Source organism: Solanum pennellii, chromosome 8 (genome assembly GCF_001406875.1).
Source record: "Solanum pennellii chromosome 8, SPENNV200".
NCBI classification, from domain to species: Eukaryota; Viridiplantae; Streptophyta; class Magnoliopsida; order Solanales; family Solanaceae; genus Solanum; species Solanum pennellii.
The window spans coordinates 57,644,126-57,697,344 of NC_028644.1; the positions used below are offsets into that span (position 1 = coordinate 57,644,126).

Consider the following 53,219-nt stretch of genomic DNA (forward strand, 5'->3'; position numbering starts at 1 on the left):
ACATAAATTGTCCATAAGATTGCTCTACTCATCTTCCCTTTTGCTTGGCAGGGAATCCTTGTCCACCATCCCTGGATATTCTGATGTATCATTGTCAGGTCTAGCCATTTCAAGATAATACCTAAGCATTCGTTAGAGAACGCATATTGGAAAAATTATCACCAAGGATGTACCAGTCCTTTTTATAAACAATGAATAGTCTAAATGACATTAAGCAAAGCCAAGTTTTACGAGCATCTGTGAGTTTTACATTCCATTGCCTAGGAGCTTGTTTCAACCCATATAGTGATTTAATGAGCCTACATGTTTCTCCCCCTGAACATTAAATTCCCGGGGAAGTGTCATATTCTTAAAATAAGTCACCGCTGAAAAAATGCATCATGGATATTCCATTTACAAGTTGCAGCAAGGGCTAAGACACTTCTGATGCTAACCATTTTAACCACTGGTGAGAAGGTCTCTTGGTAGTGTAGGCCCTCCCTTTGATTGAACCATTTGGCAACTAATCTAGCTTTAAATCTATCAACCTCACCAGAAGCTTGGTATTTGATTTTAAAGATCCACTTGTAGACAATCAATAGCTCTCTTTGTTATATTATAGGATGATCCTCACAAATGCAGGGACCTATGCCCCGACATTTTTACCATTAGATGCATAATGAGTTACAACTATAAAGTTGTCCCGTTAATCAGTGGTTGGTGAGGCACCAGTGTACTGTACTAATCAAAATTGACCAGGGTGTTGATCTAACGGGTAATAACTCTTTATGGTTGATATTTTTAACATGATAAACATCATGTTAAAGTCATTTGTTCAAAGGAGGAAGTCAGCCAACAAGTCTTTAAAAACTCTTAAAGAATGCAGCAAGGGACCTGGTCCCGAAAAGTAAGAAATGAAAAGAGGACGAAAATACAACTATCAAAAGACTGCCAACTGATGTGGTTGGTGTACAACCAGGGGAAGATTTAGGTGTACGAGTGGGGGTGCCACGACACCCAGTGTTTTCGGCAAAAACGTTGTATACACATGTATATATGTATAATATTTAAATATATATTACTTTTGTCATCTAGTGAATATACAATGGAATATCCCAATTGGCTAAGGTGAGTGTATGCCACCTCATCAACCCGGGTTTGAACCTCAACAACAACATTTAGATGTTTTTGCTTGCTCCTTTTTTTCTTTTTTTTTTCTTTTTCTCCATTCATTCTTATTTATTTACTGTTCTTTATTAATTCAATTTAACCCCTTTTCATTCATTCTTATTTATTTACTATTCTTTACTAATTCAAATTAATCCCTTTTAGTAATTAATTTTTATATATTTTACTTACTCTCGCACTAATTATTAATATGTTGATTTGAGTGTAACATGTTTATTTTGTTTTATCAGTTAGTGCGTACTGAATTATCAGCGGCAAATAAATATTATTAAGAATATATTTAAATAATAGCTTTTAGAAAAAACATAAGTTTCAAAAATGTTTTTTATTAATTTAAAGGTTCTTTGGATCTTCACCGACATTTTTCTAAGTAAGATGAATAGGCTGAAACTGCAATTTTTATTATTTCCCAACTATATATCTCCAACATCACATAAAGTCAATGGAAGATGAATATATTATGTTAATATTATTAGATGGTTTATACAAGCTCAAATTTTGACATTACTTTTTTCTCTCAAAGTTGCAGCGAATAAGGCATCTAATTTTAAAAAGAAAATAAAAATTGAATTGTTTATTAATCTCTGATCACATAAAATCTAAAAGAAAATATTACTATAAAAACATTTGATCGATTTATTTATAAAAATAAAATAAAATTAATAACCCGAAATGTAACCCAAAATTAAAGCAACCAGTCCTTTTATCTTAATTGAATGTTGTGGCACCTCCGACCTTCAAATCCTAGATCCGCCTCTGTGCACAACCTTATATGACAACAGACTTTCAGTCAATGGCCTCGTCCAAAGGGTTTGTGTCCATTTCATTAAAGCTTCTTCTCCAACAAAACAAACACAAGATTTTGGCAAACAAAAACTCACAAGCTAAAAGGAAAAAGTCATATTCAAGGTAGAACATTACTCACACTCAACAGAAGGATCCGGTAGAGCGTTGAAGCATCTTTTTTGAGTTTGAGTTTTGTATCTATTGTTTTATAAGTTTTTGCAACTTAAAATTTCTCAAGAACTTTTCCAAAGGCTAACACTCGAAGTGAAAAGTCATTCTCAAGACCAACCTGGGCCTGATAGAGCTGCAAGCTTAGTTGTCTTAGGATTATTTCTTCTGCAATGTCATTGTAAATTTGTTCCTAAACTATAAAGGGTTCAATGTTCATAGTAAAAGTCTAAATCAGTTGAGTCTAACTGATTTAGTGGGCACCATTGTTTGCTGCTTAGTCAAATTCTAAATCATCTTGGAGCTAGTTGATTTAAAGGGTAGTGTGAAAGCTGGTTAGTTGAATTTTAAGTTGTCTAGTGGTGATAACTTAGTGGGTAGTGTGCTATCAGCTTAGTCTCATTAAGTAATAGAGTTATTGATTAGTTGTGAGATTAATAACTTCTTCTTACGTGATTGCAACTGGGATTCACTTTTGCTTGAAGAGATTAGTGGAAACATTTTAAAATCTTGTGTAACAGGTCATGGTTTTACTCTATTGAGCAAAATCTTGTGTAACAGCTGGTCGTGGTTTTACTCTATTGAGCAAGGAGTTTATCACGTAAACTATTTGTGTTGTGTTCTCGTTATTGTTTACTCTTCTTTACTGTTCTTGATGAGTCAAGGGACCAGGTCCATTGTCTGATAGTGGACGCACACATTCTATCAACTGGTATCAGAGCGGGTGCTCTCTAGTTGGTTAACACCAAGGAGAGAAACCTGGAAACATGATTGCTCCACTAAACAAAAATCAAGAAGTGTCAACAAAGGAGTTAAAGAAACATAAGTCTCTAGTTCTCAAGGTGACATCTGAAGAAACTTTTGATGAATATGAGGACATGACATACCTCACGAGAAGGTTTCAAAAAAATGAGGAAACAAAGAGGTTTATGAAAGGCATGAAACTCAAACCAAACTGCAAATGCAAACTACATACACCATAAATGTAGAAAGCTAGGATTTAATAAGAGATTTCCCCATGCATGAAATTGAAGCCAAAGAGTATCAAATACCTAGAGGAGAGATAGATAGAAAAGGGGAACCGGTCCCCGATAAGAAAGCAAGAAAAGTCGTAGTTGTCTATGTTGTGAAGAAAGCTTCTGCTGTCTAGGGAGACTCCAAGTGAGTCAGAAGAATCAAAATGTCCCAAAGATTTATTCATGCTAGCCTTCAAAGATGATAATAATGTGTTTGATAGCATGTTCGCATTCATGGCAAAATATGACGACGAGGAAGATAAAGAAAAGGTAATTCTCTTTGACCTTAAACAAAACTTGAATGCTTACTCTATTAGGAAGTTATGAAATCTAGTTGTTGATCTGATTGACTCTGTTATAGAGTTAACTACGGAAAAAGACTCTATCAACAACAGTCTAGACAATTTGAATGAAGAGAAATTAGCCTTGACTGATCATGCATCCGTTATCGAGGAACAATTAATTGTTCTAGAGACTAAAAATCTAGAAATCTAAGAGAAATTGAAGATGTTGATTGAGAAATGTGCGAAGGGAAATGAGAGGCTAGTAGTTTGAAAATGGAGCTAGAAACTAGTCTGAACACTACTAAAACCAGACTTGCATTGGCCTTGTAAAGAAATGATCAAATCGAAAGAGACCTGGTTTGTCTCAGACAAGACCTGAAAAATTCTATGAGATGGACTAACTCTTACAAACTACTCTCAAACGCCACCAGTCAAGGTCACAACAATAGGACGGGTTTAAGAAGTTCAAACATCAGTCCTCAATATAATCCTCACAGTAAGTATATGTCTGAATCTAACAATTTATTGTGCCTTTATTGTGGCCTCAATGGTTATATGAAGAAGGGTTGTCCAACCTTTAGAAGGTCTCAAGAAAACCTTTCTTCCTACACTAGATAGAAAGTTGTACAGAAAAAGGGTACCTACTCCCACTGCCAAAACTCTCAAAATGAGAGAGAATTTTCTTCCTCATTGGTCAAAAAGTTCATTTATCATGCCTTATCTGTTTAGTGGGGACTCAGACTGAAATGGTATATATGTGAGATGAAGTAACATCAGGTATATATGTGAGAGGAAGTAACATTAGTCAATGTTGGTTCATGAATGGCGGATGCTCAAAGCACGTGATTGGTAAACTGAAACTTCCTCTCTCTCTCTCTCTCTCAAGGCACTTCAAGGTGGAGGTGTCTATTTTAATTTGGTAGGGGCAAGAAAGAGTACTTGTTTTTGCGAAGGAAGGACTTGAAATTGTGTGATAACCGTAACAAAGTCAAGTTCCTATCAGATAAATGTGTGGTCACAACTTGATCTCTTAGATGATAATATTTACAAAAAGGAGGTCCAAGAACATGTATTGATGATCTCAACACAACTAGTTATAAGATTGTCACTTCCTTTGATGCTTAAGGTGAGAATACGGTTTTAAGAGGCATGATTCTTGTCCAATTAAGCAGTTTTCTCCAAACAAACTTGTGCCAAGGGACCTAGTCCACTGTCTACTCAAAATAATATTTGCAAACGACAAAGTTAGTGATGCTTGTGTTAAAGACAAGCATATTTTAATCTTCCAAAAAACTTTTGGCTAAAGTGGTGAAAACTACATGTCCTGTGACCAATAGGGTGATATTAGGAAGTTTGATTTCAATGGTGATGAAAGAATTTGTGAGATACATTTTGTGTAACAAGGCTTATCATGTTCCTAAAAACAAGAATAGTTTATTAAAAAGGGGTGTTCATGTGATCTTTTGATGAGTTAGTACGAATTGGGAATAGCAAAACAAGAAGTTTCTGATATGGAAGAATTACTTTACAGAGAGATGGGCTAAACAGTGAGCTTGTTGAAGAACATCATTTTCATAAATCCAGCAAGCTCAAGGAAGTTGATACAGATGATGAACCTAATGAGGGACCCGGTCTTGTAGACAAGGCTGAACAAAGATGATGCAATTCAAACTGATAATGTGATTTGTGAAGGTGAGAATGCACAAGTTGATCAAGCTCAGTTTGAAAGAAGCAAAGTATGCTACTCAGTTCCCGACAAGCTGACAAATTGCTAGAGTTCTTCTTCAATGATGGTTCCAAAAGAAGAAAAATTTAAAAAAAAAACCTCTTTTTTTTAAACACAAGGAAATGACTTTTTTTTTATTCAAGTATACATCGATGATATCATCTTTGAAGCAACTTCTGAAGTGTGTTGGGTAAAGAGTCTTTTGGACTCATGATTAGTGAGTTGTGAAGTGACCATTATGGAAGAATTAAATTTTTTCTCGGAGTCGTAAATCAAGCAAACTTCTAAACTTTTCTATATGGAAGATCAAGCGGCTGACATTTTCATTTAAGTTCTAAGCAAGGAACAATTTTTCAGGAATAGGGACCTAATTCCAACTCATAGAAGCTATTGAAGAGGTTTCATATTATGGTAGCCAAGTCAACTGGTATTCCCATAGAGACCAACTCGATGCTAGATGCTGATAGATATGTTCCAGATATAACTGATGCAAGTGTTAAGATTTATGCAAGATTTCATGGTTGTCCAATGGAATCAGATTTGACTGTTGCTCAAAGAATCCTGAGACATTTGAAGAAGACAGGGACTTGGTTCTATTCTATCCATCAGGAGATGTTTTGACTTGGAGGAATATGGTGATGTAGAGTCTGTTGGGTATCACGCTGATAGAAAGAGAAGGATTGACTCATTTTCTGGGCTCATATCTCCTTAATGAGATATAAAAGACAAGATTTTGTTGTTCTTTCAAAAACTAAGGCAAGGTATGTAACAGATGCAGGCTGGTGTGCTCAACTCCCGTGGATCAAACAACAATGTGAAGTTCTTAGAGTGGTTCCTCTGGCTACCCATCTCTTATGTTCTATCACGAGTTCTCTCACTAGGGCTAAGAACTCAATTCACCATAACAGGATAAGCATATTGATGTGATACATCACTTTATAAGGGATCATGTTCAGAAAGGAGATATCAGTAAGATCAAAGGATTAATCGTTGGTATCTTAACAAAATCTCTGATAAGGGACCTGGTCAAGATATATAAATTGAAGGTGAGGATGCTGAAACTGAACTGGATGGATCATGCCTGAAGAAATCAACCTTCTCATAACTATGCAAGGGGAGTATCATTGTTTTTCATTTATGTATGTTTTAGCAAATTCAGTGTCATACCTTTTGTACTTATACACACATGGTAGACTTGCTGAAGGAAAAGGGAGGTCAGGACAGATATAGACAATCACAACCTACAGAAAGGGACCTGGTACGTTCTCAAAGAGAGTCGTTGGCATCCTGGGTTGCCATTTTAGGAGACAGTGCTTCCACCCATCTAGGATCTATACAAGCCTCCTCAATTGTAGAAGGTTCCACATCAGTACCAAAGAGTGAAAGAGATGCTTGATAGGAAGGTCTCAAGTGATCATACGCAAGAGAATGGTCAACGAAATAGACTGTCTTGGAGTCATGGTTGAGCTTACCAGAAGCTACATAGTTCTTCATCCATACAAGTTCTTTGATGCACCTATAAGACCTTCTTTGATCAAGAATACTTGGGGAAGTAGTGGGATCAGGCTCAACATGAACTTCTAGATCAATAAGAGCAAAAGTTAGGAGTAATGCGCATGATCATTGTCTGAGTAAAAATTGGTGGAAGCTGGAAAAACAAAGAGAAACACAGATTCTCTTAGACATACCATACCTATGGAGGACCATTTGTTTGTCTTTGAGATTATATAAAATATATTGATCAGTGTGTTCACTATATCCCAGGTATATGGGCAACTACACGTGTAGGCTGAAATTTGTCATGAATATGCATATCGAACCACAAAACAAAATCAAGAAATTTACAAAAATCTGAAGTTGAAAAATCTGATACTATGGTTTTACTTAAAATTTTAAATTCTTATAGATAATATCAAATTACCACCAACTTATTGTCTAAAATCACGTTGTTATACAATAGTTTTTATTTCATAGACATACATTGAATGAAGTCAAAGAGAGTAGTATAGGCATACATTGAATGAAGTCAGACAGATTAGTAAAGTCCAAGCACGTGTTAAGTACCTAGCAATTCTCGCCCCAAAAAACAAACAAACAAGAAATACATTTTAATCAAAATAAATAGGAGAAATAAGAACTATATACAAATGAAAACAATATAACTTTAAAATACTCTTTTATAGTTGATAAATTATTTATAGTTAATAGAGATAAAAATTAACAAATTTTAAGAATATTTCTTTTTGTTTTGAATTTTGTTGCAAGTCAAACAAGTCATCATAGCTACAAAGTTGTGAATGTAACTTGATGGAATAATTTCAGGCTGATGTGTGTCACACTTACCAAATAATGAAGGCTGGTGGTCTTCAGGATGAGAACATCATTGTATTCATGTACAATGATATTGCTAACAATACAGAAAACCCTAGACCTGGTGTCATCATCAATAACCCACATGGCCATGATGTTTACAAAGGTGTCCCAAAGGTTTGTTCTTTTTGTGTTCAATTTTTTGGAATTTTTTCAAGATTAGAGTTTTTGTTAGCTTATGAGGGGTTTTCTTTTTCTTTTGTTGAGGCAGGATTATGTAGGTGAAGAGGCTAATGCTAACAACTTTTACAATGTCATCCTTGCAAACAAAAGTGGTGTTGTTGGAGGAAGTGGGAAAGTTTTGAAGAGTGGCCCATATGACCATATCTTCATATACTATACTGATCATGGTGCCGCTGGATTTATTAGTAAGTATCTTCATTGCATTAATTTTGTTTTTTCTTCTGTCCTAATTTAAGGGTCTTACTTTTCTTTTTGGTTTGCCGAGTTTCTTTTTATATTTAGCAAGTTTTTCAATTTTGATATTCCATATGCAAGTTTAACGCCACAAGATTAGAAACTCTTAAACTTCATGACACTTAAATTGGGACAGTTGGAGTAGTTATTATCTCAGAAAGTCAGTTTGTTTGTTTATTGAAAAGAATTGGAATCAACAAGAAATGTGACTTTCTGACATAATAAACTTATTAGTTGAGTGACCGTGTAAGAAATGAGACCCTATTTTGAAGTTGTGAAAATGTAACATTCTAATAAGAAATTCTAAATCCATATTTTGTCGCTGTTGTTGTGAATGTGTATAAGCAATTCATGTTAGGAACATACCGTCTAATGACATAATTAGGCAATTGGAAAATTAAGCTAATACTTGTTACAAATCAAAGTTTGCAATTTGTGATACTTTGAAACTGATTAGGATAAGCATAATTTTTTCTTGTTTTTATTATTATCAGCAATGCTAAGTGGAGAATCAATTTACACAGATGATCTATTTAACGTGTTGAAAAAGAAGCATGCTTCAGGGACGTATGACAGTCTGGTAACTTGCTTGCTTTAGTTTTTCAGGGTTCCTTTCCCTTTGCGTGAATGCTTCAGGGACGTATAAAGTCTGTGTTTTATGTTGGATGATGTTCAGGTGTTTTACCTAGAAGCCTATGAGTCTGGAAGCATGTTTTGGCACATACTGTGGCGATGGTACTCTTGATGATCCCTGCTTTGGTCAGTGTCCCCTTCCCGAGTTTAAGGGTGTTTGCTTGGGAGACTTGTTCAGTGTTGCCTAGATGGAAGATAGGTATAAATAACTTCTACATCCTCTGTTCTCGTAGTCCACATTGTTAGGAAGGAGTATGCCAAGTATAGATTCTTGTATTTTGTTTCTATAATTTACACTTGGAAATGACGTATTATGTCAAACTAATTATTGTTTGCATCTATGAACAGTGATGTACAAGATCGAAAAACTAACACCTTGCATGGTCAGTATAGTCGAGTAAGAGTTTATACTGTTATGCTTTAAGCAATTTATTTGGGCAATACCTATACTTTCTTTAATTTATTCCATTTTAATGGAAGATTTATGATTCCATTTTGTCGCTTAGGTTGCAAAAAGAGCTGCTGTCAACTTAACATATCATAACTATTGCTCCAATGTCCAAGAGTATGGTGATAAAGTGGTGAGATTTGATCCTCTTGCCGCGTATATGGGTGAAACTTCCAAAAATAACAGTCATGACTCTCTGGATGCAAAGTCATTCTCGACATCATCATCAAGGAATGTGGATCAGTGCAGTACTGAACTTTTCTATTTGTTCACCAAAGTAAGTTCCTACCTCTTTTTGATGGAGAATTCATTTTCCTACACATGATTTCAGTAATATTCTTCCTTAATGTTTGCAGTACAAAAATGCTCCTGAAGGCTTCGATGAGAAATATGACGCTCTTGTAAAACTAAATGAAGTTATGTCACAGAGAAGTCAAGTGGACAGCAATGTTAAAAAATCTAGAGGAACTTCTTTTTGGTGTTGAAAAAGGTAATGAGGTACTACATACCGTTCGACCTACTGGACAACCACTTGTTGACAACTGGGATTGCCTTAAGTCCTATGTAAGTATTTAACTTGGCCAAAAAAACCAATATTTTTTGTTGCTTGTTCATTTGATGAGGATATAACTACTCAATTCATGATAATAGGTGAAGATATTTGAGGCACATTGTGGAAGATTAACAGTTGATGGAAGGAAACATGTATGTGGTACCGCCAACATCTACAATGCTGGGATTACAAGTGAGAAAATGGCTGCTAAGTCTGCTCAAGCATGTTCAAGTTAGTAAAGGGTACTCTTGGGAGTAGGCAAATAGTATATTTTGCCAGTTTATATTATTGCTGCAAAATTTTCTTTAAATTAACTGATAGCTATATTCAGAAAATGCTGCTTAGAAGTGGAATCTTTGCCCAGTATCTCTGTACTAAAGCGTTACTTTCTCAAATATCAATGAATTTTGTTCTTTTTATGCATTTGTCGAGTCTTGTTCAGTCTTCTCCACTATTTTTAGTTAGCTCTGAGAAGACTTTATTTTTTCCCTCTTAAAATAAAACTGTCACAGTAAATTATACAAGTATGTATAATGCACTCCTTGAGTCTCTTAGATTTGAAAAGGTTATGGGATTTCGAGGAAAGATTTAATTAAACAAGTCAGTATCATTATACAGGTTTAATCTTTGATCAGTAATACTCAAATTGAAGTAAGAATTATAGAAAACTCTTAAGTGATTATAATTTTCTTTATCGATACTTTATCACATCACTATATGTTTTTTAGTTGTAAGAACAATCTTGAGGGTATCTATGTTAATATTTGAAACTTTAGAGAAAAGATATAGTTCAACAACAAGTTTTTTTTTAATCATTTATTTTTGCATATTAAATAAGGAATAGCAATAGAAGCTTTTCAAAAGTTAGTAAAGACCATAAATATCGAATCACTATTGACATTCTTACAAAACATATTCCCATAAAACAAGGACCTTCTTTCCTTTAAAACCTAAAAATAATATTTAAAAAGGACCCATTAAACAAAAGCTTATCTAGATATATCTCATTTTATAGCATTCCTCGTTGAGATTTTCCTTGGATACTCCCAACTTAGCCCTTAGAACGTAAAATTTCCCCTTAGGAAGAGTCTTGTTCATGATGTCTGCAATCTGCTCATCTAAGCTTCAATGAACAAGCTTAACTTCGCCGTCCTTCTCTGCTTAGAAACTTCACATTTATATCTTGCACTAGATCACATGGAATATTTTTCCTTTGGTTAGTTGCACCTACAACAGTGATGTATTGTGCTTCTGCAGAAAATTGAGCTACCACTTTTTACTTCTGAATACCATGAGAACTTGCCTGAACCAAGTGTAAGAGCATATCTAGAAATGTTTTTTATATCACCAATACTTCCTTCCCAATCAGTATCTGAATAACCTATCAATTGTTCTTTCTCTTCCGTTTTAAACAAAATTTCATAATCAACAGCTCTCTTGATCATATAACTCAACTTTCGCTTAGCGATATCAATATGAACTTGACGTGGACCATGCACAAATCTCGAAAAAAGAATTGTCTCTAACATGAGATCAGGTCTTGTTGCTGTCAAATACAGCAAACTACCTATTAGACTTTTATAAATTGCTGGATTAGCCTTATCACCTCCTTCAAACTTTGAAATCTTTTCAATGCATATTTTTTCTAAGAAATGAAGATTTCATCAGTAGCTTGATAAATCTTCATTCCTAGAAAGTAATCCATTTAAACAAATAAATCTGATATATTAGACTTAGTCTCCATTTCTTACTTGAACTGATTCATCATACCTTCATTTCTTCCTCTTATAGAAGATCATCAACATAGAGTGAACCACAAGCACATCTCCTCCTTTAGCCTTCGTCACATATAAAGCGACTTAATTTTCACTTTTCTTGAAGTCACAATGAATGAGATGTTCATCAATCTTACTGTTGAATGCCTTGAATCGGACCCGTTACAAACAGAAGGACGGGCTTAGCTTAGCACTATATATAGACGCTATGGCAAACCCTATTCTGTAATTCTGTTCTTGCCTCTCCATAATAAAACTGCTCTCCCTCTTGCCCGTGGACGTAGCCAATTTATTGGTGAACCACGTAAATCTGTTGTCTTGTTTTTCGCGTTTATATTTTCTCGTATTATCTCGAATTCCGCATAACAAATTGGTATCAAAGCCTCTCGGTTAATCGGTGTTTTATGGATAATTCGAGATGTCTGCTTTGAACGTGAAAATCGGTAAATTCACAAGGAGGAACAGTTTCAGTTTATGGCAGATCAAGATGCGGGCTTTGTTGAAACAGCAAGGCTTCTGGGCGCCGTTGTCGAAAGACAAGAACACCGTCGTTACTCCTGAGATGGCGATTCTGGAGGAAAAGGCGCACTCGACGATCATGTTGTGTCTCGCGGATGACGTCATCACTGAGGTCTCAGATGAAGAGACAGCTGCTGGTCTGTGGTTGAAGCTGGAGAGTTTGTACATGACAAAATCTCTAACCAACAAGCTGCTTCTGAAACAACGTCTATTCGGTTTACGAATGGCTGAAGGTACACAACTCAGGGAACATTTAGAGCAATTGAATACTTTGTTATTAGAATTGCGTAATATCGATGTGAAGATCGAGGATGAAGATGCTGCCCTAATTCTGTTAGTATCTCTCCCAATGTCGTTTGAGAATTTTGTTCAATCGTTCATTGTTGGGAAAGATACTGTGTCGCTGGAAGAAGTCAGATCGGCCCTTCATAGCAGGGAATTACGGCATAAGGCTAACGGCACAAGTACGGACATACAGCCTTCCGGTCTGTTCACCAGTAGCGGAAAGGGAAGGAAAAACGGCGGAAAGAAAAATAAGCCGATGTCGAAGGGTGCAAAGCCAGATGATGTTTGTAATTACTGCAAGGAGAAGGGACATTGGAAATTTGATTGTCCGAAGAAGAAGAAGCAATCGGAAAAACAATCAGTTTCTGCTGCTGTTGCTGAAGAAGACACCAATTCTGAAGAAGACATTGCCCTAGTTGCGGATGAGCACACTCATCATTCAGATGTGTGGGTTCTCGATTCTGGGGCATCCTATCACATCTGTCCTAGGAGAGAGTGGTTCACGACTTATGAGCAGATAGACGGAGGCAGCATCTCGATGGCCAACAGTTCTGTCTGCAAGGTGGTTGGGACAGGCTCGATCAAGATAAGGACACATGACGGTAGCTTCTGCACATTGAACGAGGTCAGGCACGTTCCATTGATGACGAAAAATCTGATATCTCTCAGTTCTTTGGACAGCAAGGGATTCAGCTGGTCGGGAAAAGATGGAGTCTTGCGGGTCTGGAAGGGTTCAAATCTGATTCTGAAAGGTGTCATGCGTGGTACTTTGTATTTTCTACAAGGTTCCACGGTTACAGGTTCAGCCCATGTTGCATCGTCAGAAGTTCACCAGGAGGATATGACTAAGTTATGGCACATGAGACTTGGTCATATGGGTGAAAGAGGGATGCAAATTCTGTCAAAGGAGGATCTTCTTGCTGGTCATAAGGTTAAAAGCCTAGAGTTTTGTGAACATTGTGTCTTTGGAAAACTACATCGCAACAAGTTTCCAAAGGCCATTCACAGAACAAAAGGCACACTTGATTATATCCATTCTGATTGCTGGGGTCCATGCCGTGTTGAGTCTTTGGGAGGCTGCAGATTTTTTGTGTCCATGATTGATGACTACTCAAGGATGACTTGGGTGTACATGATGAAGCATAAAAGTGAAGCTTTCCAGAAGTTCAAGGAGTGGAAAATTTTGATGGAAAATCAAACAGGGAAGAAGATCAAGAGGTTGCGAACTGATAATGGGCTGGAATTCTGCTGGTCTGAATTTGATCAATTCTGTAAGGATGAAGGGATTGCTCGACATCGTACAGTCAGAAATACACCACAGCAGAACGGTGTAGCTGAGCGGATGAATCAAACACTTCTGGAGAGAGCAAGGTGCATGCTCTCTAATGCTGGGCTAGATAGAAGATTCTGGGCAGAAGCGGTTAGTACAGCTTGCTACTTGATTAACCGCGGACCACATACAGGCATACAGTGCAAAACACCTATGGAGATGTGGTCAGGAAAAGTTGCTGATTATTCAAATCTGAAAGCTTTTGGTTGTACGGCTTACTATCACGTCAGTGAAGGTAAGTTAGAACCAAGAGCTAAAAAGGGAGTATTTGTGGGCTACGGAGATGGAGTGAAAGGTTTCAGAATCTGGTCTCCAGCAGAAAAGAGGGTTATTATGAGCAGGAACGTTGTCTTTGATGAAAGTTCTCTGCTTAGAACCATTGTGAAGCCTACAACTACGTCAGAAACTGGGAGTCTTGATAAACAGGTGGAGTTTCAAGTCATTCAGAACGAGAGCGATTTGAAAGAACCTGAAGAGGAGGATCAAGAGCCACAGACAGAAACTGATATTCCAGAATCTATGCCATCAGATATCCATCGGAGTATAGCTCAAGATCGGCCAAGGAGGGTTGGAGTTCGGCCACCTACGAGGTATGGTTTTGAGGACATGGTGGGTTATGCACTGCAGGTTGCTGAAGAGGTAGATACATCTGAGCCGTCTACTTACAAAGAAGCCATTTTAAGTTCTGATTCTGAAAAATGGTTTGCCGCTATGGGAGATGAGATGGAGTCCCTACACAAGAATCAGACATGGGATCTGGTCATACAGCCTTCGGGGAGAAAGATTATTACTTGCAAATGGGTTTTCAAGAAGAAGGAAGGGATATCACCAGCAGAAGGAGTCAAGTATAAAGCCAGGGTTGTTGCCAGAGGTTTCAACCAAAGAGAGGGAGTGGACTACAATGAGATCTTCTCACCAGTGGTCAGACATACTTCCATCCGAGTGTTACTAGCGATAGTTACACATCAGAATCTGGAGCTTGAACAACTTGATGTGAAGACAGCGTTTCTACATGGAGAGTTGGAGGAAGAGATATACATGACTCAGCCGGATGGTTTCCAAGTTCCAGGGAAGGAAAATCACGTCTGCAAGTTGAAGAAGTCCTTATATGGACTTAAGCAGTCTCCAAGGCAGTGGTACAAAAGGTTTGACAGCTATATGGTGAAGTTGGGATATACTCGGAGCTCATATGATTGTTGTGTCTACTACAATAGGCTCAAGGATGATTCATTCATCTATCTGGTGCTTTATGTAGATGATATGCTGATAGCTGCAAAGAAGAAGTATGACATTCAGAAGCTGAAGGGTTTACTTAGTGCTGAGTTTGAGATGAAGGATCTGGGAGCCGCTCGGAAGATTCTAGGGATGGAGATCATTAGAGACAGAGAGAGAAGGAAACTTTTCTTGTCACAGAGAAGCTACATTCAGAAGGTCTTGGCGAGGTTTGGCATGTCTTCATCTAAGCCTATTGATACCCCCAGTGCTGCCAATATCCATCTCACTGCCATGTTCGCTCCACAGTCAGAAGAAGAGAAGGAGTATATGTCACGAGTCCCTTATGCCAGTGCCGTAGGAAGTTTGATGTATGCTATGGTCTGTACAAGGCCAGATTTAGCACATGCAGTCAGTGTAGTGAGCAGATTCATGGGACAACCAGGGAGAGAACATTGGCAGGCTGTGAAGAGAATTTTCCGGTACCTTAGAGGTACATCTGACGTTGGTCTCATTTATGGAGGTGATACTCAGTGCTTGGTTACTGGCTATTCTGATTCTGACTATGCTGGAGATGTTGACACAAGAAGATCGATGACTGGCTATGTGTTTACCCTTGGAGGATCTGTCGTCAGTTGGAAGGCAACTTTGCAACCTACAGTGACTTTGTCTACTACGGAAGCGGAGTACATGGCCTTGACAGAGGCTGCAAAAGAAGGGATTTGGCTGAAAGGGCTGGTTAGTGATCTTGGTCTGCATCATGATCAGGCTACGGTGTATTGTGACAGTTTGAGCGCAATTTGTCTAGCCAAGGATCAAGTCCATCATGAGAGAACCAAGCATATTGACGTAAGGTATCATTTTCTGAGAAGTGAGAAGAGAATCAAGGTGAAGAAAGTAGGAACTGCTGATAATCCTGCTGATATGTTCACAAAGCCGGTTCCACAGAGCAAGTTTCAACACTGTTTGGACTTGCTCAACATCAGAAGCTGTTAATTGCCCTGCGGGGCAACTCTGAGGAAGAGGGGGAGGCCTGGCACTATCATAGTGCGTCTGAAGAATCTATTCGGAGAATTCAAGTCAAGGTGGAGATTTGTTGAATGCCTTGAATCGGACTCGTTACAAACAGAAAGGACGGGCTTAGCTTAGCACTATATATAGACGCTATGGCAAACCCTATTCTGTAATTCTGTTCTTGCCTCTCCATAATAAAACTGCTCTCCCTCTTGCCCGTGGACGTAGCCAATTTATTGGTGAACCACGTAAATCTGTTGTCTTGTTTTTCGCGTTTATATTTTCTCGTGTTATCTCGAATTCCGCATAACACTTACTTTACCATGTTTGATGAGCCTGCATTAACTTATACAATACCTTATGAAGTTTGTAGACTTTATCCTCCATTCTTGTAACTTGAAAGCCTTCTGGTTTATTTAAAAATGTCGATTTCGCATCCAAATGATACAAATTCCAATTTGATTGAGCTGCCAAAGAAAATTGAAGTCTTATTGTTGCATCTCGTGCAATATGTGCAAATATGTATCCATAATCCCGACCTGCAACTTGTGCATAACCTGTAATGCCAAGCCTTGATTTGCATTTATAAATTGAACCATCTGGTTAAATTTCTGTCTTTGGGTTTATCAATTAGCTTCCAAGTATATATCATTCTTCTGATCTTCTCTATCATACAAAGCTCCTACTTCATAGTTTCAATCCAAATTTCATGCCTTGGTGCTTCTTGATAGGTATTGGATTATCGGATAGCAACATTGCATCTTTTATGTATCTCACAGAGGGACTTGATCTCCAAAACTGGTGAATCGAGTGAGGATTTTCCATCTGATTCTTCATCTTCTTTGAGATTTTAAGAGCCAATTGATTGTGTTTCAGGCAGCGGATCGGCTGCAAGTTCCGAGAACTTGCATTATCTTTCGCAATTTGCTCGTTATTCCAATTCCAATGGGCATGCTCATCCACTACAACATCTCTTCTGGTGGAAATATGTTTTGTTTGCAAGTTGAAAACTATATGACCCTTGGATTGCGATGAATAATTAATAAAAATCCTCAATTTAACTTTCAAATTTTCTCAGGTTTGCTTCTTTTGCCCGAAGGTACATGAGAATAGAAAATCAAACCAAAGATTTTTCAGTGTTTCGCAGACAATCTTATTCAACCCCGTGCCCAAACAGGAGTTTTTTCATCACAACTTTACTTGGCAGCCTATTTAACATGATTCATCCTTGGAAACCTCCAAGCAATAACTATTTGATATGGAAATGTCTTTAAGAGTTTAATATTAGGTATTTACATTGATTTTTGCTTATATGAGGAACATAAGATTGAATATTGTACCACTTGTAAAAGGGCATTATTTCATCAATTTGATTATTATACTAGCATCATTTTCTGACCTGTCCTCATTAAAATAGTTGTGGTTAAGTATTATTACTCATTGAGCTAGCGTCTCATTCCTCGCTAATTGTTTTTACAGTGAACTCATTTGTTATTGAAGAGGATTTCATTAACTAGCAAGTGTGATTTTGTGGCATCTGGTGAGCCCTGCATTGCTTCACATGACAAGAGAACTATTGATTGGCTACGGTTTATTTAGTTTTTTAAAAATTCTTAGAGTCGTTCCATTTATCATTCCTTTGATTTGAGTCATGATTATAGTCCTTCATATTGTAGTCAAGTGACTAGTTTGAACTTCTTTTTCGTAATTTGGAGATGAATTGGTCTTATTGCGTGACAATTAGATAATTGATGCATATTATCCCGTAGTTGATAGTGGGACATGGAAAATTCAGGATAGGCCTAAAAACAAACAGAACTATGCCTGATTTTCTGTAGATTTATGTTAAGGCTAGTTAAGGCCGGTCACAAAGCTAATTTGGGGAGTGACATTTTTCTTTGCTACTTTATCTCCTTCCATCCTTCTATTGCTTTTCACAAGTTGCTTGCCTTTATGTTGTGCCTGAAATGCCACTCTTTTATTTCTTATCTCTTATACTTAATCTTTGTTCTTGGGCTTGCAACTTGTTGATCAGTTCTGCAACAAATCAAGTCTTCAAATCACAAGATTTTTCTATTGGTGAAATCTTGGATTCGAACCTTGCTGGTAAGCTTATCATCATCTTCTCCACCGCCTTTGAATCTAGAAAGGTTTCACCAAACAACCTTATTTTGCTAACAATATCCACAAGTTTTACAGAATACTCTTTCATAGTATCTCCTTCTTCCATCCTTAACATCTCAAATTCTCTTTTGAGAGTTAAAAGTTTGACAGTTTTCACTCTCTCACTTCCATCAGACTCTTCTTTTAGATTCTCCATGCTTCTTTAGGTGTTTCACAAGATATTATTTTTATGAAAATCACCTCTGAAAGTGTTGAATGATGACATGTGAGATTCTTTGATTTCCTTGACCTCGCGTCTTGGTTAATCTTCATTTGTGCAACTATTGGATTTGGTCCAAAGGGAGGAGGATCATCTTAACTTTAAATTGTTTGTCATAAACTAAGAGCTTTGAGATAAGCCTTCATCTTTAGCATCCACGTGTGGTAAATTTCTCCTGTAAAAATGGGAGGGCCTGCACCCAAAAACCTAAGGGATAACATGTTACTGTTGCTAGCTCACTCACCTTAGAAGAACTGAAGAAAACTTATTTCTTTACCTTCACAGATCCCTTAAGAAAAAGGCCTCTTGATACCACATACTATTTGAAACTTTAGAGAAAATATAAGGTTCGACAATAATTTTTTTGTCATTCATTTTTGCATATTACATAGGTTTTAGACACTTATAGCAATAGAAGCTTTTCAAAAGTTAGTAGAGACCATACCTATCCACTTATTTTGACTTTCTTACAAAACTTATTTCATAAAACAAGAACTAACTTTCCTTTTTAACACTAAACATAATATTTTTTTTTAAAAAAAATAATAAACAAAAGACTGCCTAGAAATATCTCATTTTTAACAATCTACACCTGCAATTATGATTTTTATATATATAAAAGTTAATTTTAATATGCTGATTTTTATTATGTTTTCATTATAACAAGTAAATTATTTTGTTTTAGCTTTGCAGGTGTATACCATGGAATTGACAATGATTACTAGCTATCCTAATGAAGACATATGGTTAAGCTAGTTTTCGTACAACTTCAACAAACTACTAATTTCATATTACGATACCTATGTGATATGTATGCAATGATATAAAAAAAATTATGTAAGAAAACATTATATATTTGTTGATTATGTACAACTACCGACTATAGTGTTAGTGGCCGATGTAATAGAATACATTGCTAAAGAAATTTTTGTATTGCTGTTCAAAATTAAAGGTAACATTTCAACTTCACTTGATTGTAATTTTCAGTATGATGTACTTTGCAATAAAAATACATAATAATTGTACTCTTCATCATTTGTGGGGTTTGTCCTAACATCTATATCAATTTTAGAGACTTCATAGATAGACAGTCAGATGTTAGTCCTTTGAGTCATATCAGTATTATCTTTTATTGTTAAGACTTGGGTAGCCAGATTTTGGCCTAGTTTGAATGTTTCAGTTTTAAAAACATTGTCAATTATTACATGCTTTCAGTTCAATTAAGTTTGATGATTATTGTCATTTGCTAAATTAAGTTAGCCAGGCCAAGGGTGCACTTGAGGCTAGCAATAATCATCGAGTGTCGGTCACGCTTAGGGTATAGGTTAGGGTGTGAAAACTTGGTATTAGAGAACAAAGTTCAAGAGTCCTAGGGAGTCTATGAAGCCTTGTCTTTAGAGTTCTAGTTATTGGTGTGAAGCGCGTAACATTTATAATTAGGAGGCTGCAACATTTAGGAAATTTCTCACTTATTTCATACTTACTTTGTGCGTTAGAGTTTATCTCTAAAAAGTTTCTTTGTAACTCGTGCTTACGCGTAGTCGATTGTGATCTATGCTTTGTTTGAGGAGGACTTTTTGGGGTGTTTCTTTCCCCTGTGCGCAAAGAGATGGTTGCCAACATGAGGAGAATGATGAGGTTATTCGTCATTGGGTTGTCTCATCTATCAAGTAAGGAAATTAAGGCAGTCATATTAGTAGGTGTCATGGACATAGCAAGGCTGATGATCCATGTGCAACAAGTTGAGGAGAAAAGAAACTAATTCATAGAGAATAGTTAAGAATAAGAGGGCTAAGACATAAGGAATGAGTCTGGGAAGCAATAAAGTAATGCGAACTTGTCTTCTTTTTAACAAAAGCATAATGAACCTGCTCCATCATCTGCTAGTGCAATTGCTGAAAGAAGGTGTGTGTACAATAGTCAGAATCTCATAACTTCAGAGTTAGACTTGCGCATTCGCAAGGTAGTAAGGCACAAAGGGGTACTAAGACTCTTGCATGTGCTAAATGTTGTTACAACCACTCAAAGGTGTGTCATGGTGGCTCCAATGGTTGCTTCAAGTGTTGCTAGAATGATAATTTTATAAGAGAGTATCCTAAGGAAAAATAGAGAAATGGTAAAGAGTGAAATAAAACCCAATCTTCTTCAGTTCCATTAGCAGATAGAGTTTTATCCAAATGAGCTACTTTAGGGGCAGACAGAGAGGAAACCGTATTTATGCTATCACTAGTCGCCGAGAGCAAGATGAATTGCCAGATTTTGTCACTATATGGTCCAAGTCTTCAGTTTTGATGTTCTTCATGAGCAACTCCTTGAGACCTTCAACGTTATGCACTTGTTCGTTAGTCTATTCTAGCAAAGAAAGTCAATCGTGATTGTACATTTTCCGTCAATCACATGGGTACCATGGCTAACATAGTTTAGTTAGACATGATAGTTTTGATATCATTCTAGGTATGTACTATCTTCATTCTGTTATGCATCAATAGATTGTAAGAATTCTAGTAGTAAAGTTCCAGTTTCCAATGAATCAATTATAGAGTTCAAAATCAGTTCAACAGTGCCTAAGTTTTCTTTCATTTTGTACCTTAAGGCAAGAAAGTTCGTTTCTAAGGGGTGTGTTTTTCACTTAGTCTAAGTTAACGACTCTATTGTTGATATACCTCTTATTCGGTGAGTTTCAATAGTAAAAGAGTTTCGAGAAGTCTTTATAGTTGATCTACCCGAAGTCCCTCATGAGAGAGAGACTTCGATATAGATATTCTTCCAAATACTCCTCCTATATCTATTCCTCCATACAGAACGACACCAGTAAAGTTGAAAGAGCTTAAGGAGCATTAAAGGACCTCCTAGAGAAAGATTTTATTCGACCAAGTGTCTCACCTTGGGGCGCTCCGATCTTATTTGTAAGGAAAAAAGATGTTACCATTAGGATATTTATAGATTACCGTAAGTTGAACAAGGTTACCATAACAAAAAAGTATCCTCTTCAAAGGATAGATGATTTATTCAATCCACCTCAGGTGCCACCTATTTTTCTAAGATAGATCTCAGGTTTGGCTACCATTAGTTAAGAGTAAGAGAATGTGATATTCTAAAGATAGCTTTTAAAACCAGATATAACATTATGAGTTTTTGTTCATATCCTTTGGGTTGACCAATGCGCCTGCAGTATTCATGTACCTTATGAATAGTCTTCAAAACTTATTTAGATATATTTGTTATCGTCTTCATTGATTACATACTAGTCTATCCAAGGAATGAAGAAGTTTATGCTATTCATCTCTGAATAGTTCTTCAGACTTGAAGGATAAAGAATTGTATGCAAGTTCTATAAGTGTCAATTTTGGCTTGAGTCAGTGGCATTCTTGGGTCACTTAGTTCCATTGATGATATTAGAGTTGATAACAAGAAGATTTAGGCAGTTCTGAATTGGCCTAAACCTACATCTCCTACTGATATTAGGGAGTTTATTGGGTTTGGTTGGCTACTATAAAAGATCTGTAGAAGTTTTGTCGTCTATTTTGTCTCCTTTGATGAAGTTGACTCAGAAAACAATCAAATTTCAATGGTCTGAAGCTTGTAAGAAAAAATTTCAGAATTGAAGAAGAGGTTGACTACTACCCTAGTTTTGACTTTAACAGAGGGTACTCAAGGTTTTGTGGTGTATTATGATGCATCTAGGGTTGGTTTGAGTTGTATCCTAATGCAGAATGACAAGGTTATAACATATGCCTCCAGACAGTTGAAAGTTCATGAGAAGGACTACCCAACCCATGACTTAGAGTTGGCTATTGTAGTATTAGCCTTAAAGATATGGTGTTAATATTTGTATGAGGTTCATGTTGATGTATTCACTGATCAAGAGCCTACAATATGTGTTCACTCAGCTGAATCTCAGACAAAGGAGGTGGTTATAATTGCTTAAAAATTATGACATGAGAATTCTTTACCACCCAGGTAAGGCTTATGTGGTTGCTGATCCCATGAACATGTTTTCTATGGGTAGTACCACCCATCTTGAAGAAGAGAAGAAATAATAACAAAAGATATGCATAGAATTGCACGTTTAGGAGTACAACTCATGGATTCCACAGAAGGAGGAATGGTGGTGATGAATGGGGTTGAATCATCGTTAGTGTCAGAAGTGAAAGAGAAGAAAGACCAAGATCCTATTTTTCTTAAGTTGAAAGCAAATATTCAGAAGCAAAAGGTATAATCTTTTGAAAAAGGGGGAGATGATGTATTGATATATCAAGGTAGACTATGTGTACCAATAGTGGATGTACTCATGGAGAAAATCCTAGAGGAAACTCATAGCTCCAGATATTCCATTTATCTGGTTCCACCAATATGTATTGCGACTTAAGAGAAGTATATTGGTTGAATGGTTTGAAGAAGGGACTGCCAAATTTGTTGCTAAGTGCCCAAATTGCCAACAAGTTAAAGTAGAGCACCAAAGACCTAGTGGTTTAACTCAGAATATAGAACTTTTAGAGTGGGAGTGAGATATTATTAATATGGATTTCATCACAGACTTACCAAGGTCTCGCAGGAAGCATGACTCTATTTGGGTGATTGTCGATAGAATTACAAAATCAATCTACTTTTTGCCGGTAAAGACTACACATTCAGCAGATGATTATGTCAGGTTATATATTCAAGAGGTGGTAAGACTTCATGAGGTTCCAATATCCATATTTTATATAGAGGTGCATAATTTACTGCATAATTCTGGAAATCTTTTCAGAAAGATTTGGGTTCGATGGTCAACTTGAGTGTTGCCTTTCATCCTCAGACAAATGGGTAAGCAAAGTGTACTATTCATAAAATAGAAGATATTTTGAGGGCTTGCGTGATTTATTTCAAAGAAAATTGGGATGATCACCTACCTCTCATTGAGTTTGCTTACAACAACAATTATTACTCTAGCATTCAAATGGCTCCATATGAAGATCTTTATGGAAGAAGATACAGATCTCCTATTGGATGGATCGGAGTTGGTGAATCAGGGTTAATAGTAACATATTTAGTTAACAAAGCTATGGAGAATGTGAAGGTGATTCAAGAGAGGTTGAGCACAGCGTAGAGTCATCAAAAGTCCTATACTGATGTTAGGAGAAGGTCATTAGAGTTTGAAGTAGATGATTGGGTACATTTAAATGTTTCACCCATGAAGGGTGCTATGAGGTTTGGTAAGAAGGGGAAGCTTAGTCCCTGGTATATTGGACAGTATCGCATAGCCAAGAGAATTTGAAATGTAGCGTATGAGTTGGAGCTACCACAGGAATTAGCAGCGGTCTACCTGGTGTTTCAAATCTCCAAGTTGAAGAACTGCATGCGCGATCCTTCATTGATCCTTCCTAATGAAAATATTGGGATGAAGAACAGTAGGAGATTCCTGTTCAGATTCTAGATCGCCAAGTTTGCAAGTTAAGGACAAAAAAGGTTGATTCATTCAATGTACTTTGGAGGAACCAATTTGTTAAAGAAGCTACATGGGAAGCTGAAGAGGGTATGAAGAAGAGATGTCCACATCTCTTTGAATCCGGAGAAAATGCTGACCAAGGTACTAATTCTCTTCTCAGTACTCTTTAAATTATGAGTGAGCATGTTGTTTGTGCATTTGCTTGTTGGTTGTTGGAACTAGATGTTACCACCCTTAGCCTAATGAGAATAACCTCATTCGAGTACGAATGATCCCAAAGGGGTTACATTGTAACATCTCGCAAATTTAAATGAATAGCAAGAAGCTTAAATTAGGAAATAGTCATTTTTGGAAAGAATTGAAAATAAAGAAATTAGTTAAGTTAGGAAAAGTGAGTTTTTGGTCAACTTCAAACAACAATAACTTCTAGCTCAAGATGATTTAGGTATGCTTCTAGATATGGTTGGAAAGCCCTTGAAACAATATTTCAACGTCGTTGAGTTTGTGTTATTCTGAATTCGGATAAGTGAGTTATGCCTTTTGAAAGTCGGGTTGTTGGAATAAGGAAAGTCCAATCCGGAATTTTAAAGGGTACTTTGGTATTTTTCGTACCCAACTTAATTAATTTATTTTTGATAATATTTTTAAGGGTTGTTGGAATAATATTTGATTATAGTTCAGTTTTCGCTTTTGAAAAATAGAGTTAGGGTTTTTGGAGAAAGAACGCAAGAGAAAATAGAAGAGGAAAAACAAGATTCATTATTTCGAAAGGATTTGACTACAAATTTCATGAAGGATTTGATCCCACTAGGTATGTGAGTCTTTCATAGAGTTGGTTTCATCCACCCACGCGCCAAACATTTTTACTTCAGAGCAATTTGACCCTAAAGAGTTTTAAAGTTGACATCCTTGACATGAATTCTTGAAATTGAATGTTATTCTTGAATTGGTTTGAATTGTGGAGTTAATAAGTTACGTTTTAGAGTTTCTTTGAGTAAGGTTTGTGGGTACAAATACTGGGTATCGGAATCTAAAACGAATTTGAGGAAAATATACGAGTTTAGGCGAATTGGGGATGGAAAACAAAGAAGTAAAAGGTGGGCAAGTTTCGTCAAACAAGTCCGTGTCGCAGACTTGTATCCCCTGTGAAGCTCCGCGTCGTGGAAAAGACACAGACTATTCTATCTCAAAATTTAATTTCATGGATAATTAATCAGGAGCATCTTCGCGTCACGAACTTGTTCCATGACTGTAATGTCTTAACTTTTCTCAAGTTTAGCTATTCAGAATCATTCCTAAACATCTTGAGGTCTTTCCAAATACAGATAATAATCATTGATCCATAATTCAATTCAAGGATCAATGAAGTGTCAATTCAAGTAAGAGTTAAGATTCAAGTAAGAGAAGTTCAGTTCAAGTTTTCATAAGTCTTTTACAAACGGTTTAACTTTGTTTTAAGACTTAAGATTTGAGTTCAGTAAAGAATAAAGTTGATGTTCTTTCCTAAAAGAAGGATATGGGGACTATGTATTCCCAAAGAGGTTTAAAAGAAATGTTTTCACATTCAAACAAGAACGGAAACTGAGATTTCCAAAAATATCATGAGCTACTTTTTAGAAAAAAGTAATAGCTTCCTAAAAAGAAGCAAGCATGAAAACTGAGATTTCCAAGATAGCCTTTCACCTAAGTTTTTGAGCACTAATCTCAAATTACAGAAGAAGTATGTTTTAAAACATTTGAATATCGAATTGGAGAAGATCATGAGTTCAGATAACTCACGTCCTATAAAGCCATGTAGCCACCGTGGGTAGAAAAGGGTCATACTTTTTAGATGAACCCTTTTCACAACTAGTGGATCCAGGCAGTTCAGGTCCTATACATTTTGTCGGGTATAGAATGCGCTGGTAGTGTGATGTAGATAGTTGTATCATCACTATATCTCTTATGTGATGATTGTCGGTTAGAGAAACTCCTATAATATTTGTTGTATATTTATATACATCAGTTTCTTATATTTTTCTATACATTTCAGAGTTATGTGGTATCCTTGCATGTACATAGAGTTGACATCATGTTTTAAAAAACTTTTCTATTATATCACACTTGTTTTAAACTGCTTTATAATGAAATGAGTTAGCAAGTATTTATGAGTTGAGCAGAGCTAAGGTAAGTGTCTCTTTCAGAATCTCTTTCAAGCCTATGTTTGTACTGTTTAACATTTCAACTTACATACTCGTACATTCAATATACTGATGCCAATTGTCTTGCATCATGTTATAATGCAGAAACAGGTAACAAGGATCAGCATCTACTGCACCGTTGATCCAGTTGAGCACTGTAGAGTCAGTTGGTGAGCCTCCTTGCATTCCGTAGGACACTTTTACTTGATTTTTAGTTTAGTTCATTAGGATGTTGTGGGATTTGTACCAACATCCATATTAATTTTAGAGGCTTAATAGATGGACAATCAAATGTTAGTCCTTTGAGTCTTTTCAGTATTATCTCTTATTGTTAGGACTTGGGTTGCCAGATTCGTCCAAGTTTGAATGTTTCAATTTTAAAAACATTCTCAGTTATTACATGATTTTAGTTCAGTTAAGTTTAATGATTATTGTCTTCCGCTGAGTAAAGTAAGTCATACCAAGGGTCCGCTCGAGGCCAACAATGATCATCAAGCACCGACCACGCCCAGGGTGTAGGCTCGGGGTGTGACACAATTTATTTTATTCAAGGGAATAATACAAAGGCTAGACTTAAAGAATTTAAAAGAATATTTGAGGAAAATAATCTTAGAGCAAGACTAATTCCCAAAGAAATAGAGACTAGGTGGAATTCTACATATGATTTTTTAAAAAACTTGCTACATTTAAGGAGTGCACATAACTACATCTTTTAACCAATATGCATATAGATTTTCTGAAGTCATGTTCAAAAAAAACCTGGTTGGGTTAAAATTAATGAAGTTGTTGGTTTTTAAGAAAAAATATGTCGCTACCGTTGTATTTTCAGTACTTACTATCCTACCATTTGTAGTATTTAATTTATGTATCCAACCTTGCTATATTGCTTAGTGAATATAGACTTAAAGAAGATTATACAACAGCTATTACTGAAATGATTGAAAAACCTTTAAAATATTTTTTCCCTATTCCTCCTATTTATTTGGTTGGTGCTTTGTTAAATCCGTGTATGAAATTTGCTACTATATATGTCGAAATGCGTTCGTGTTACATATATACAGTTCTTTAGATGTTCAAATTCATGAATTTTTTAGTTTGCCTCAGAGAATGGATTAGATCAGAGGAAGAAGCGAAGGAAATACACAAAATATAGGAGAAGAAGAAGAAGTTGAAGTAATAATGTTAATTGGGGATCCTTCGGCAGAAGCAAATCTAAATTACGGATTAATTGATTTTGAAAATTATAAGTCAATTCATGTGAATGTTTTTATTATGTTGTTTAAGAATTCATGTTAATGTTAATGCAGGCGAATTGGAAAAAATGATTCAAAATATGTAGAATTTGTTGTAAATAATGTGGTGTAGATGTCACGTATCAAATAACACTTCATGACTTTAAAAGATATTAAGTATGACTTTAGGAGATTTAATTAGGACTTTAAAGATCTCTTTCATGACTTTGAAAGATTAGGGATATACTTGCTTTCTATATAAAGTCATCTTATATGTAGATACAAATGCACCAAAATATTGAAAGATTGGAAGAAAAATATTACTACTCTTTCTCTTTATTTTTGTGTTATTAAATTTTAATACTTTATTTTATAACACGTTATCAGCACGAAGTCTCTTATAAGGTATGTTTCGGTGATATAACTATTTTTATTTTCATATTCTCAGCACAAGTATACATTAGAATATTTTCAGTTTATATGTTCTCTAAATAATATAAGATGACAGTAAATATTATTAATTAATGAAAATAAAATTTCTTGTTAAAAGAATACTACATATGATATTCTTAATTTTCAATTGATAAAAGTTTATTATTTTGATCTAATTTGACTATTTCTATGACAGTTTTTCATCATGTCAAATTTGTCAAAATTTGAGTTCATGGCACTTGATATTTCTGACAATAATTATTTATCATGGGTACTCGATGCCGAAATTCACCTAGACCCTAAAGGTCTTAGTACCACCATTACTAAGCAAAATGCAGCATCGAGTCAGGACAAAGCGAAGGCTATGATTTTTCTTCGTCATCATTTGGATGAAGGATTAAAGACTGAATATTTGACAGTGAAAGATCCACTTGAATTGTGGATTGGTTTAAAGGAAAGGTATGACCACCTTAAGGCAACGGTATTGCCAAGGGCTCATTATGATTCAATACACTTACAATTACAGGACTTTAAAATTGTATGGGAATATAATTCCGCTGTTTATAAAATAACTTCCCAATTAAAATTTTGTGGGGAATATATAATAGATGAGGATATGTTGGAAAAGACGCTTACTACTTTTCATGCCTCAAATCTGGTGTTACAACAACAATACCGTGAAAGGAAATTTAAAAAATATTCTGATTTAATCTTATGCCTTCTTGTGGCTGAGCAACATAATACCCTTTTGTTGAAAAATCATAAAGCCCATCCAACTGGAACTGCTCCTTTACCGGAATCAAATGTGGTAGAAGCACATGGCCAGTATGAAAGAAGACAAAATAAAATTCAGGCCGTAATAATCTGTGTGGACGTGGCAATGACAGAAAATGATATAATAATCATCGTGGTAGTGGTCATTATAAAAAGGAGAACAATATGAGTTCTCAAAGTAATACTTCAAGAGGCAACTATCATCGTTGTGGCATGAAAGGCCATTAGAAGAATGAATGTCGGATGCCTGAGCATTTTGTCAGGATTTATCAAAATTCCTTTAAACGAAAGGCAAATAGAGGATGTACATCTTCTAATGCTCGGGTGGAATCACACTTGACATTTGAAAATAATGTTGAAGAAAAACCTTCGCAAATATACAATCATAATATTGAAGCAAATTTGGCTTTAAAGAATGACGATTTTAATAACCTCAATGTTATAACTCATTTGGAGGTTGAAAATTTCTTTGAAGATCGTAACTGAAGTTTGATGTTATTTTATAATATATAATATGTTGTTGTTTTTGTGTGCTTTTCATTATCATTTTTTTATTTCACTTTTATTTTAAAAGTAAAATAATATAAAGACCTAATTTTTCTTGCAATGTTGTTAGTTATATTACCTCTTATTATGTACTTCTATTTTATGAAAATAAATAAAAATTTTCAGTCTTCAATTGGATCCAAGATGAGTAATGGAGATATGTGCCTCCTGGATAGTGCTACAACTCACACTATATTAAGAGAAAAGAAATATTTTTCTTATTTAATTATGAAAGGGGCCAATGTTAATACAATATGCGATAGTACAAAAAAAATTGAGGGCTCTGGGAGAGCATCATTATTACTACCTGGAGGAACAATAATGGCCATGAATGATGTTTTGTATTGTAGTAAGTCTCAAAGAAACTTGTTAAGTTTCAAGGTCATTCGCCAAAATGGCTATCATATTAAGATTGCAAATGAAGGAATGTTGAATACCTCTATATTACTACAATTAATGAGGGAAAAAGAATTGTGCATGAAAAAATATCTGCACTTTCTTCTGGGCTGTACCACACAAGTATTGATGTGGTTGAATCACATGTCATGGTAAATAAAAGGTTTATTAATCATAATGATTTCATCATTTGGCATGACCGGTTGGAACATCCTCGTTATAATATGATGTGCAAAATTATTGAGAATTCACATGGACATACTTTGAAGAATCAGAAAATTCTTCAATTTAAGGAATTCTCTTGTGTTGCTTGTTCCCATGAGAAATTGATTATTAAACCATCAGCAACTAAGGTAGGTATTGAATCCCCTACATTTCTAGAACGTATACATAGTGATATATGTTGACCAATTCACCCTTCATGTGGACCATTTAAATATTATATGGTCTTGATAGATGCATCTACAAGATGGTCGCATGTGTGCTTATTATCAACTCGCAACATGGCTTTTGCGAGATTGTTGGCTCAAATTATAAGGTTAAGAGAACAGTTTCTAGATTAGACAATAAAGACAATTCGTCTTGATAATGCTGGTGAATTTACATCTCAATCCTTTAATGATTATTGTATGTATATTGGAATAACAGTTGAACATCCGGTTGCTCATGTTCATATCCAAAATGGTCTAGCAAAATCATTGATTAAATGTCTTCAGTTGATAGCTAGATCATTACTAATGAGGACAAAACTTCCTCTTTTGGTATCGGGGCATGCTATTTTGCATGCAGCAACACTTGTGCGCATAAGACCAACAAGTTTACATAAATTCTCCCCATTACAGTTGGCTTTTGGAAAGGAGCAAAATATATCCCACCTTAGATTTTTTGGATGTGCGGTATATGTTCCAATTGCACCACCATATGCACAAATATGGGTCCCTAAAGAAGATTGGGAATATTTGTTGGGTATGAATCTCCTTCCGTTATAAAATATTTGGAACCCATGACTGGAGACTTATTTACAACAAGATTTGCTGATTGTCATTTTGATGAGTCTGAATACCCAACATTAGGGGAGGAACATAAGAAATTGGAAAATGAGATAGATTAGAATGCAGTATCACTATCTCATTTAGATCCTCGAACAAATAAATGTGAACAAGAGGTTCAAAAGATGATTTATTTGCAAAATATTGCAAATCAACTGGCAGATGCATTTACTAACCTTTCAAGGGTTACTAAATCTCATGTTCCAGCTGCAAATGCTCCAGTTCGAGTTGATATTCCGACAGAACAAACCATTAATGCAAATGAGGCTAGACCACGTCTGAAACGTGGTAGACCAATTAGTTCTAAGGATAAATATCCTCGAAAAATGGAGAAAATGATCATAATATGAAAGCAAGTGCTCAAGGGGAACCTCAAGACATAGCAAATGATGAGACAACAGAAAATATTGAGATATATGAAAACAAAGAAAATGAAGAGATCTCAATAAGTTATGTCTCAACTAGAAATAGGTGGAACCGAAATGATGTTGAGGTTGATAACATTTTTGCTTATAATGTTGCTACTGAAATAATGCAACAAGATGAGGATCATAACCAAAATCTGTCGATGAATGTAGACAGAGAAATGATTGGCCAAAATGGAAGGACTAAATTCAAGAAGAGTTAACTTCACTTGAAAAACGTGAAGTTTTTGGATCAATAATCCAAACACCTGAGGGTGTCAAGCCAGTGGGGTACAAATGGGTTTTTGTGCGAAAATGGAACGAAAAAGGTGAAGTAGTAAGATATAAAGCACGACTTGTGGCTCAGGGATTTTCGCAAAGGCCTGGCACTGACTATGGAGAAACATATTCTCCTGTGGTGGATACAATTACCTTCCGGTATTTAATGAACTTGGCAGTTCATGAAAATATTGAAATGCACCTAATGGACGTGGTCACTGCCTACTTATATGGCTCAGTGGACCATGAAATTTTTATGAGAATTCTTGAATGATTGAAAGTTCCTGAAGCACACAATGGTTCTCGAGAAACTTGTTCAATAAAACTTCAGAATTCCTTATACGGATTGAAGCAGTCAGGGCGAATGTGGTATAATCGCCTTAGCAAATATTTGTTGAAAGAAGGATTTAAAAATGATCCAATTTTTCCTTGTGTCTTCATGAAAAGGTCTGGATCTGAATTTGTCATAATAGTTGTATATTTTGATTATTTGAATATCATTGGAACTCCTGAGAAGCTTTCAAAGGCATTAAAATGTCTGAAAAATGAATTTGAAATGAAAGATCTCGGAAAGACAAAATTTTTTCTTGGACTACAAATTGAACATTTTTCAAATGGGATATTCATTCATCCATCAACATAATACATTAAAGAGATTTTACATGGATAAAGCACATCCATTGAGTAGTTCGATGGTTGTGAGATCTGTTGATATTAATAAAGATTGATTTCGACCTCATGAAAATGAAGATGAACTTGTTGGTGCTAAAATACCATATCTTAGTGCAATTGGTGCATTAATGTATCTTGCTAATAATTCTAGACCTGATATAGCTTTCTCGGTAAGTTTGTTATCCAGGTTTAGTTCTTCTCCAACACGAAGACACTGGAATGGGATTAAGCATATATTCAGATGCCTCCAAGGGACTATTGATATGTGATTGTTTTACTCAAATAAATCCAAGTCACAATTGATTGGTTATGCAGATGCAGGATATTTGTCTGATCACCATAAAGGTCGATCCCAGACATGCTATTTATTCACACGCGGTGGTACAACTATACCATGGCGTTCAACAAAACAAACTATGGTTGATACTTCGTTTAATCATGCAGAGTTAATAGCTATCCATGAAGCGAGTCGAGAATGTGTTTGGTTGAGTCAGTAACTCAACAAATTCAAGAAACATGTGGTCTTTTTTTAGAAAGAGATGTTCCAACAATATTGTATGAAGATAATGGTGCATGTATAGCTCAACTGAAAGGGGTATAAATTAAAGGAGATAGAACAAAAAACATTTCACTAAAATTCTTTTTCACTCATGATCTTCAAAAGAATGGTGATATAGATGTTCAACAAGTTCGCTCAAGTGATAATTTAGCAGATATGTTTACTAAGGCAATGCCGACTTCAACCTTTGAGAAATTGAGATACAAAATTAAAATGTGTCGTCTTCGAGATATTAAATGATGTTTTCATCAGGGGGAGTAAATACGCGCTACACTTTTTTTCCCTTAAGTAAGATTTTTATCCCACTGTGTTTTTTCTTGATAAGATTTTTAACGAGGCAGCAAACAATGCGTATTAAGAATAACTATGCATACACTCTTTCATCTTCTAGATTTTATTTTCTACATGGACATCCAAGGGGGAGTGTTGTAAATAATGTGGTGTGGATGTCACGTATCAAATCACACTTCATGACTTTAAAAGATTTTAAGTATGACTTTAGGAGATTTAATTAGGAATTTAAAGATCTCTTTCATGACTTTGAAAGATTAGGGATATACTTGCTTTCTATATATAGTCATCTTATATGTAGATACAAATGCACCGAAATATTGAAAGATTGGAAGAAAATATTACTACTCTTTCTCTCTTTTTCTTTGTTATTAAATTTTAATACTTTATTTTATAACAAAATTTTACATTTTACAATTTATTTGAGACAAAGAGTTGTAATTTTGTAACTTTATATGTTGTAAAGTCAAAAGCTCATTGAGTCTGTGCGTTTCTTAATTTCTTTATTTCCTTCATAAAATTACTATGCCTTCAATTAAATAATTTTAATTACTTAATATTAACAAATTAAATTGTAGTCATTATAATAAGTCGATACTTGAAAAGAAATGTTAACAATTATTTACTTAAACAAATTCATGAAAATATTATATATTAAGTAGTATATTGTGTATATATTAGAAATAATGTATATAATATAATGGAATTATTATAATATACTAGATAGTATATTGTGTATACTTTACCTGCAATTGCAGAGGTTCCAAAGTAAATGGCAAACACGTGTTATATTGGAGTCAACATTCTTCTTTCTTCATCTTTCTCATTCTTCCTCTCTTCCTTTCCGAATTCTCACATCTCTCTCAAATAAAATTATGTAGAAAATTTCAAATAAATAAACCCAACAACTATTGGATGCTCCAAAGCTTTAAGGTAATTTAAAGTTCTCAACTTAGATTTATAGCTCTCAATCTCTCCCAACTCACTCTCTTTCAAGATCTAAAGTTTTTGTTAGAAATTCGACTCAAAATTTTTGTTAATTTTCTGATTTTGATCTAAGTTTTTACTTGCATGTGTCTAATGGAGTTTGAGATACCTCGAATTGAATTCATGAGTTTCGATCTTTACTTTGATCAGGATGCTGCTAAATTTCAAAACTGAGTCTATATATTCAAATTTGATTTTTGGAGTTTATTTCTATTTATTATTCAATCAAAGTTAAGTTGTACCTATTATTTGAGATGCTGAAGGCCCATTTATGTTAAGTTGAAGAGAGAGGCTTTAATTTTTAATTTTCTAATAAACCTGAGTAGCTTACATTGCAGATTGTTGCACCAGTTCCTCATGTAAAACACATTCAATCTCTCACACATCAAATGGCGGTTCAAGCCACAACTGCACTATCCATATTTGCTCTAGAGATAACAATGTCTATTAACACTGTTTTGAAAATTCAATTGTTTTCAGTGAGCATGTTTTCCTAATTGATGAATTTCTTCCTTTGTCATTATAATTTCAGGATGATCAACCAGAGGTACAAGGCTCGGGGTTTTGGGTTTCAGTTAAAAGAGGTGCAACTATTAGTCCAATCGGTAACATATCGCTTTTACATTTATTTTAGGTTTTCGGTTGTAATTCAGTAATCAGTAATTAGTAATTCAGTTGCTTGATCTTCCCTTCTGTTTGCAAGCATAAATGCATTTGCCTTCACTATATATTTTTGATAAATAAGATTGCATTTAATATTGCATTGATACTCTTATTATTATTTATGAATTTTCAAGCGAGTCCTTGTGAATCTTCTTTGTAGGTCTTCCTTTTTGGAAGTATAGCCCACCCATGAAATCAAACTACCTCAAGTATTACCTTAACTACTTCAAAAGTGTTCGTTTTACTACTTTAAACGTTTCAAAATGAATTTGGCAGAGTACAGTAATGTGGTTGCATTTAGGTTTTATTTATCTGAAAACACTTAAGATATTAACCAGCTGGTATGTGTTAAGAAATTGTATCAGCATTTTGCTGCTGAAATTGTTCACAGAACACACTTACACAAGAGGGAAAGGAAATGGGTTATGTGCTCTACACATATAGAAGTTGAGTTAAAGCACTTCGTCAGGTTAGTAAGGAATTTCAACTTCCAACAGAAAATATTTTGATCTCTTAATGAGATAAGGTTTTACATTATCATTATCTTTTACTTTGCGTCTATGAATTTTATTTTTGTTTGTGCTGGTGAAAATGATTATAACTGGAAAAGAGTGGGTCAGATTCTGCATTTCTTTACTCAGATTTTCCATATTGATAGATGGTGATCCTTAAGGTTTCGTCAAGTCTAGCTGGGTGATCATTTATCCTTTTTCTCTTCGTCTTCGTGACGGAAATCCAAACTTAACATTCAAAATAGTAAAGAGTTTGGGATAGTTTAAGGGCCCATGCATTAGCAAGAATGGAGAGGAAGAAATGGTACTTATGCTTCCTATATGCATATGATACATTACTTTTTTGTGAGGCAGAAAGAGACAAACTATTGCATTTAAGAGGGGTTTTATTTAGTTCTCAAGCATTTTCTAGGCTGAAAATCGATCTAAAAGCAGTATATTTAGCATTAATGCAGAATTTTTATGTTGTGAGGAACTAGCTGGTATTTTTTGAGTGTGAAATGAATAAGTTTCCTACAGTATATTTTTCAGTAGGGATGAAGAAGAAAGACATACACGAGTAACTGATAGTTGTACAAATAAGTTTGTTTCAGATTTATTTTTAGATGTACAGACAATCCTCAACTTTAATTAATTCCTCATCTTCAAGCTTTGATTTTCGAGTAGCGAATGAAGTCGGAGAAGGAAGACAAGGGAAGGAGGAGTGCTCAATATTTAGGTTAGTCGTTTGGATGCAGTACACATGTTCTAATCATAAAAAAAAGTCTCATAAACATGTAGTCCACAGGAGAGGATATAATCTATATGGTGTTTGAGGTTAGCTTACATTACAGATGTTGCACCAGTTCCTATATGTTGACACATTCAGGTATTTGTTATGTTGCTTAAGATATCTCAATCGACACTGTCAACTTGCTTTTAAGCCTTACACCTATTTATACTAAATCACCAATTATCTAACTTTGATGAAATTAGCATTTATGTTCTCGGTCTGAGTTTATGCAATTATGGGCTCAAAACACAGTTGATTTTTCTTCTTCTGATTATTCGCATATATATTAAGCTTTGTGTTAAACATATTGGGTCCAATTGAACGCGTAGGAGCTACAACAATCTGTAGTAAGCTATATTGCAACCAGAATTCTATAGTTAGTTAATCTGTTGGAGCGAGGTAGACTAGAGAAAATGGATTCTTGACACGTACAAATATAATAAGATCAAAACTGTTGGAGTATATATATAATGTAGTCAGTAGAGATGTTATTCCTCAAGGTTCAGTTATAACTGTGTACCTAATTAGCTCCAACTACAATCTGTGGAAATTCTTTATTTCCTTTATGTGGTTTGATTTTTTCTTGCACCGAATTGTTTGTTGCTTTCTTTTATGGGCGTAATGAACAGGTGTTGAAGATTTTTAGATCAATGGATTAAGTATATATAAATTTCTATTCATCTGTTCAAAAACTCTAAATTTCTAAGAAAGGTTATCTTAGTGAATCCACTATTTCTGTGATAGTTTTTTTTTTAAAGAAATCTTATAAAGGGTTGTATGTTTTAAGTAATTTGACAATTTTTGGTCATCATCCTAAAAAATCATTAATTGATTTTTTCACAACAATATTTTTTTGGTGAAAGGACAATTCACCATGTGGTTAACATCTACTCGTTATTTTTTTTGTGATAGAAAGAGCGGACAATGAGACTAAAGGTTAATGACATTAGAAAAGAATCCATGAGAAATGCAATATTAAAGGGTATACATCTCATTTATGGTATAATTTCCGCAGTACTTGTGCAATTTTATGCTAATGTTGATTTCAATATGACAAGAGTCTTAGTAATTATGTCAATAAAGAAGAAGAATAGGTCCCAATGAAGAAGGAATTTTGGTATAAGAATGGTTCATCAGATTGACTTCATTTTAGCTTATTATGTGCTTATATGTATTTTTCATATTATGTTCTGATATTGACCTTCAAATATAAATACATAGTTAATGGTTCATCCGATTGACTTCATTTTAGCCTACTATGTGCTTATATGTATTTCCCTTATTAGTGTTCTAATATTAATGTCAGAATATAGATAAATAGTTTCATTTACTGTTAACAATTTGTGGTCTGAAGTTCTTGTTTTAGATTTCCTGAAGTGGTTTAACTATTGTTGTTAATGGAAATCAATATAGAGATAAAAAAGAAGTTTTTGATTGAACAATGCACCGAGACTCTTAACTTATTAGTTATTGTTCAATTTTTCTTTTGAAGAGCTTATTCCTCATTCAACTTCTAAAACAATAGTTACTTTGGTTTATGAATTCTGATTTGTATCAAGAGTAGATTATAGTAGTCCAAGGGTATTTTAGTTGTTCCTATTATAGTCTATGTTATAGTCTAAATGCATCTTTTATTTTATAACTCTCTAATTTTATTTTGGCAGCCCTCTTAAGTTCAATTTTCTTCGTTTGATTAATTTTTACTAGCTTTCTGAAGAAACCTCAAAATACATCCTTGCTATGTGGTTTATGGAAGACCCAAGGATGGCTACCAAGCCATGGAGTGTAACTCTAGCTCATTGAATCAATGAATCAGGAGGACATGTTTGAACATACATACACTTCATATGCCTAATAGTATTTTTGATAACGTGCTTGTATATTTTACACGTAGTAGAGATAAATCACATTAAGCACAATTATGTATACAAAAGATATTTTTAACATGTTAACAACAGCTTTCTGGTAATGTTGTATGTGAATGAATTTAGAATGCTCAATTGCATGCGGATCAATTTTCATTTGCAAGGATAGTTTTTGGTTAAGTCATACAACCCAATAGTTATACCTCTATTGTTACGTGTGCACTTATTTATACCACTAGTATATGGGCACGTGCATTGTACGTTTACTTTATAACGATGAATAAAATGATAAAAAATTTAACTTTTAAAAAAATGTTTGTAGTGTATAGTTAACTTGAATTTTTTTTTTTTTTTTGCATTTAGTCCTCCCTTTATTATAATTTTGATATAGAAAATTTTGTTTTAAAGAACAAAATAAAGTAGCAAAAACAAACATGGAGACACACTATCTTATAATTAACTTTCTTAAAATGTCTTTTTGTCTCATAAAAATGTTGAAATTAAATTAATAGTTATACATTTCAAGAAGATAAAATATTTGACATTAATTAGTAAAATATGAAATTCTCCTTATCATTAAGTAGAATGCAATTAAGTAATTCAAATTTATAAATAAAAAACTTATCAGGAGGAAATAACTAAGGTTTAAAGTGCAATGATTGGTATTGAAATTATGTAATTATATAAATAAAATATTAATATTTAATTAAATAAATCAGATTTTAATTTAGTGGAGAGCCAAAATGACAATATTAGTATTCTTACAATTAAAAGTTTGTTAAAATATATTTTACATTTTTTTGTAAGCATTTTGGTCTATCATTTTTTTGACTTTGGGATTTGGATCTCATGATAATTTTTAATGAAAATTGTCTAAAAACTATAGATTTTATCCACAAGCACATGTAAGAATGATTCTTTACAAATATTTAAAATTTAAAATGAAAATATGTAATTATTAATAATTTGAAATTAGAATATCTTGTAGGCATTATTGTTTTGCGTGCCTTATACACTATTTTTATGATTGTATTTATCTCATTTTCTAAAGAAAAAATACACCCTTCAATCAAATATATTCTTAAAATAAAATTATAAATAAAAAGAAAAAGTATCATATATAAGAGCAAGTTCAGCATAAGGCAACCAACGAAAAATAGAAAAATTCTAAGACAATCTTTTGCCTATTTTTTATTGATAATGCAAATTGAAACAAAGTTATAGTAATAAACATTCAACTTTTGACCATAAAAAAAGTTAAAATATTTGGAAGACAAGTTAATGGAAGTGATATTCAACTACATAAATGGAGGGGTCTTACCATAGTACTGATCTCGACAAATAAGTAAAAAAAAAAAAAAGACATCAAGCTTTGATATTTTAGTAATTTAACATTCATTCCTATAATCAATCACATTATACCTTGTAACACAAATCCTCTTGCCTTGAAATTTTCTTCACTTGATTAAAGCTTCTCTAGTCTTCCACACAGAAAACTTGTATCACATATAAATCTTTCTATAATAAAAATAATGTTAAAAGATTTGTATTTATAGGAAAAGATATAGCTTTGCAATATGAAGATTCACTTACAAAGTTGAAAGGTCAAGTGTTACAAAAATTAAAGACAAATATTAAGTAAGAACATAATTAATTTAGAAGATAAACCATATACATGTATCTACTTAAAGGGCAAATAATTTTAAGAAAATAAATTAAATTAGATATTTTAATTAAGAATTATTCTAAAGAAGTGCAAAAGTTATTAACATTTTTATTAAGATATGTAACTTAATATTTAAATTAAATAGTTAAATATTTTTATAACATTTTAATTTATAATAAGGGTAAAATCATAATTCAACTTTTAACTTTTTTGGTTCCCTCTTATAATATGTATGATGTAAGTACTGATAATGATAAAATTCTGCTATCTAGTGTAATTTTGAGCTTCATGTCATAAATTTGACGGTGTTGGGCCCGTGCGAGGCACGGGCCATGGCCTCTCTAGGATATATATATACTGGAGCCTCTTTTTAATTCCAAAGACGTAGTTAAGTATACAGTACTACACAATAAATTAATTGCTCATATTCAATATAAAGTATGAACATATTCTCAAGTTTACTAAAGCAATTGGAATAGAAGTGTAGTTTCAAATTGAACTTTATGTTAATTTTAAAAAAACACTCAAACAAACTGAATTGTTTTGTGTAATATTTTTCCATTTCAAGTATATATATATAATAAGTTTAATTGTTGTCCAATATGATACATTCTCCTTTGATTATCCAATTCAATAGTTACTTGTGATAAATTTAAAAGGGGAACTTTAAAATGATATATGTAAAGCAAAAGGTGGACCTGAACTTTCTATGCGTTAGAATTAGAATATTTGTTCACTTTTTCCATCATTTTGAAATTTATTTTTCTCTTCACCAACGATTATTTATTTAGAAAATTTAATATCTCGGGTTGATGTACATTTGATTCCCCAAAAATCAAATAGTAACACTTTCTGGAGGCACACAGATAAATTATAAAATCAAATAAAATATGATTGATTGAAGGGTAAATGATAAAATGTTATAAATTATAATTATCATTTCCTCTATATTATTAATGTTATTTACTATGTAATCTTGTATTTAAGCTAATATAGTGTTTTAGTTTGAATGAAAAATAGGTCATAAGTTTATTTTATAAATTCTCTGATATTAAATTTCCCGTGAGACGCATATAATTTTACTAGATAAATATTAGAGAAAATCTTGTCAAATTGTTCAAATAATTATTTAAATATTGGTCAAACAAAATTTAAAGCTAATTCCTCAAAAAAAATATGGTCTAATAAACATTTATTATAAAAATTAATATCCTCATAATCTATGACCAAATTCCAATGCAATAAATAATTGTCAAGTTCTTGACATATTTGCTATAAATTTGTCATACGCCAAGCTCAATATTCTCCATCCCAGTCGATTGGTTTCTTTGTTAATTTTAAACACAATGATATCTAGGTATAATATTGTTGGTATATTTTTCCTTATTTTGGTCTCAATACTTGTTACTATTGAAGGTCGTAGTATCACTCAGTTCTTAAACCAAAAAGCAAAAGGAACAAAATGGGCTGTCCTAGTTGCTGGCTCCAATGGATGGACTAATTATAGGCATCAGGTTTGTCATCCTAATTTTTTTTTTATATAAAATATATATCGCTTAACATTTTTATGATTCAACTTCTTGTAAAATTTAATTGATTGTCTTGATGATGGGTAGATTACATTATTTGTGTGATTTGCTTATGATGATGTGAATCTTTGACGATTCATTTGTGGTGACTGAAGTAATTGGTTTGATAATATCTTCATCAACATCTATCAACTTCGTTTTATTTTGTGAATCATGTGGTTATTATCGATTTTTTTTAGTGTCATATATATCTTGAGATAATTGAATTTGATTATTCTATAACTATTGCTTAAAGATGATTCACATCAAACCACAAAAAAAGAAAATCAAGATATCCACAAAAATCTAGAGTTGAAATATCCCACTATAATTGATTTGATTTATAAGTATCAAAACGTGACACTTTGATTTGACTTAAAATTTTAAACTCTTTTGGTATTAGAAAATATGAAATTACTACCAACTTAAAGTCTAAAATGACGTCATTTCCGCCCCCCTTAAATCAAAAATACAAGAGATATGTCAATCAAAATAAAAATGAGAAATAAGAACTAATATCCACTCTGGTCCAATTTAACAGTTTTTATATGCCCATTCTGTTCAAGTTTAACACTCTTTTTTTAGTCCGTTAATAAAAATCGCCTTTGCACAAACGAAAACAATTTAAATTTAGAATACTCTTTTATTCTTAATAATGATTTATAGCCAGTCTACAAATTTTAATAATGTTATTTTCTGTTTTAAACTTTGTATTAAGTTCAACAAGTGGACAACTACAAAAATTTAAATGTAACTTTTTTGTATGATTTCAGGCTAATGTGTGTCATGCTTACCAAATACTGAAGGCTGGTGGTCTTAAGGATGAGAACATCATTGTATTCATGTATGATGATATTGCTAACAATACAGAAAACCCAAGACCTGGTGTCATCATCAATAACCCACATGGCCATGATGTTTACAAAGGCGTCCCTAAGGTTTGTTCTTTTAATTTTGTGTTCAATTTTCAAGATTATTAGATTGTTTGTTAGCTAATTAAGGTTTTTCTCTTCTCTTTTTGTTGAGGTAGGATTATGTAGGTGATGATGTTAATGCCAACAACTTTTTCAATGTCATCCTTGCCAATAAAAGTGCTGTTGTTGGAGGAAGTGGGAAAGTTTTGAAGAGTGGTCCAAATGACCATATCTTCATCTACTACACTGATCATGGTGCCTCTGGAGTTATTTGTAAGTATTTTCCTCACATTAAGTCTTAAACTTTTCGACACTTGAATTGGGATAGAGTGAGTAGTTATTACCTTAGAAAATCAGTTTGTTTGTTGAAAAGAATTGGAATCAAGAAGAAATATGACTTCCTGACATAATAATTAGTATTAGTGGAGAGATTATGTGAGAAATAAGACCCCATTTTGAAGTTGTGAATGTGTATAATTCATGCTGCCTAATACTCATTCTAAATCGAAGCTTGATTTGTGATTCTTCGAAACTGATTGGGATATGCATTATTGTTTTCGTGTTTTATTATTATCAGCAATGCCATATTATGAAGTGATTTATGCACATGAGCTAGTTATCATGTTGAAAAAGAAGCATGCTTCAGGGACGTATGACAGACTGGTAACTCGCTGGCTTTATTTTTTTAAGGATTTTTTTCCCTTTTTCATAATGTTTGATCAGTAAACTTTAATGTCTGTATTTTATATTGGATGATGTGCAGGTGTTTTACCTAGAAGCCTGTGAATCTGGAAGCATGTTTGATGGTATTCTCCCCAAAGGACTTAATATCTATGCCATGACCGCATCAAAACCTGATGAAAACAGTTATGGCACATACTGTGGCGAGAGTACTCCTGTTGATTCCTGCTGGGGTCAGTGTCCCCCTCCCGAGTTTAAGGGTGTTTGTTTGGGAGACTTGTTCAGTGTTTCCTGGATGGAAGATAGGTATAAACAATTTTCGTAATCTCTGTTCTCGTAGTCCACACTGTAAGGAAGGAGTATGCCAAGTATAGATTCTTTTTTTTTCTATAATTTATACTTGGAATGACATATTATGTCAAACTAATTATTGTTTGCACCTATGAACAGTGATGTACAAGATCGAAAAACTAACAGCGTGCATCAGCAGTATAGTCGAGTAAGAGTTTATATTGTTATTGACAATTATTGTATATGCTTTAAACTATTTGCTAAAAAAATACAAGATCAATTGTTTGGGCAATACCTATTCTTTCTTTTATTCCATTCAATTGGAAGATTTATGATTTCATTTGGTCGCTCAGGTTGCAAAAAGAACTGCTGCCAACTTAACATATCATAATTATGGCTCCCACGTCCAAGAATATGGTGATAAAGTTGTGAGTTTTGATCCTCTCGCCGCATATATGGGTGAAACTTCCAAAAATCACAGTCATAACTCTGTGGATGCAAAGTCATTCTCGACATCATCATCAAGGAATGTGGATCAGAGAAGTACTGAACTTTTCTATTTGTTCACCAAAGTAAGTACTCTACCTTTTTTTGATGGAGAATTCATCTTCCTACACATTTCAGTTATTTTCTTTCTTTATGTTTACAGCATCAAAATGCTCCTGAAGGCTCCGATGAGAAATATGAAGCTCATGTGAAACTAAATGAAGTTATGTCACAAAGAAGTCAAGTTGACAGTAATGTAAAACATCTAGGGGACCTTCTTTTTGGTGTTGAAAAAGGTAATGAGGTACTACACAGTGTTCGACCTGCTGGAAAACCACTTGTTGATAACTGGGATTGCCTTAAGTCCTATGTAAGTATTTAACATGGTGATAAAAGCAATGATTTATGTGGTATTTCAGTTCAATTTTCGTGTTTTATTCTTTTGATGAAAATATGACTACTCAATTCTTTATAATAGGTCAAGATATTTGAAACACATTGTGGAAGATTAACAGTTTACGGAAGGAAACATGTACGTGGTATCGCCAACATCTGCAATGCTGGGATTACAAGTGAGAAAATGGCTGCTATGTCTGCTCAAGCATGTTCAAGTTAGTAGAGGGTACTCTTGGCAGTTGGCAAATAGTATATTTTGCCAGTATGTGTCATCCTGCAAATTTTTCTCTTTTAGCTGATAGCTACATTCAGAAAAAAGCTGCTTAGAAGCAGATATTTTCCATGTACTAAAGCTTTATTTTCTCAATTATAATGGATTCTTAACTTTTTATGAATTTACAAAGTCTTGTTCAGTTCTATCTAAGTTCGATTTTGTCTGACAATTGGAAATTATGACGCTTTTAGCATGGCAGCATGTAGAACTTCGCTGAGTTAACTTACATTATTCTAGCCCTTCTTTATTTGAAAATTTTTGAACAGTGGTAAGTGAAGAGAGTCGTAATCAATCATAATTTTGTCGTTATATTTTATGAAGGATAATGTTTCCCTAAAATAATGAAAAAACATATCATGTTTCATATGAAGAAAAAGATTTGCATTCTCATCTCTGCCACTGGCCTAAATATAAATATTCTGTAATATTTCATTAAAATAAGAAACTATCAATTCATGGAATACATATATATATATATATATATATATATATATATATAATTGTCCATAAGATTGCTCTACTCATCATCCCTTTTGCTTGGCATGGAATCCTTGTCCACCATCCCTGGATATTCTGATGTATCATTGTCAGGTCTAGCCATTTCAAGATAATACATAAGCATTCGTTAGAGAACACATATTGGAAAAATTATCACCAAGGATGCACCAGTCATTTTTATGAACAATGAATAGTCTAGGTGACTTTGAGCAAAGCCAAGTTTGACGAGCCTCTCTGAGTTCTAGATTCCATTGCCTAGGATCTTGTTTCAATCCATATAGTGATTTAATGAGTCTACATGTTTCTCCCCTGAACATTAAATCTCTTAGGAACATGAAATTCCCGGGGAAGTGTCATATTCTTAAAAGAAGTCACTGCTGAAAAAATGCATTAAAACATCTATTTGATGGATATTCTATTTATAAGTTGTAGAAAGGGCTAAGACACTTCTGATGGTAACCATTTTAACCACTGGTGAGAAGGTCTCTTGGTAGTGTAGGCCCTCCCTTTGATTAAACCATTTGGCAACTAATCTAGCGTTAAATCTATCAACCTCACCAGAAGCTTGGTATTTGATTTTATAGATCCACTTGTAGCCAATCAATTGCTCTCTTTGTTATATTCTAGGATGATCCTCACAAATGCAGGGACCTAGTCCCCGACGTTCTTACCATTAGATGCATAATGAGGTATGCATAATGAGGTACAACTGTAAAGTTTATCCCGTTAATAAGTGGTTGGTGAGGCACCAATGTACCGTACCAATCAGAATTGACCAGGGTGTTGATCTAACGGGTAATAACTCTTTATGGTTGATATTTTCAACATGACAAACTTCATGTTAAAGTCATTCATTCAAAGGAGGAAGTCAGCCAACAAGTCTTTAAAAACTCTTAAAGAACGCAGCAAGGGACTTGGTCCCGAAAAGTAGGAAATGAAAAGAGGACGAAAAGACAACTATCAAAAAACTGCCAACTGATGTGGTTGGTGCACAACCAGGGGTAGATTTAGGTGTACGGGTGGGGGTGCCATGACACCCAGTGTTTTCGGCAATAATATTGTAAATACATGTATATATGTATAATAATTAAATATATATTACTTTTGCCATCTAGTGACTATACAATGGCTAAGGTGAGGGTCTGCCACCTCGTCAACTCGGGTTCGAAACTTAACAACAACATTTAGATTCTTTTGCTTGCTCCTTTTTTTCTTTTTCTTTTCTTTTTCTCCATTCATTCTTATTTATTTACTATTCTTTATTAATTCAAATTGACCCCTTTTCGTAATTAATTTTTATATTTTTTACTTTCTCTTACACTAATTATTAATCTATTGATTTGAGTGTAACATGTTTATTTTGTTTTATCAATTAGTGAGTACTGAATTATCAGCGTCAAATAAATATTATTAAAAATATATTTAAATAATAGTTTTCAGGAAAAAACATAAGTTTCAAAAATGTTTTTTTTTTAAATTGAAAGATTCTTTCGATCTTCACAGATATTTTTGCTAAGTAATATGAATAGGCTGAAACTACAATTTTTATTATTTCCAACTATATATCTCCAACATCACATAAAGTCAATGGAAGATGAATGTATTATGTTAATATTATTAGATGGTTTATATAAGCTCAAATTTTAACGTGACTTTATTTTTCTCAAAGTTTCAGCAAATAAGACATTTAATTTCAAAAAGAAATTAAAAATTGAATTATTTAGTTATATTTGATCACATAATATCTAAAAGAAAATATTACTATAGGCACATTTGATTGATTTGTTTATAAAAATAAAATAAAATTAATAACCTGAATTGTAACCCAAAATTAACGCAACCACTCCTTTTATCTTAATTGAATGTTGTGGCACCCTCGACCTTCAAATCCTAGATCCGTCTCTGTGCACAACCTTATATGACAGTAGGCTTTCAGCCAATGGACTCGTCCCAAGGTTATGTGTCCATTTAAATAAAGCTTCTTCTCCAATAACACAAACACAAGATTTTGGCAAACAAAAACTCACAAGCTAAAAAGGAAAAAGTCATCTTCAAGGTAGAACATTACTCACACTCAACAGAAGGATCTGGTAGAGTGTTAAAGCATCTTTGTTGAGTTTGAGTTTTGTATCTATTATTTTATAAGTTTTTGCAACATAAAATTTCTCAAGAACTTTTCCAAAGGATAACACTCATAGTGAAAAGTCATTCTCAAGACCAACATGGGCCTAATAGAGCTGCAAGCTTAGTTGTTTTAGGATTATTTCTTCTGCATATTCATTGTAAATTTGTTCCTAAACTATAAAGGGTTCAATGTTCATAGTAAAAGTCTAAATCGATTGAGTCTAACTGATTTAGTGGGCACCATTGTTTGCTGCTTAGTCAAATTCTAAGTCATCTTGGAGCTAGTTGATTTAAATGGTAGTGTGATAACTGGTTAGTTGAATTTTAAGTTGTCTAGTGGTGACAGCTTAGTGGGTAGTGTGCTATCTGCTTAGTCCCATTAAGTAATAGAGTTATTACTTAGTTGTGAGATTAATAACTTCTTCTTATGTGGTTGTAACTGGGATTCACTTTTGCTTGAAGAGATTAGTGGAAACATTTTAAAATCTTAAGTAACAGGTCATGGTTTTACTCTATTGAGCAAAATCTTGTGAAACAACTGGTCGTGGTTTTACTCTATTGAGCAAGGAGGTTACCACGTAAACTATTTGTGTTGTGTTCTCGTTATTGTTTACTATTCTTGATGAGTCAAGGGACAAGGTCCATTGAATGACAGTGGACGCACGCATTCTATCAACTGGTATCAGAGCGGGTGCTCTCTAGTTGGGTAACACCTAGCGAGAAACCTGGAAAGATGATTTCTCCACCGAACAGAAATGAAGAAGTGTCAACGCAGGAGTTAAAGAAACACAAGTCTCTAGCTCTCAAGGTGACATCTGAAGAAACTTTTGATGAAGATGAGGACATGACATACCTCACAAGAAGGTTTAAAAAAAAAGAGGAAACAGATAGGTTTATGAAAGGCATGAAACTCAAACAAATCTGCAAATGCAAACTACCTACACCACAAATGTAGAATGAAAGGGCATTTAATCAGAGATTTCCCCATGCATGATGTTGAAGCCAAAGAGTATCAAAGACCTAGAGGAGAGAAAGATAAAAAAAGGGACCCGGTCCCTGATAAGAAAGCAACAAAAGTTGCAGTTGTCTATGTTGTGAAGAAAGCTTCTGCTGTTCAGGGAGACTCCAAGTGAGTCAGAAGAATCAAAATGTCCCAAAGATTTATTCATGCTAGCCTTCGAAGATGATGATAATGTGTTTGTTGGCATGTTCGCATTCATGACAAAATCTGGCGACGAGGAAGATGAAGAAAAGGTAACTCTCTTTGACCTTAAACAAAACTTGAATGCTTACTCTATTAGGAAGTTGTGAAATCCAGTTGTTCTTCTGATTGACTCTGTTATAGAGTTAACTACTGAAAAAGACTCTATAAATAATAGTCTAGACAATTTCATTGAAGAGAAATTAGCCTTGACTGATCATGCGTCCGTTATCGAGGAACAATTAATTGTTCTAGATACTAATAATCTAGAAATCAAAGAGAAATTGAAGATGCTGAGTGAGAAATGTGGCAAAGGGAAATGAGAGGCTAGTAGTTTGCAAATGGAGCTAGAAACTAGTGTGAACACTACTAAAACCAGACTTGCACTGGCCTTGTAAAGAAATGATCAAATGGAAAGGGACCTTGTCTGACTCAGAGAAGACCTGAAAAATTCTATGAGATGGACTAACTCTGATAAACTACTCTCAAAAGCCACCAGTCAAGGTCACAACAATCGGACCGGTTTAGGAAGTTCAAACATCAGTCCCCCATATAATCCTCACAGTAAGTATATGTATGAATATAACAATTTATTGTGCCTTCATTGTGGACGCAATGGTTATCTGAAGAAGGATTGTCCAACCTTTTGAAGGTCTCAAGAAAACCTTTCTTCCTACACTAGATAGAAAGTTGTACAGAAAAGGGGACCTGCTCCCACTGCCAAAACTCCCAAAATGAGAAAGACTTTTCTTCCTAATTGGTCAAAAAGTTCAGTTATCATGCCTTATCTGTTTAGTGGGGACTCAGACTGAAATGGTATATATGTGAGATGAAGTAATATCAGGTATATATGTGAGAGGAAGTAACATCAGTCAATGTTGGTTCATGATCGGATACTCAAAGCACGTGGTTGGTAAACTGAAAATTTCCTCTCTCTCTCTCTCAAGCCACTTCAAGGTGGAGGTGTCTATTTTAATTTGGTAGGGGCAAGAAATAGTACTTATTTTGTGAAAGAAGGACTTGAAAGTGTGTGATAACGGTAACAAAGTCAAGTTCCTATCTGATAAATGTGTGGTCACAACATGATCTCTTAGATGATAATGTTTACAAAAAGGAGGTCCAAGAACATGTATTGATGATCTCAACACTTCTAGTTGGAAGATTGTCACTTCCTTTGATGCTTAAGGTGAGAATACGGTTCTATGAGGCATGATTCTTGGCCAATTAAGCTCTTTTCTACAAACAAACTTGTGTCAAGGGATCTAGTCCACTGTCTACTCAAAATAATATTTGCAAATGACAAAGTTAGTGATGCTTGTTTTAAAGAGAAGCATATTTTACTCTTCCAAAAAACTTTTGGCTAAAGTGGTGAATACTACATGTCCTGTGACCAATAGGGTGATATTAGGAAGTTTGATTTCAATGGTGATGAAAGAATGGTTGTGAGATATATTTTGTGTAACAAGGCTTGTCAGGTGCATAAAAACAAGAATAGTTTTTTAAAAAAGGGTGTTCATGTGATCTTTTTATGAGTTAGTACGAATTGAGAAGTTGCAAAACAAGAAGTTTCTGATATGGAAGAACTACTTTTCAGAGAGATAGGCTAAACAGTGAGCTTGTTGAAGAACATCATCTTCATGAATCCAGCAAGCTCAAGGAAGTTGATACAGATGATGAACTTAATGAGGGAACCATTCTTGTAGACAAGGCTGAACAAAGATGATGCAATTCATGTTGGTTTTTATTTGCACTAAATTTCTTACCATAAATAGGTTTTCCTTTTAGGAAAAGGTTTTGGATTGACTTGTCCTTTTCTTGTAGGAAAAAGGTTTAAGACTCTATAAATAGAGGAATGTTCCTTCTAACTTAATTAGCATTCACAATGTAGTCTTAAAGGCTTTGAGAGTTTTGGTTAGAGGGAGAATTTGTGGGTCACAAGCTTGATACATTATCACTTGTGTGAACCTCCCATGTATTCCGAGTGAATTGGTTGAGGTTCTTTCTCTCTGTATTTTGTACTCTCATATTTATAGTGGATTGATCATTTCCTTTGTGTACGTAGATCGATTGATCGAACCACGCTAAATCTTTGTGTCTTTTGGTATATTTCTCGTTGTCTTCTTATTCGTGATCTTTCAAGGTTTGCTTTGCTAGCTTCCGCATTTACACCTGCTTATTTTTGGTCCCAACAAGACCTGGTGTCATTATCAATAACTCACATGGCCATGATGTTTGCAAAGGTGTCCCAAAGGTTTGTTCTTTTTGTGTTCAATTTCTTGGAACTTTTCAAGATTAGAGTTTTTGTTAGCTTATGAGGGGTTTTCTTTTTCTTTTGTTAAGGCAAGATTATGTAGGTGAAGATGTTAATGCTATGAACTTTTACAATGTTCTCCTTGAAAACAAAAGTGGTGGTGTTGGAGGAAGTGGGGAAGTTTTGAAGAGTGTCCTAAATGACCATATCTTCATATACTATACTGATCATGGTGCCGCTGGATTTATTAGTAAGTATCTTCATTGCATTAATTTTGTGTACTCATTCTGTCCCAATTTAAGTGTCTTACTTCACCTTTTTGGTCTGTCGAGATTCTTTTTATATGTAATAAGTTTTTCAATTTTGATATTCCATATGCAAGTTTAAGACCACAAGATTAGGAACTCTTAATCTTCGTGACACATAAATTGGGACGGTTGGAGTAGTTATTATCACAGAAAGTCAATTTGTTTGTTTTTTGAAAAGAATTGGAATCAAGAAGAAATTTGACTTTCTGACATAATAAACTTATTAGTTGAGTGACTGCGTGATAACGAGACCCTATTTTGAAGTTGTGAAAATGTAACATTCTAAAAAGAAATTCCAAATCCCTATTTTGTCGCTTTTGTTATGAATGTGTATAAGCAATTCATGTTTGGAACTTACCGTCTAATGACATAGTTAGGCAATTATAAAATTAAGCTAATACTCGTTGCAAATCAAAGCTTGCAATTTGTGATACATTGAAACTGATTAGGATATGCATAATTGTTTTCTTGTTTTTATTAATATCAACAATGCCAAGAGAAGAATCGATTTACACAGATGATCTATTTAACGTGTTGAAAAAGAAGCATGCTTCAGGGACGTATGACAGACTGGTAACTTGCATGTTTTAGTTTTTCAGGCTTCCTTTCCCTTTGCGGGAATGTTTGATCAGTGAAATATAAAGTATGTGTTTTATGTTGGATGATGTTCAAGTTTACCTATGTGAGTCTGGATGCATGTTTGACGGTATTCTTCGTAATGGACTTAACTATGCCATGATTGAATCAAAACCTGATGAAAACAGTTTTGGCACATACTGTGGCGATGGTGCTCCTGATGATCCCTACTTTGGTCAGTGTCCCCCTCCAGAGTTTAAGGGTGTTTGCTTGGGAGACTTGTTCAGTGTTGCCTGGATAGAAGATAGGTATAAATAACTTTTACATCCTCTGTTCTCGTAGTCCACATTGTTAGGAAGGAGTATGCCAAGTACAAATACTTGTATATTGTTTCTATAATTTACACTTGGAAATGATGTATTATGTCAAACTAATTATTGTTTCACCTATGAACAGTGATGTACAAGATCGAAAAACTAACACCTTTCATGGGCAGTATAGTCGAGTAAGAGTTTTTACTGTCATGCTTTAAGCAATTTATTTGGGCAATACCTATGCTTTCTTTTATTTTATTTTATTTTAATGGAAGATTTATGATTCCATTTTGTCGCTTAGGTTGCAAAAAGAACTACTACCAACTTAACATATCATAACTATGGCTCCCATGTCCAAGAATATGGTGATAAAGTGGTGAGTTTTGATCCTCTTTCCGCGTATATGGGTGAAACTTCCGAAAATCACAGTCATGACTCTGTGGATGCAAAGTCATTCTCGACATCATCATCAAGGAATGTGGATCAGCGCAGTGCTGAACTTTTCTATCTGTTCACTAAAGTAAGTTCCTACCTCTTTTTGATGGAGAATTCATCTTCCTATACATGATATGAGCTATGTTTTTCCTTAATGTTTGCAGCACAAAAATGCTCCTGAAGGCTCCAATGAGAAATATGACGCTCTTGTGAAACTAAATGAAGTTATGTCACAGATAAGTCAAGTGGACGGCAATGTAAAACATCTAGGGGAGCTTCTTTTTGGTGTTGAAAAGAGTAATGAGGTACTACATACCGTTCGACCTGCTGGACAACCACTTGTTGACAACTGGGATTTCCTGATAATAGGTGAAGATATTTGAGGCACATTGTGGAAGATTAACAGATGGAAGGAAATATGTACGTGGTATCGCCAACATCTGCAATGCTAGGATTACAAGTGAGAAAATGGTTGCTATTTGCTCAAGCATGTTCAAGTTAGTAAAGGGTACTCTTAGGAGTAGGCAAATAGTATATTTTGCCAGTTTATATTATTGCTGCAAAATTTTCTTTTAATTAACTTATAGCTATATTCAGAAAATGCTGCTTAGAAGTGGAATATTTGCCCAGTATCTCTATACTAAAGCGTTATTTTCTAAATATCAATGCATTTTGACCTTTTTATGCATTTGCCGAGTCTTGTTCAGTCTTTTCCACTATTTTTAGTTAGCTCTGAGAAGACTTTATTTTTTTCCTCTTAAATTTAAATTGTGACAATAAATTATAAAAGTATGTATAACGCACTCCTTGAGTCTCTTGAACTTTCCCATATTTGTTGTATTATATCGATCATATTAAATTATATAAATGCTCTTAGATTTGGGAAGGTTATGGGATCTCAAGGCAGGAATTAATTAAACAAGTCAGTAACATTATACAAGTTTAATCTTTGATCAGTAATACTCAAATTTGAAGTAAGAATTATAGAACACTCTTAAGTGATTATAATAAGCTTTATCGATACTTTTATCACATCACTATATGATTTTTGCTTGTAAGAACACTCTTGAGGGTATCTATGTTAGTATTTGAAACTTTAGAGAAAAGATATAGTTCAACAACAAGTTATTTTTTAATCATTTATTTTTGCATAATACATAAGGAATAGCAATAGAAGCTTTTCAAAAGTTAGTAAAGACCATAAATATCGAATCACTATTGACTTTCTTACAAAACATATTCCCATAAAACAAGGAGCATCTTCCTTTAGAAACTAAAAATAATATTTAAAAGGACCCATTAAACAAAAGATTATTTAGATATATCTCATTTTCTAGCGTTCCTCGTTGAGATTCTTCTTGGATACTCCCAACTTAGCCCTTAGAACGTCAAATTTCCCCTTAGGAAGAGTCTTGTTCATGATGTCTGCAATCTGCTCATCTAAGCTTCAATGAACAAGCTTAACTTCGCCGTCCTTCTCTGCTTAGAAACTTCACATTTATATCTTGCACTAGATCACATGGAATATTTTTCCTTTGGTTAGTTGCACCTACAACAGTGATGTATTGTGCTTCTGCAGAAAATTGAGCTACCACTTTTTGTTGGGAATTAAACACACAACACACACAAATAATCTAGAGAAAAGAGAAACAGAACACAAACGGGACACACAAGAATTTAACGTGGTTCGGTTTCCCTACTCCACGACTGTAACAGGAGGATTTTATTTCACTTGTGCTACCCTAGAATTACAAATACAAGGATCATATTTATAGGAAAGCCAAATGGTTAACCTAGGGTTTCAGTAATGGGTCGGGCCGGCTCACAAGCCTCCACAAAGCCCAACAATCTCCCACTTGGAGGCTTGAAGAATTTCAACTGTCATCCACTTAGAACACTTGTATGTCTAGTAATCTTTTTCAACTCTCTCCTGCTACAGCGGCCTTCTCATCAGTCAACTGAAAGGCCCGTTGAAGCTCCCCGAAGCTTCAACACATCAGTCACGGCTGAAACTGCCCTTGACTCGTCCTCGGTCCCTACCGGCTCCCACTTGAGACACGAACTGCCGGATCCTAGAACTCCCTGAGAACAAACACTCTCCATACTCAG

The 53,219-nt window shown here is 34.4% G+C and overlaps 2 protein-coding genes and 2 pseudogenes across 39 annotated transcripts; all 4 read left to right on the forward strand.

Moving 5' to 3' along the window:
• The first annotated feature begins 5,555 nt into the window (after nucleotides 1–5,555).
• On the forward strand, nucleotides 5,556–9,804 carry LOC107027749 (annotated as a pseudogene).
• A 23,273-nt stretch (nucleotides 9,805–33,077) lies between these two features.
• LOC107027231 lies at nucleotides 33,078–37,277 on the forward strand. Of its 38 annotated transcripts, none has more exons than XR_003579763.1 (6): nucleotides 33,078–33,261; nucleotides 33,654–33,757; nucleotides 33,848–33,920; nucleotides 35,157–35,208; nucleotides 36,175–36,262; nucleotides 36,970–37,277. XR_003579763.1 is itself a non-coding variant. In XM_027918791.1 (6 exons), exons 1-5 carry the CDS (start codon nucleotides 33,244–33,246, stop codon nucleotides 36,201–36,203), a joined length of 276 nt encoding a protein of 91 aa, XP_027774592.1. In that variant the 5' UTR covers nucleotides 33,078–33,243; the 3' UTR covers nucleotides 36,204–36,244; nucleotides 36,970–37,277. The 38 variants fall into 38 exon arrangements, 9 of the variants coding, with proteins under 9 accessions (XP_027774592.1, XP_027774591.1, XP_015083900.1 ...); XR_003579781.1 differs by having other exon boundaries at nucleotides 33,848–33,899; nucleotides 34,370–35,358; nucleotides 36,175–36,244; XR_003579773.1 differs by lacking the exon at nucleotides 33,654–33,757 and adding an exon at nucleotides 34,370–34,447 and having other exon boundaries at nucleotides 35,140–35,358; nucleotides 36,175–36,244.
• A 2,818-nt stretch (nucleotides 37,278–40,095) lies between these two features.
• LOC107028070 (vacuolar-processing enzyme-like) lies at nucleotides 40,096–43,524 on the forward strand. Its single transcript, XM_015229126.2, has 9 exons — nucleotides 40,096–40,307; nucleotides 41,135–41,299; nucleotides 41,392–41,548; nucleotides 41,853–41,938; nucleotides 42,039–42,262; nucleotides 42,407–42,455; nucleotides 42,601–42,819; nucleotides 42,897–43,103; nucleotides 43,212–43,524. Exons 1-9 carry the CDS (start codon nucleotides 40,140–40,142, stop codon nucleotides 43,347–43,349), a joined length of 1,413 nt encoding a protein of 470 aa, XP_015084612.1. The 5' UTR covers nucleotides 40,096–40,139; the 3' UTR covers nucleotides 43,350–43,524.
• Nucleotides 43,525–46,758: 3,234 nt separating this feature from the next.
• On the forward strand, nucleotides 46,759–51,721 carry LOC107027750 (annotated as a pseudogene).
• Nucleotides 51,722–53,219: the final 1,498 nt, after the last annotated feature.

Bases quoted from the DNA above. Each gene is read 5' to 3' on its own strand.
- LOC107027231 (XM_015228411.2), top strand. The intron at 33,758-33,847 runs GTCTATTAACAC...TTATAATTTCAG, and splicing joins TTTGCTCTAGAGATAACAAT to GATGATCAACCAGAGGTACA. The intron at 33,921-36,174 runs GTAACATATCGC...TTTTTGTGATAG, and splicing joins TGCAACTATTAGTCCAATCG to AAAGAGCGGACAATGAGACT.
- LOC107028070 (XM_015229126.2), top strand. From the start codon at position 40,140: ATGATATCTAGGTATAATATTGTTGGTATATTTTTCCTTATTTTGGTC. The intron at 41,300-41,391 runs GTTTGTTCTTTT...TTGTTGAGGTAG, and splicing joins TTTACAAAGGCGTCCCTAAG to GATTATGTAGGTGATGATGT. The intron at 41,549-41,852 runs GTAAGTATTTTC...TATTATTATCAG, and splicing joins TGGTGCCTCTGGAGTTATTT to CAATGCCATATTATGAAGTG.